The following is a 72,089-nucleotide window of genomic DNA, read 5'->3' on the forward strand; positions in this document are numbered from 1 at the left end:
AGTGAAGTAGGGCATACAGAGAAAAATACTCTATGACCTCACTTACATGTGGAATCTAAAAACAAAAATCAAAACTAAACTTGTAGAAAAAAAGATCAGACTTATGGTTATCAGAGGCAGGTGGTGGTGGGAGGAAGAAGGGGAACAGTAAGGAGATGGTAAGAAGGTAAACTTCCAGTTATAAGATAAATAAGCACTAGGGGGGTAAAGTACTACATGATGACTATACCTAATACTGCTGTATGGCTAGATAGGAAAGGGCTTGAGAGAGTAAATCCTAAGAGTTCTCATCACAAGGAGAATGTTTTTTTCTTTTCTTCTTTTTACTGTATCCATATGAGAAGATGGATGCTAGCTGAACCTGTTGTGGTAATCGTGTGTGTGTGTGTGTGTGTGTGTGTGTATGTATATACATGTGTGTATGTATATAAATCAAATTGTCATGCTGTATGCTTTAAACTTACACAGTGATGTATGCCAATTATTTCTCAATAAAACTGGAATAAATTGAAAAGTATATAGTGTCAACAAAAGAAAGAGTTAACCTTAAACAGACCAATAGAAAAACTGAATTAATGTTAAAGTATCTCTATCCACCACCCTCTTCCTACTTTCCTCAATTTCCCAGACAAGTAATAAATTCTTTCTGTCTTACAAAAGAGTATTTGAGAGAGTAGAAGTGTAAACTATAGATCTCATTTTGTGAGGGGAACAGAAATAGATCACAGATCAATTCTATTTATGTATCTAGAGTTAAAAAAACCCTAAATAAAATATGAAAAAGTTGGATCCATCAATTTATATAAAAAATAATAGTATATTACAGTCAAGTAGAATTTATTCCAGGAATGCAAGCATGGTTAAACAACAGAAAATCTGTACGTTTCATATAACAATTTAAAATTTAAAAACCATAAGCTTGACTTTATAAAATAAGACAAGCATTTGATATATCTGGGTCTCCTCTCTGTTTCTCAAACATGCCAGGTGAACTTCTCTTAGGGTCTTTTCCCTGACTGACTCCTGTGCCTGGAACACACCCACCTCCCAACATCCACGATGCTAACACCTGCAAGTCCTTAAAGTTCTTGCACCAATAAAAACCCAGGGAGACCCATCCTGACCACTCTACATATAACTGAAATCCACTTTCCTTGCCCTGACCCTCCCAACTCCCTTAGCCTACTCCAGTTTCTATTTTTTTATTCTATAGTACTTCCATATCATATGGTTTCATCATTTATTATGTTTATTGTGAATTGTTTGCCTTTCTTTGTCCCATCCCACTAGAGTATAAATTCTATGAGTGCAAGGATCTTTGTTTTGGTTACTGATACATTTCAAGCACCCAGAACTGTGCCTGCTATTTAGTACGTGCCCAATAAATATTTGTTGAATCAAATAATTCATAATTTAAAAACTTGGTAAATTTATTAAACAGGGAACTATATTCAATATCTTGTAGTGACCTATAACGAACATGAACATGAAAAGGAACATATGTATGTATATGGATGACTGAAACATAATGCTGTGCACCACAAACTGACAACATTGTAAACTGACTATACTACAAGAAAGAAAAAATAAAGCTAAAAAAACTCAGAAAATTAGCACTGAAAGAGAATTTTTTTTAACAAGACAAATAGGATATTTCCAAAAAACTACTTCAATATGCAGAATGGTTTTCAGTTATCATACATTATTTAGCTGTACCAGTTGAATGAATATTGAAATCGTTTCTTACTGCTAGATATATACCTGTGCCCAGAGTCCCCCAGATGCCTCCCTTCTGCCACTTCAGTCGCCTTCATTCCCGTCATGGAACCCTGGCTCTATGATCAATTTCCTTTGGTCAGTGACAATTTTAGATTACTTACAGAAAATTACATATGTTTAATATCACCATTATTTGAATCAAACATGAAAGAAAATGTAGGTGAAAGAAATCACCCAGGGAGAGTATGGAAAGGACCAAGGACAGAGCCCTGAAGCCATCAACGTTTAGAAAGAAGAAAATATAAAGATGGATAACGGGTTGCTAAGATTTCAGAGGAAAACCATAAGCATTTATTTTTATAAAAAAGAACCACTGATCGCAGCATAGAAGTCCTACAGGTGCCTGAAGTACGTATGTATCATCATAATTTAATAGAACCACAGTACAACCTAACTTTCTTGAGTTGTTCTGATTATATTTCAATGAGAAAAGCAGTCATCTGTCACATTTTATAAAATAATAACACTAATAAAAACAAACAAAACTATATATTTGTACATTGTATGCATGTATAAATGTGTTCACACAGAGGAAGAAAGACAGAGAGAGAAAGAATGAGAAAGAGAAGGAAAGGAAATTCTGTAAGACTACATATCAAGTAATTAACAATATTTACTACTAGCTTGTAGAATTGACAGGAAGGCAGACGAACATAAACACAGGGCCTTTAATTTTTTTAAATTCTGACCATGTACAAGTTCATACTTTGACATGTATTCAATGAGCAGGTATCACTGTTGTATTAAAATAATAATTTAGAATTTACGTTAGATTATGGAGTCTATAGAATTTGAATAAATCAGTAATGAGATCTTAAACAAATCAAAGAAAATGCAGAAAAGGCATGGCAGGCAAAACAAATACAGTAAAACATTTTGTTTTCACATTTCTAAGTAGCTGTAGGCCTAGATTAATGCTGGAGCACACATATACCTGACATTTATGTCGACTGAAGAAAAACGCACAACCTAAAAACTGTGAGTTTTACGTTTTATTCAGGACCTTACTGGGCACTATAGCCTGGGAGACCACCTTTCAGATAGCTTTGAAAAACTATTTCAAAGAGGTGAGAAAGGAGCCAGGATACATAGGAGTTTTTGTTGGGAAAAAACAGGCGGTCAAACATTAAAAGATTACTGCTAATCACAAAAGACAGAAATCTCAAGTTAATGATTTTAATGCTTTTCTGTGTATGGGAAGATGCAAGAGCCTGGGGCGGGGGGCGGTCACTGAAATTATTCCTTAGATAGGCATCTTAGCCATCTAGGGCCAGGATCCAGCGCAGAATGTTTCCTGTTTTTCTCCCTTCTGACTTCTCCTCAGGGCGCACCACTGGAGGGCGGCTGCGGTGGCTAATGGCTTAATGGTGGACAACATACGTTGTTTATCGGAATAACAGGCACTATTCTTTGTTTACTGAAATGGTAGGCAACATTCTTTGTCCACATACGTAAAGTATTTTAAAAATATAATCTATTGTTATATAAAAGAAATTTATAATTAAAAAGTAACTTAAAATGTAGTGATCACGATCATGTTATTAAACTTTGATTTTTCTCTTGTTAATCAATCCCATGTCATTTAATTATTAGACCAGCCAGAAGAACTTGGAAGGGAAGAGGAGAATTTCCTCTCCGACAATAGGAAAATGAATTAATGTAATCTCATGATGTGAATGGATCCAATATTTTCCTTTAGCATTGTGCTTTAAATTTTTTTTTAAAATCTTTTCATTGTTTTTCTGAATTCTGGGAGTTTTTGCATAATATTATCATTTTGGGAGATTTGATTTAAAAAATACTAGGGTATAAAGTCTTGACAAGTCAAGATTCCTCCCCCTACACACACCTCACACACACTTAAAGAGAATATTCACTTATTCTCTCCTTCAGACCGTTTATTACTTTTTTTTCAAATGCAAAGTATAATATTAATTGCTTAAAAGTAGGTGTCAAATTCAGACGGTGATTTAGATACAGGCAGGTATTTATTTCCTGTATTTAATAGATGCCTTCTAATTGTGTGAGTTCAGACAACCAAAGTTTCAGTTTTTTCCTCTGCAGTGTGTGGGTAACATCTATACTTACATCGCAGGGCTGGGGTCAGAGTTAAGAGAAATAAGACACATTAATTATTGCACACACTGCAAAGGCACGCACTTAACACTGAATCGAAGCTTGTTAATACACAAAAATACAGTGTGGCCAAAAAGACTAGTCTTCCTTTACCTGTAGGTTGAAACACTCTTCCAAGTTCTGCTTTCCCTTCTGTGTGCTCTCTCTTCCTCTCACACCAACACAATGTGGCCGTATCCCACTGTGTGACAGAGAAAGCACCCAATAATCGTCAGCTAAATGATATTAGCAATTGAGCAATGAAATCTTTGAAGGATTTCGTTGTTACAATTTTAAAATGGTACTCTTCACCTCCATGCCTGGAGTTCCCAGGATCCCCTCGTGGGATCTTTGCACCCCTACTCCACTTCTTATTTTCTAAAGTGCTTAGCCTTTGCGGAAATCCTACACTTTCCTCCTGTTAAAATCTATACATTCACTAAGGGTTTACAAAAATGCATTTAAAAAAAAATGCCAGATCCGGGTTTAAATCTCCATTCTGCCATTGAACTAGCTGTGTGACTTTTTGCAACTTCTTTTTTCTGGGTATCACCTCTGTCTAATCTCTAAATAAGGAAAAATCACCTCATTAATTAATTGAGATGATTAAATAAGCTATTTTAAAGCCCCGGGTGCTTAGTGGGAAATTCAATAGCTACTTTCTCTTATTTCTCCTCATTGGCATCAAGACATAAATTAGTATCCATTATTTTTAAGCATATTACTCCACAAATATTTTGTGACTTGTAGCTTTGTATGTGTAGCTGAGATAGGTGTCAAACATCAGTGAAAAAGCTAAAGGGTCAAGTAAGCCTTCCCAACACTGCTGTAAATCATTCCTGCAAGTATACAGAAAACTTTGTTTCCCACAGATAAGCCTAATCCTGATTATGGAGAACGTAGTTCTACTTGTTTTCTTAAATTCTTCTGGTTGTTATTGGTATTATTTGCACTGTATCTCAATTTACATATATATATATACACATACACACACATATATAAAGATATGTATCAGCAGAAATATTTGCCTATCGACAAAATGTTAAGTAAAAGTAAATTATGCAAGGTATTCTGTAAGATTTTGGTTGTAACTGTTTTCGGTTTTTCCTGTGGAGCATCAGAGTATTTCTTTACCCATGTCAGGGGAAGGGCAACCAGAAGATCAAATCTTTTTTTTTTTCTTTTATCTTAAAAAAAAATATTTTAAAGGTGGGTTTGGAAGAGACTGAGAAAAGGCTCTCTTGGCTGCATTAAAAGCTGAGGATTAGTAGCAATGTTCTGACCGGAAATTTAGGTCTTGTGATTTCTTTCCAGGAGATTTTTCACTGCGTGAAAAACCTGTCTCCAACGGCCTTATTATTTAATTCAATCTTAATTGGATACAAACTGTCAAAATCTGAGGGATTGTTGGATGGCCTAAAAGTGCACAAAGGTGTTTTTTAATGGTAATATTAATCATCTGTAAGTAGAAAATGTCCTTCACCAACCAATAAACCTTTCCGCTACAATATAGTTTACGTTCATTTTACATTTCTTTCAAACTTTGAAAGTTTTAAAAACATAAATTTAATCTCTAGAACATATGCCCTATTAAGGGGAAGATTCGGCCATTTTCAAAAGTAGGCTAAGCTTTGTGTTCAGTGATGTATATTTTAGGAATTCTCCACGTGGCTTAATGAGTATGTCTTCCTTGCTGTGAGAGATAAGTCAGCCTTCATCTTGTAATAAGACCCCTTGGAGACGAGTCGGATGCTAAGGGACCAACATAGGGTGAGGACTAGCTCCTTTAAACAGCCTTTCATAATCTGGCCAGAATCGCTGAGCGCTATCAGGTAACCGTTTGATGGAGACGCAAATGCCTAGAATGTTCTTTTGCGAGAGAAGTAAATGGCCGGCTTGGAGAGAAAACTAGGGAAAAGGGTTCTTTGAGTCACCCACCGCTTCTGGTCCTGTCACCAACTCGGAGAATAGTCCGAGCGTGTGAGGTAGGATCATTTCTATTGTTATCCAGGCTGAGACAAAGGGGGAGGGGACGGTGGGCAACTGGTGCCCATCCTTTCGGTTGCGTAGGTTGGGGGAGGACAGGATGGCAGGGAGAATTTGTTTAGTTTTGCTTGGGAGCCGGCTTCCCCAAGTCCATCCCGCCCCCGGCCTGGAGCGCTGGGAGGATAGATGCTGCGAGGCCGCCGCAGCGGCCTCTGCGTCAAGGGGCGGTGGGGCGGGGAGGTGCGGCGCCCAGCCGGGCGACCTGGCTCGCGTCCCCGCGCCGCCAGCAGCCTCCGCCTCTCCCCCGCAGCCTGCCGGCCGCCGCAGCTCGGGCGGGCCGGGCACGTGGGTGCCTCCGTCACACCCTCACTCACACACTCACACACACCCGCGCGCACGCACCGCGCGCCTGCATCTCGTGCTCTTTCTCTGGCCGACACACAGGCGCTCACGAGTCGCTCAGTGCCAGCCCCAGGGCAGCGACCCCCTCCACCCAGTCCCGAGGCCCGCCCTTGGCTAGCTGCTGCTTCTCTCCAGACAGCTCCTTTGCGGCCTGGGTCACAGCCACCTGGACCCAACCCTTCGACCACTGCTGCTACAGTCGGGACGTGGAAACAGCCAGAGGCGCCCGACCAAGACACACTGACGGTAAGGACACCCTCCTACCGCTAAGGGCACGGCTTAGGTGGAGTGGGGCTCACCGTTAGGCACCCTGGAGCCTGGGGACCTGGGAAGGGAGCGGAATTGATGGATGGGTCCAGGGAAGGACTCAGGCTGTGTCCGGGGGTGAAGGGAGCAGGGCGCTTCCAAAGCCCTGGATGGGAGAAGCTGGACTAGGCGGGCGACTCTCCCGGCTCCTCGTCCTGCACCTGCACACAGTTGGAGGGAGGGGGTGCGAGAGGCGGCGTGTAACGGGAAGCACATGGGTCGAAACGTGCCGCCATCCTTCTCGTCGTGAAAACTGCCCACAGCAACCTCGAGAGACCAGTCCGTTCCCAGTCAAGTCAGGTTGGCTGAAGGGTGGAGTCTGACCAGGGCAAATCAGAAAGTTGGGAGGGTCGGGACGGAGCGAGGCGCTCCGGAGGTTCTAGGTGAGTTAGAAGCCGATCCTCGTGCGGGTGGGCGGTGGGGCGGGGAGAGGAGCCAACCTCATTCCTCATTCGCTTCTGGTTGCTTTTGCAACTGCTTAAGGAGACTACCGAAGGCGGTGTGTTTTCACGTGACCCCAGTTCCCTTTTGCCTGAGGCATCCTGCGATAAATGGTCCTAAAGTGGGCCATTCTCCCGCACAAGGCACGTGGCTCCGGAAGAAAGCACAGCTTGTGTGTTCCTGCGCATCCAGGAATTTGAGAGTGTGGCGGTGAGGGTGCTGGTGCTGGGATTTCAAGGAGGATGGTAGGAATTAGAAACCCAGACCTTCTACGTTTCGTTAACTCTACCGTCTCTGCGCGGCCTGGGCAGAGGACGGTTTTGAGAATAGGATAGACTTTAAGTCGTAAGGCACAGACATACCAGCCTTCTAAACATGAATGGATCAAAAACGCCCGAGCCGTCCCGGGGACAGGTATGACCCTGCCGAGCGCAGAGGCCGCAGGGGCGGGAATTCTTTTCCGTTAGGCAGAGAAGCAGAGTTTGTCGCGCGTTCGCGGAGAGCTCGCGCTCCCTGGTGCCGAGCTCTCCTCTCCCCCTTCCATTCTCTTCCCTTGCAGGGAAATAGTGGAGTAAGACGGGGCGGGGTCCGCACTCGGGCGTGGTGACGTCAGCAGTGTTTGGGTGCTTATGCAAATGAGACTGCGACCGTTTCTCCCAGTTGGGCCGTTTCCCTCCAGGTCTTAAAGGTAGATCTAGTCTTAGTGTGCACCGTTTGTTTGGTTTCCTGCGCAGAAACACCGGAGGACTGAAGGGTTTACGTACTGTGCTGCATTTGGGCTCCTCATCGTCCAGTTTTTAAAGCTGTTCTATACCTGTCCTTTCCTGGTTGCTTTCCCGGACCACAAGGAACAATGTGTTTGCTTTAGGAAATATTCTCTGACAAACAACCCCATGGAGAGCTTATTACCCCACCCAGTCTCATTTTTGCAAGAACGGCTCTGAGATACACACTTGCTTTTATCTTCCACACCCAGTATTGGGTTTGACAGTAGTAGGTATTTAATACTTGATTGTGAACCAAAGCGTGTGTGTATTTATCTCATTAAATTCGTAGTATTCAACCATCAGAATCGCCTGTTTTATTTTTTCTATCTAAAAATGTGTTTTTTCTATCTACATGACCAATGATCCATGTATATCTGTTAGAATGAAATATATTACCAGTATATTATTGAATTCATTGGTCATTTTCTCCTAAGTGACACATTCAGTGTGTCCTCCCTCCCCCCAGGATGACAAGAATTACTGTTTTAAAAGGAAGATAATCTTTTATCGTTGGTCGACAGGTTTTCTTTTTCTGATTGCACATTATATACTTGATTCAAGAATTACTTTATACTTACAATATATGTAACTCAAGATTCCATATATTAATGGCATTAAGAAAGGTATTTATACATACTTACCTGGCAGGGGAGACACCATGATCACGAAGGTGGTTTTCCCAGGGCGAGGCTCATCCATTGCACTCTGGATGTGCTGACCCCTGCGATTCCTCCAAATGTGGGAAACTCTACTGCATAATTTGTGGTAGTGGGGGGGGGGGGGCTGCGTTCGCACTTTCCCCTGTTTAAAAAAAGAAGAAAAAGAAAGGTATTTATACGTATTTTTAGGAAGAAATGCTGTGTCATCCAATTAAAGTAAATAACAAATACTATCTGAATCCAGTTCAGGCTGCTGTAACAAATGACCATAAACCAGGTGTCTTATAAACAACAGAAATTTATTTCTCACATTCTGGAGGCTGGTACAAGATTAAGGTGCCAGCAGACTCCTTGTCTGGTGAGAGCCTGCTTGCTGGTTCAGGGAGGGTGCCTTCTCACTGTGTTCTCACAAGGTGGAAGGGGCTAGTTAGCTCTCCAGGGTCTCTTACCAACCCCTAAAGGCTTCACCTCAAGGTAATATATAATCACCTTGGGGTTAGAATTTCAACGTACGAATATGGGATGAAAGGAGGATACAAACATTCAAACCACAGCAAATAGTAAAGAATTTATAAAGATAATAGTTATTTGAGATACCAAAAATCAGATGAGATGCCTTAGTTGTCAGTTATTGAAAATTTTAAATAACTTAGAATAATTCATAAAACCTAAGCTCTATAATCATTAATTTACCCAGTGATCACAGTTCAAATTTTACTGTGTGCATGTTAGAAAATAGGCTTATCCTGTCATAAAATAAAACTTTTATTTGAATTGGTAAGAAATTTGCATTCTTGTGAACTCTGGGGTTATCATTCAGGTAATTAAAAGATCATCGACTTGGAATGATAGATCTGAAAGAGAGTGTTGTGATCAAAATCTCTGAAAAATTTTACTTCTCAATTTACTTCTTTTGGAGAGTGTTTTAACCCCTTTATTACTATATACGTATGCATGATTGACTATGTTAATATATTCCTATGCAGAGTCGATTTTAAAATAGTTTCTGAGCAGATGGCATTATCAACAAAAATCCTTGGGTGTAGTCTGATGCGTGAAATCATTCAGGGTTACATGGCAGGATCTTTAGATTTATTTCCAGTCTGCACTATAACTTAACTCCTAACTACTCTTCTGGATGTATTGAGTAAATAATTTTTAATAAACACATTTATCTGCTTATACATTAACTTTGACCAATAATGATTGTCTCATATTTCTCCATGAACAGTAAGCCCTAGAAACTGAGCTGCAGGGTAGTTTTAAGTGCATAGTATCATTTAATATAGAGCTATTTTCAGTCTTGAAGTTCAGTTTGTTTCCTTATGATTAAGGCACTAAGGTAACCTTTCACATAAGATAGATTGTTATCTTTTAATAGAATGCTTAAGCTGGGAGCTTTTTTACCTCTCAGATTGGCAAAGATCAAAAAGATTACTCACTGTATTGAAGAAGGCTGAGGGAAGCAGGCACTTTCATGCTTTGCTTGTGGTAGTGCAAATTTAGACAACCTTTATAAAGGGTCATTTGCCAATATTTACCAAAATTATGAAAGCGTGTACCCTTTGATCAAACAGCTCCACTTCTAGGAATTTATTCTACAGATATACAAATTTCAGGTATACAAACTGAGTTGCTTGAACATTGATGCGAATTATCAGAAATGGCTAATCTATGATATATTCATACCATGGACTATCATACAATCATTAAAAAATAAGCTATTGTATTGAGAGCAAAGTTTTTGAAGGCTTTTAAAGTGAAAACCAAGATGCAGAATTATGTATAGTATATAGTTACAGTTGTGTAAAAAGAACAAAGTTGGGTGGGGGGGAAGAAAACACATATTAGCCTGAATATACATACTAGTTTGAATATATATCAAATTTCTGTTGAGGACTTCGGTGACTTACAGAGAGGTAGGGGTGGGACTAGATATGCTGGGGAGAAAGGGTAGGAAGATATATTTCACTCTATGCCCACCATATTACTGTATTATTTGTTCTAAAATAGATTTAAACATTCTAAAGTGAAAACAATAGCAAATAAACAGCTCTGGGAGAACAGTATCCAGGCATCAGATGCTGTCAAATGAGTAAAGTATAAAAGTCAATGGGTGTTTTGTCTCCATGATTTTTGTAGTTTTTGAATTTACAGGAAAGTTTCCTCTTTCAGCATTCTTAGTAATAAAATTATATTAGAGCAGCAGATAAGATTTAGTTGATTCACTAAAACATGCATAAAATGTATAGTTTAGTGAATTGACTGAGGTTTTTTAAAAAAATTATTTTAAGATGGTTATAGATTCACATTTTAGTTGTTAAGAAATAATTATATAAGATAATACGTAGTTAAAAGAAATAGAGAGTTCTTTTGTGCCCTTTACAGTTTCCTGGAAATGTAACATCTTGCAAAACTATACAACATAATCAGAATATTGACATTGATAAAGCAAAGTTACAAGACAGTTCCATCACTGTAACAGTCCCTGTGTTGCCCTTTCATAAGCACAACCACTTCACTCCTTCCCTCATCCTCTCCTTAACTCGTAATAACCACTAATCTGTTATTCATGTTTGTTGTTTTCTTTTCAAGAATGTTACATAAGTAGAATCATATAATATGCAACCTTTCAGAATTGGCTTTTCCCACTCAGCATAATTGTCTGTAGATTCACCTAAGTTGTTGTGTTAGTAGTTTGTTTTTATTTCCGACTAGTACTCCATGATATGGATTTACCAGAGTTAGTTTAACTATTTACCCATTAAATGGCATCTGGGTTGTTTCTGGTTTAGAGTTATTATGAATAAAGCTATTGTAGACACTTGTTTACAAGTTTTATGGAACATAAGTTTTTATTTCTCTAGGATAAACAGCCAAGAGTTCAATTGTTGGGTTAAATAGTTGCATGCTTTGTTTTCTAGAGAGCTGTACCATTTTACATTCTCACCAGCAATGTATGAATGATCCAGGTTCTCTGTATCAGAATCTGGTTGTCCTTATATTTTGGCCATTTTGATAAGTATGTAGTGACATCTCGTAGTTCTCGTTAGAATTTCCTAATGCCTAATAATGTCAAACCTCATTTCATGTGCTCATTTGCCATCCAGATATCATGTTCAGTGAAATGTCCCTTTATGGCCTTTGTCCATTTGCTGAATTATTTCTGAAGTGGCTACAAGTGAAGGGATGCTGGCAGCCCCAGAAGCTAAAAGGAGAAAGAATAGACTCCCCCCCAGAGTCTCCTAAGGGAGTGCAGACCTGCCAACACCTTGATTTTGGTTCATTGAAACTGATTTTGAATCTCTGATTTCCAGAGCTTTGAAAGAATACCTTTCTATGGTTTCAAGCCACTACATTTGAAATAATTTGTTGCAGCAGCCTCAGGAAATGAATACAGTGCCTAAATCTGAGTTGTTCTCAAGATGCTAATAAAATTTTGTGTTTAAAAAAAACTTTGTGTATTTAAAAAAAAATTAAAAGACTTTTTGAAAGACTTAAGTAAGGTTTCAAATCTGTCCTTGGTTCATAGAAGTTAACAAAAAAAAATACATTTCAACTTATGGGAATTACTTTATAATCACAACTAACTTTGAAATAATTGCAAGCGCCTGGAAAGTGTAAAGGGAGCTCACCTAGCCTCCCCTGTTTACAGTCTGGTATAAAGTACAGAACATTATCAAAACCAGCGTATCGTTACGCGTATAATCCATAAAGCTTTCCCAGATTCTGCAGTCATTTTTTCTGCAGGTGTGTATAGTTCTTTGCAATGTTGTCTCATGTATAGCCTCATGTACCCTTCGTCATAATGAAGACACTAAAGGGTACCATCTCACAGAGTTCCCTTGTGCTCCCCTTTTACAGCACACCCACCTGTCCTTCCCTACCCTAACTCCTAGCAACCACTGTTCTATGGTTCATCTCTGTCACTATGTTATTTCACATATGTAATATGAATGGAATTATGAAATATGTATCCTTTTTGAGTTGCGCCCCCCCCCCCATTCAGCATTATTTCCTTCAAGTCCATCCAGGTTGTTATATGTATCAGTGGTTCTTTTCTTTTTATTGCTGATATGGCATCATATGGATGTACTCCGGTCTGTTTAACCATTCATCCACTAAAGGATATTTAGGGAATTTACTGTTTGGGGCTATTATGAGTAAAGCTTATATGAACATTTTTGTACAAGTTTCTGCTTGAAAATAAGTTTTTATTTCTTTGGGATACATGCCTAAGTGTGCAAAAAGGAACTGCCAACTACTTTTTAGGGTGGCTTTTATTATCTTACATTTTTATCAGCGATATATGATTAATCTAGTTTCTTCACATCCTCACCAACTTTCAGTGTCATCATTTATTTATTTACTTATTTTATTCTAGCCATTCTGATAGATGTGTTACAGCCCACCTTTTTGGGCAAAGCCTATTACAAACTGTACATTGTGACCTTGTATCATTGTTTATAAAAATGTCCTCCTTTTGATTAACTAATTTTTGTTATCATTTTTGCCTAATGCAAATATTTTATGTAAAAGGGGATTTTATTTGCAAAATAAATGCTTAAGATGAATCCTATATTGTTAAAAATGTTTGTATTATTTGTCAAAATCATTATTTCATTATGTTTTCAAATCTTGCCTTTTTCCTTTTGCAATTATTTCATAACTACGAACTTCTCAACATGTGCCACTTTTTTCTTGGGTGTTGCAGTATGTTTCAGCATTTTGTTTTTATTCAAATAGTCTTTACTTTTTACTTTATATATTAGAATATGAAAAATGTATTTCATTTGAGTTTATAATGAACTTCATATTCAATGTTCAGAATTGGTTCATATTTAAAGAAAACTTTTTTCAGTAAAACTTGAACTTGTCCAAGTCAGGGAGATAAACTACTGTTGTTCTAGGTCTATATTATAGAATATTAAGATTGCCAATAATTAGCCAGTGCAGGCATATCTGTTTGAGTTTTCTCTCATTCTAAGACGCAAGTGCTTGCCTGCTATTTTAAGCTCCTGCATACTTTCATTGGAAATGTTAGTTAATATCTAATATAACAAATTCAAAAGCTGTTGTAACAATAGTTTAGTAGTTAAAAAGTCTTGAAAGACGGAGTAAGAATTGCATTAATTCTATAGTGAATTATTTCTATTTTGAGTTAATTCTGTAGTGAAATTTTTAGCAAGACTAATCAATACAAAAGCAGAAAAAACACCTATTACCAATGTCACAGATAAAAAATGAGATAGGACTACAAATCCTATAGATAATAAAAAATACTAAGGAGTATTATGAATCACTTCATGCCAGTAAATTTGACAATTCAGATGAAGTAAATTCCTCAAAAAACACAACTTACAAAACTAACACAGCAAGAAAAAGAAAGCCTGAGTAGCTATCTATCAATAAAATAAATGGACGTTTTAATTTAAAATATTTCAAAAAAAGAAAACTCGAGGCCAAGATGGCTTCATTGGTGAGTGCTGCCAAACATTTAAGGAAGAAATAAAACTAATCCTACATATATTCTCTCAGAAAACAAAGGAGAGACCATTTCAAAACTCTGTTTACAAGTCCACCAAAAACAGAGAGGTAAAATACAAGGAAAAAAAATGACAGATTCACATTCTCATGAATATGGTTGAAAAAAAATTCTTACCAAAATATTAGCAAATTAATTTCAGTGATATATTAAGAAGGTAATACATCTAGACTAAGTGGGGTTTATCCCATAATGAAAGATACAAAACCAATCAATGTAATACTCTATATTAATAGATTAAGAAGTTATATGATTATCTTAATAAAATCAGGAAATTACGTGACAAAGTTCATTATTCATGATTCAAAAAAATTACTGAACTAGAAATAAGAATCTTTTCTAAACTGATAAAAGGCATCTATGAAAAAATTCATGACTAACATTGTAAAATATGAGTACTATCACACTAACACTGGGACATAGATGAAGAAGTCTACTCTTAATATTTCTGTTCAGAATTTTGGTGGATTTCCCAGCCAGTACAATAAATCAAGAAAAAGAAATTAAATGTAAACAATTAGAGAGCTAAGCTGTATTTACCAATGACGTATTTATAAAAATTCTAAGGGATCTTTAAGAAAAAAACAACTTGATGTAGTATTGTTGCAAGATAGAAAGCTTGTATTAAAAAATCAATTTTTTCTAGAGAGAAATTAAAGCAGATACAAATAAATGGAAAGATTACCAAGTTCATAGACTGAAGAAACTCAATTTTTGAAAAATTCAACTTTTTTAAGATGTCAGTGCTACCCAAGTGGGTCTATTGAATGAGTGTAATCCCAATCAAAACCCCAACAAGCTGTTTTTTGGGGTAGAAATTAACAAGCTAATTTCAAAATTTATAGGGGAAGGCAATGAACCAATCTTAAAAAAGAGAAAAAACACATTAAACATGGTTAGGGTTTAGAACCACAACTTAGAGATTTATTATGTTGATTTAAAAATGTTTTGAATCTAGTTTTAAGTGTTGAAAATACATTTTTTTTCTGAAAAATTACCTATGGAGATATTTAAAGCAAAACAAAAATGAGAAAATGAGAAAAATGTCAGCAATTCCAAAAGTAAATAATGAAACATTTCCAACATTTCCTTGTGTAAGTCCTTAAGCAGAATAGATAAATATATAAAAGGTGCATAATAGGGTTCTTTGCAAGCTGCAGAAACTGATGCTGGCTAAGAGAAAAAAAGAAATATTGGCAGGGTCGCAGAGGTTCAAAGAAACAATGGGGTGCTTGGCAATAAGATGGAAAAGGGCAAGAATGAAAACACTTCTGAAAACCAGGAACCAGGATCCATGACTACAGTAGTACTTACAGCCTGGGCGTAACACCTTTGGAATTGAATGAGATGCCAACTTTTTGATCTCTTTGTTCCTCTCCTCAAGATTCAAAATCCAGGGAGGGGAAATCTAACTGGACAAATGGGAAAGATTATTTTCAAAGCTGGGGCAATATTCCTCTCTTCCCTCTACTCACTCCTTTTACAATTTGACTTTTATCACTCCTTCCATCAAAAAGAGGAGTTTTTCCATCCTGGAATCATCTGGGCTTAGCTGCGTGGCCAGTGAGACATCAGCAAATATGACAAGAACAGGCTTTACTAGCACTTGGGTGTTGGGCTTACTCCTTTTGGCTAGAGTTGGTAGTCTGAGCTTATAATGTGAACAAGTTGAAACTCATATTTTGGAGAGACTACATGTGGAAGAACTGAAATGCTCCGGCTGATAGGCTGCCTCCTGCCAGAAAGTGAGTGAGACCATCTTAGACCATCCTCTGGGACTCGAGTTGGCAGATGAGTGCAGGAGTGACCCAAGCGAAGACCTGCAAAACAACTGGTCATCTAAGCCTAGCTCCAATTGCTAACCCACAGAATCATGAGTAAATTCAATTTTTGTTTAAGCTACTAAGTTGAGATAATTGTTATGCAGCAATAGAAAACTGGTCTTAAAAAAAGGTGGTGTTAAAACAATGTCTGAAATATGCAGCATTGGCTCTGGACTTATATTATCCTTAATAGAGTAATACGTGCCAAACCAGTTGTAATATACAACCATAGAGGGACAATAATCATAGCAATAAAAGAAACCATATTGAGTACTCTCAATGTAATGGCATTTAACCAAGCACTTTATTATTAGATAAATAAGTAATTTAGCCAAGGTCATAAAACCATAAGTGATAGAGTTAGGATTTGAACTCAGTCTGTCTCTAGAACCTGGATTTAAATGTTTGGCACCAGTACGTTTCTTCTTAGTAAGAAATATTAATTCCTACGAGATCCCATTAAAAGTGAATAAGAAAGATTATATGAAAACTTGGAGGTTGGGGTCATTATACTTCTTTAGACTGAATATAATATTTAGAGAATATCCTAAATTGCTTTCTGCGAAGATGAGGACATTCTTATACCTTTCTTTCTGTCTCCTCCCCTTTCAATTTCTGATTTTGTTAGGTTATTTTTGGGTTTTAACTTATATTTTTCCCCATCATAATTCTTATAGACTTTGAACCTTATTTCCTTGTTTAAATTAATATGCACTTCATGCACTTCCATCCTTTAACATGGCTTCTCTGTTTCTGAGGTTTTTACTTTGTTTTCTCTCTTGGTTGGCAAAGTTTCATGATCACGTAGCTGGTCCCTCTTCCTCCCAGAAGGGCTCATCAGATCTCTTATGGATGAGACTATTTGCCTGGGGCATTTATAATTGGAACACAAAGTACCTGAATATAAAAATTGGAGGTCAAGTATTTTTTCTCTTAGTTTTTAAAGAGATTGTTGAATATCCTGAGAAGTCTTTTTAGCTTCTTTTTAGCTCCTTTCTACTTCTGCTTGAAATTCCTAGGAATCTTTATCCCAGTAATTTCTCAATGTTGACCCTTAGCTAACATGCATTATTATTATTGTTGTTGTTGTTGTTATTATTATTATTTGAAAATACAAGTCTAAGCAACACTTCTGTTATTTTATCTTTTAGTATTTTGTGTTTTATTAATTCTATTATTTCCTGATATACATTCTACATTTATCTTTTGCTTATGTTTCTTCCCCTCTCAACTACTACCCCTCCATGTCCCTGTTTCTGTGTAAAACTCTTTCATTCTTAGTAATTAATCTCATAATAACTAGTGAATCATCTCCTCTTTGAATGGGGAGAGTTCTGTCTTGTCACACGGTGTGATAAAGAAGTTAGTGTTGGATTAGCTCCAATAAAATGGAGCATGGATTAAGTGCTCTGGGGCACTCTGCATCTTGAGTTCAGATTTAATCACTGGAACAGTGGTTGTCACATTTTTTTCTATAGTATCAGTAAATATTTTAGGTGTTACAATCCATAGTGTTTCTGCTGTTACAGCACAAAATTAGCCAAGGAAAACATGTCAATATGTGGGCATGACCATGTTCCAATAACATTTTATTTACAAAATCAGATGGTGGGTTGTATTGGACACGTGGGTAGTATTTTGTTGACCCCTGCTCTCAACTATCTGTTGCTCCATTGTAGATAGGAGGCCCTTACCAGATAATGATGAGGACAGCTAATGCAGCTCCTACCTACAGGTGGAGAGCAGTAGATGGTAGCTTGTTGCCGAGCTGCTCTCACAGGAACGGGTGGTGCTAACGTGGCAGAGGCTGTGCAGTTACTTGATTTTGGTGATCCCAGTGCCTACAGGACTTGTAGAATCCCGATACTTCATCACCCACTACTTTCCTTCCTTCCTTCCTGGGCATTCCTGCTTCATTTCTTTGTCTACTTCCAGATGTAGCAACAGTAATACACTTTTGGTAATGGTCAATTACATTTTTTAATCTATGTTTAATGGATTACTTTTATGAACTAAGTTCTTCAGGCAAGCTTTGGAACTTTGATCTTTTGGAACTTAGCCTTTTTGAAAGATAAAAACGTTACATTTCAAAAAAGCCAAGTCTTGAAAATTTTAAATTAATTTGCCTTCCAAAATGTAGTCTCATATACTAAGTCCTTATAAATCCATTGAGAAACTCAATTTACGTCTTTACTTTTGGCTAATATGCGGTCTTTATATATGAAAGAAATGCCTCTGACTTAGTAAGTATAGGGCCTCGGAATGAAAAACAAACAGTAACAACCAAATGTGTAATAATGCAAAATATTTATAGTTATTATACAATATTATTCTGTCATACTTCATTCAGTTCATTTGACATTTATTTGAGAATGTGGGATTGGTAAAATAAAGTAATTCTCCGGACAGAGCTTAGTGAAGAAGAGGTATACATCTTTCCCCCTGAGACTCGAATGTTATTGTGGAAATTTCAACATTAACTGCAACTCTACTCCATATTTTCCTACAGCCATCTAAGACAAGAGCAGCAGGAGGGAGAGGGTAAGAAACAGAGTGAGAAAAGAGAGGGTAAATTATTTTACTTGTAACATCATTAATGTACTATATGATCACCTTTTTTATTTGCTTATAATAGAAAAGGAACTCTAAATGCATGCAAACACATATTTAACATCCTTTTTTAAAATATTTATTAAATTATCTAGGACTATTGCATTATACAACCTGTATATATAGTTAAGTATATCTTAGGCATTTAAAATATTAACATCACATTTAAGTTTTGTTTACTTTAGACATTGATTTCTTTTCATACGAAACATGAACTTTGGGTAGTCTGATAGGAATTTTTAAATGTCAGCTTTGCCAAAAGATACACTGTGTAAATTCGTATGATTATTCATTGGATATATAAAAAACATGTAACAGTGTCTGAATATGTTACTTTTCATTTAAATTTTTTTTCCTTGCAAAGAATAGAAATGTATAGAAGAAATGCAACAATTCAGAGATAACTAATTTGGGGAAGGCTCATTGAGTAACACTATCTTTTAGATTTTTTCTTTATGAAATGTAAGTTTTGACTGTAATAGTATCTGTAAACTTCAGCACATTTCTTACCTTTATATTTGTATAGAAAAAAACAAAAGGAACAACAGACCAGTGTTTACTGAGGAAACTAAGTTAAAAGTGATATAATCACTAGAAGGTACACAAGTAAGTAAAAGAGTCAGGTCATAATTCCAAGTTTGTCAGATTAAAACAAATGCTCTTATCCATGTACCAGTAATTATCCCAGCAGTTTATCATTAGATGATTCAATAAATGTAGACCTGTAGATAATCATGTCTCACAAATCACAATTTCCTATACGTCAGGTTGTTTTCTTCCAGCAAAAATTATTTGGAAAATTAGCTTATTTCAGTTTTTTAATGGTTATATTTATTCACTTATTCAGCTAATATTTACTGTGCTCTCGGAGGAAATAATGCAAATTAAACAGACACAAGCCCTAAGCTCATGAAACTATTCCCAAATTCCAAAATGCCACGGTGATGGCAGTATTTTTCTTGAGTTGTTTGAAAGAATGTTCAGACAAATAAGAATTTTTACCACTTCCTGCATGTGGTTATGCAGTTCCTTGTCTGGTGTGGCCTTTCTCCATTTTTGCCCAACTCTAAGTTCCCTTTTATCCAACATTCCTGGTCTCTCATGTTGTAATGATGTTGAGGATATTTAAATTGTGTGATATAGTGTAGTTATGCGGGATGTGCCTTTCTCTCTATCAGACATAAGCTCCTTAGAAGCCAATATTGTATGTTTCATTAGTGTTTGTATCTGATGGGGTTCAGGGCAGGTTGCCCCAAGATGTGCCCTTCTGCCGTGGTGATTATTTTGAGCTGAAAACAACCAAAGCCCAAAAGACTCAAGAACCTTTGAACTGCCCACCTTACTGCCTAAAATAATTTAAGATAGAAGGCCAATCCCAGAAAGGAGCTACCACAATAAATAACTATAGTAAAGTATTAGGTGTGGTAGACAGGAAGAAACCCAGCAAGGTCCATTTGATCAAAGTTCTCTCTGTATATCATTGTCTTTGATGGCCTTTCAAACATTTGTTTACCATAATGTTTTGTTTACCAAACATTAACTCTTTTTTCTCTTCCTGTGAATTACCTTACTTTCCCTTGAAACCTGCGGTCCCTACTTTCTTCTTCTTAGCCCAGAATGATATATATATAAATATATATGATATATATATATATATACCTCACCTTGCCTTGCTGTCTTTGGAAATCTTCATACTTATATGGACTCCCCATGCAAGTAATAAATTGTATTTTCTCCTGTTAATCTGCCTTATATCATTTTAATTAACAGCCAAAAGAACTAAGAGGGGAAAGAGGGAAAATTTCCCCTCCTCCAATATGTCCCTTAATGCTCCATCACAATATCAAATGAGTTTACGGATGATTATGTGAACAGAAGAAATTCTACATAAGACAAACTTTCAGGGATGGCATGCAATTGTGTCTGTAATTCTATAAATAATAAAATAAGGGATGTACTTTAGTCAGAGAGGGGGAAAGGAAGAATTAAGAAAAAAGAGTCACAAAATTTTAATTACGAATGAACGGAGTATACATTATGCATTGGAGTTGATCTGAGATCAAAGCAGATTTTTGCAAGAAGGGGAAAAAAAAGTTAGCCAGTAGAAAATATGTGTGAAGCTCTTGTTTACTTTACAGTTCTTACACTTCTGGAAATATTCAGCTCTGAAAGGTCACGGACAATCAGACGTTTTATACTGTCCACTGAAATAAAATCACACAACATGAGTTGTGAGTTAAGTTTCATTTGGGGCAAAATGAGGACGATAGCCAGGGAGACAGCATCTCAGATGGCTCTGAGGAACTGCTCCAAAGAGGCAGAGGGGAACTGAGTATTATATATGATTTTAGTGAAGGGGGTATGTGATGTCAAACACACATTTAGGCAGGGGCCTGCTGCTAGTCAGAAGGAGCAGATGTCAACATTAATGATTTTAGTGCTTTTCTAGATATGAGGAGACAGAAGAATTAGGGCTCATAAAATCTTCTGAAAATAGCTCACTATCTGAAGGCCTGTTCTGCCAGTTTTCCCAGAGCACAGAGCGCCCCATTCCTGATCTCCACCCTGAACTCCTTTCAGGGAGTGTTGGAGGTCAGTGGCTGCAGCGGCTCATGATTTAATCCAAGCAGAGTTAGATGGCAAGTGCTAACATGATCCAATCCTCATAGAGGTAGATGGCAAATGCCAATTTTTAGTTGGCAATACTCTGGAGAGAGAGTTTGCATCAGAAAAATTAATAAGAAGAGGTCTTGGGGATTTTAAATATTTTCATCATTAAATCTTACTGTTCTTCAACTTAAAATTTTACAGGTACCTACAGAATATTGGATATACAGATCCAGAATCCATAAGACTTTATCACCTTAAATCAAGGATTTATTTGATAGCCTCTTCTGCCTTTTATTTATAACATATTTTTAAAAGAATTAAGAAATTTGCCAAAAGAGAATTGAAAAAATAATCCTACCTGCACTTTCCAATGCCTAAGAACAGCAAGGTGGTAAAAAGAGAATTAGACGATGAGGTTATTGAGTCTGTCAAAGACCTTCTTTCCAATGAAGACTCAGCTGATGATGCTTTTAAGAAGAGTGAACTAATTGTTGACGTCCAAGAAGAGAAAGATACAGATGCTGAGGAAGGATCTGAAGTTGAAGATGAAAGGCCAGCTTGGAACAGTAAGCTACAGTACATCCTGGCCCAGGTTGGATTTTCTGTAGGATTAGGGAACGTGTGGCGATTCCCATACCTCTGTCAGAAGAATGGGGGTGGTAAGTTTTTGTTTTCTGTTGTTTTTTTTTTTTTTTTTTAAGTGACACATTGCTGAGTAAATTGCAGTTGATTACCTCAAATAGCTCCTGTTGTTACTACAGTGTCATTATTTTAGAAGCTATGAATTCCATTGTAAAACTAGGGAGACGCTTTTGTTGGAAGTGAGCTCAGCTCTATTTTCAGTTTAGGTTTCCATAGGAGCAGGTGGCTTACTATGAACACTCAAGGACTGCTTAAGGTAATAAATTCTCAATTCTGTGGATGTTATTAAACATCCCTAAATTACTGACTTTTCTAACCAATGTTGCATCCCTTGTGCCTGTCAGTTACTCTCTTTGGAGGAAATCCTGAAGTTTAAAGACATAAAGATATAAGACAACATCGGTGAACAAGACAGAAAATTTTCTGTCCACAGTTTATTAACTCTGAATTTTAAGTTGTTTCACGCATCAAAAAAGCAAACATTGTGTATAATTTAGAACGATTATAGTCTTCAAATGCTGACCAGAACTTTGTAGATCCAAGTAGAAGGGATTTAACCAGATAATTAATATAATGCTAGACAGTCTTCATCCTTAGATATTAGCATCCTTAAGAGGCTATGAAGAAATCAGCATTCTTAATTTTAAACAAAATTATCTGTATCAGCATGATATTTAGCTTTTTCTATTTGGACATGTAATTTAATTACCAAGGGCTCTTCAGCAAAAATTGTTTTAAAAATTAAGAAAAAAACATACAAAGGAATAGATGGTACACATAGAATACACACTCTAGAGTACACAGAAATTAAGCTGAATGTGAAGCTAACATTTGGGTTGTTACCTTAAAAATTTTTAATATTAAACTTTTATCTTTACCATTACTATCTCTATTTTATATATATATATACATGGAAGCTGTTAAAATAAGTGTGGTTAAAAACCAAATATTCTGTAAGCAATATTTCAGCACACAAAGGATAGAAAGAATATTTTGACCTTTTATTACAGTTTATGATAGTTTTGCTGACTGAACAAAAACATGGTTTTATTTTTGATGTAGTTTTAACATGTAAATCAAATGAAATAATATAACCATTCATATGTGAAATGGTTTCCTCTTGGTCACTAAGAGATAAAAAGCTAAGGTGTTATAGTAACAAAATATGTTTAAGATCTTGCTTAATTAATTCACCCAGGGTCAAAACAACAGGTGTGTGCAAAAGTAGCCTGTTTGACAAACCTACCTAAAAGGTGAGAATCAACACATGACATTGGTGGCGTACTACACAGCGCTCCCCTGGAACTGTGAGCTCCTTACCTACTCTTTAACATCGCAGATGAATTATTTATCAGATCAGCTACAAGTAGCTATGTACTACCCTACTTTTTGCTTCTCAGAAGTCATCCCATTTGCAAGACCGGCAAAAGATGAATTCTGATTTTCAGACCTTTCCCTTTATAAGCCTTACCAGCCATACTCTTAAGAAAGAAGGCTGTCTTGGCTGAAAAGTCAGGTTGCTTTCCATTTCATATATTTGTCCTGGTGAAGAGCTCTAAAGGAGTTCATATTTAGTAATTAGTTGTTAGGAAAAATGATTACTCCTTATTTTCATATGTAAAGAGAGTCAAAATGCCCTTCCTAGTATTGTTTCCTTTCTTCTAATTTCAAATACTCGAGAACGATATTATACAACACCAGTGGACTGTATGGTTGCAAGATGGCTCTTGGAGTACAAGGGGTGGTTCTCAGCATGCAGTATAGCATTGAGCCTTCCAGGTATTTGACTGGCATCTTCTAGTTGTTTGAATAAATAAAAATTTTAAGGAATCAATTATTTTTACAAAAAATGAAGTTACTTTACCCTTTCAGTAAAATGAAACCAAAACTATTCATTGATATCCTTACTTTTTTCATAATTATTTTTCATCAGAAACTCTTTGTAGCAGTCAAAATCAGATTTCAAATACTAGAAAACTTAAAGTAATGAAATTACATTTTCTTTAAAGTCCTTTATAATTATATGATGTGGCAATTCAAATATCACCTTTCATAAGGTAATCAGCATTAGTGTATTCTCTACTGTGACTGTTGAAAATATAATCTATTTTATTTGTTCTTGTCTCTGTAGGTGCCTATCTTTTGCCGTATTTAATACTGCTTCTGGTAATAGGTATCCCCCTTTTTTTCCTGGAACTTTCTGTGGGTCAAAGAATTCGGCGAGGAAGCATTGGTGTGTGGAATTACATAAGCCCCAAACTGGGAGGGATTGGATTTGCAAGTTGTGTAGTAAGTTTCCTGGTATGGTATATGCCATATAATTTTCACATGGTTTGTAATTATATAGTTTGCATTTAAATGAAATCTTTGTGTATTTCTATTCAACTCTTTAATAATGTTTCAAAAAAACACTTGGAGCTTGCACTAATACACAAAACAAGCTGTAAGTATTAATGTAGTTCAATATCTTAAGACCTATGAGAGTCATCATTTCAGAGAGATAATGTGTTTTAAAGAAAAATAGAATGAAGAGTATTTTTTAAAGTATTAAACGGGGTTTTATGCGTTTCATCTCAATTGTTTCAGAGGAAGGGGCATGAGAGGTTTCATGTAATCACATTATTTTATTTTGCAGGTGTGCTTTTTTGTGGCTCTCTACTACAATGTCATCATTGGCTGGAGTTTGTTTTATTTTTCTCAGTCTTTTCAGCAACCTCTACCTTGGGATCAGTGTCCTTTGGTGAAAAATGCTTCACACACATGTAAGACGTGTACCCGGTAGTGTTTTTTGTATTTAAAGATCATAAAGTTGGTAAAGGCAGGAGCTTTCAAGATGTTTTCTTTTTAAAAATAATATGGAAAAGTCTTCCAAAATTATTATCACAACAAACTTTCCTTGACATACTCAAAAAGATAGAAGGTTGGTTTGATTTAACTAGCTCTTTCCAAGATATTGTGCCCCATGGACATTAGGGTTAAAATTTATAAGCCTTCATTGTTAACTTCGACAATATTTTATTTCTTACACCTTTCTTGATGCCTTACATTTTCATTAAAATAAAAGAGAACAAAAGGAAGAATGTGGATTGAAGGAATTGTTTTTATGTCTTCGGTTCTATTGTTCTTTAGTTTTCTTATCATTTATTTTTATATGTTAGAATATAAAGAACAATTCCCTAGCAATGTCCAGTAAATATAAAACACAACTCACATATGTAATCTAAAACATTCTAGTAGCCATATTTACAGGAGGTAAAAAGAAACAGGTGAAATATTTTACTTAATCCAATATATCAAAAATATTAACATTTCAACATATAGTTAATATAAAATGAGTAATGTAATAGTTCACACTTTTCTCATATGGTCTCTAAAAGCCCCTCTGTATTTTATATTTATAGCACTTGTCACTTTAGACCAGCTCCATTTCAAAAATCACATATGGCCAGAAGCTAGCATTTTTGACATCTCTGCCCCCAGGAAGTCAATCAGATAATTTTGGGGGCAGAAGGGGCCATAAACCTGATACATTTTAATTACTTTGATAAAAAGCTCACCTATTCCTATTTTAGAAATGTGTAATAAGACACATGAAAGAGGATACATGCCTGTTGAATTTTTTTCGCGTTTTTGCAGAGTTAAGGTTTCACTGTGTGTTTAAATTCTTCTATAGAATAGTAGTACTTTTCTAGAAAGTGTTGAGAATTGATTTGCAGGCTTACTGGGGAAAAAAAAAATGGTGCCATTGGTCTTTATAGCCTGAAGTGACTGTGTTACTTGTCTTTCTACAGTTGTAGAGCCGGAATGTGAAAAAAGTTCCGCCACCACCTATTACTGGTACAGAGAAGCACTGAATATTTCCAGTTCCATCTCTGAAAACGGGGGCTTAAACTGGAAGATGACCATCTGCCTGCTGGTTGCCTGGGTTGTGGTGTGCTTGGCTATGATCAAAGGCATTCAGTCTTCTGGAAAAGTTAGTATGTCAGAGCCCCTTCTGATTCCGCTGATCATCACTCGTGGGCACTGCGCCCCCTGCAGCTCGGCTATAGTCTGTGGGCAAGCTGCAAGCAGTGCCTCGTTCTAGGCAGTTAAACTAAAGATTGTTAAAAAGTGAAGCTTTAAAAAAATGTGTTTAAATCAAGGAAAGGACAAAAAGATATAAGTGTTTTATAGTGAAATCTAAAGTCATTTATAATCTTTACTTCTCTTTCATCAAGATCTTCTTTGAAAATTTTTGTCAATACCTAAAAGTCCTTTATTTTTGCTATTTATTCAGCTGACCCTAATGTTTTAGTTCTTTGACTAGTTCCAATCATGGAAATTGGAAAAAGTGGTAGAATAAAGAATGTTTATTTGTGCTACATCAGTTATTTTTCTCTGCTGTAGGTGCTCTAAGGAGTAGTTGCATAGAAGATTTAAAAATAGTCTAGTGTGGAGTGTTTCTAAAAGATCTGAACTTTAGGTAGTTAGGATAATGTCAACAAGAACTCAAGAGTAATGTAAAAGACTGAAGGGCATGCCTGCCAGGGCAAATGGAAAATTTTATAAGGCTGTGGTCGAAAAAAACATTAAGTGATTTCTAGATACCCTAGGAAGACAATCAGATAATTTTTTAAAAGGATGCATTAGTAAAGTAATTATTATTCACTGTTTTGCTTTCACATTGCATTTTTTTTTGCCATTATTATCATCACTGTTTTAAAGCTCTCTATATCTCTTGTCTGGACCATAGCAAGAATTAATTTTTGTTCTTCTCTCTGTCCTTTAATAACCCATCTCTACTGTTTTTTTTTCCCCCAAAGCACAAATCTGATCATATATCTTTCTTAGGCTAGTATATTACCACTTACCATCATATACTACTAGTAAGAGTGGAATAATGGTAGTAGTGTTACCCCAAAAGGTAAAGACCCCGGTTCTTGTCATACCCATAAGACAAGTTTACCGTCGGAATATGGTATGTTGTGTAGTGAAAGATTTTTTAAAAATTATTTTAAAAAGGCAAAGTACATGTCCAAGAACAGGAGGTGGGCTGATCGAAGGGAGGAAAAGCGGCAGTTTTTGTCTCCCCTTTCTCTTAAACCCTCCCTTAGAAGTGGTCCCTTGAGTGGTTGACGGCTCTTGTCCCTGGTCCCTGGAATGCCTAGTCACGTTTGGCCTCTTTGTGTATGTCCTTACCCATTGTATACATAGGAAAACCGTTGGAGGGGTGAAGGGGAGGGCCAAACTGCAATGTTAATTATAATACAATGAGCATTGGGTTGTGTCCGTTCAAGTCCTTTCTGCTGTAGCGCAGTCGTGGCTGTCGGGTTCTAACCGGTTTCTTGCTGGTGCTCATTTAGAAGTGAAGTCCGTTTATGCTGGAGGCAGGCACAACGCCATCTTCCGCACCATCCTCCCTCTCCTCCACCTGTCTGCCCGGGGCCTCCACTTACCTAACTACCTAACAGTAGCAGCAGCAGTATTAGTGGTGGTAATAAATGATGACAATGACAAAGATGATTCTCACAATGATCAGAGCAAAAACAGTAATGGAAGCCAATATTTATTACATGCTTATTTTGCTCTAGGTGCAGTGATAAGTGCTTAATATACTTTATCCTATTTAATTCTAAACAAAACTCTAAGAAGTAATTGCTACTCTCAGAACTGTTTTACAGATAAAAAACAAGTTTGAGAGAACAGGTGACTTGCCTGAAGAATCATGGCTAGTAAGTGCTAGTACCCACAGTCAAACCAGCTCTGTCTAAATCTATGGTCCATGTTATTTCCTGCAACATTATAACATCTCTCATTGCAATACATTTTTTTCCCACCACATAGTGAACTCTGTTAGGACAGAAGTCTGTTTAATTCATCTTTGCTTCCTTTACTTTATGTTGAATTAGAAAGGTTTGAGGATATTTTTAATTTGTAAATCACAGCTGATTTTACATGTACCTTCCTGATGGACCTTCTACACCATTTTTCCTTTGCAGAAATGAATATGGTAGATAACACACCTGAACATCTTTCAGTCTGTTGTGAATATTAGTGTAGTCTATGATTAAATAAGTTCAGTTAATTGGCTCAATTGGATGTGTCTTCTACAATGTCAGGGCCCCGCTACAGTCAGGTAATAAATAAAGGAATAGATTCTTAAGCTAAATCTAACCACATTTATATGCTTCCTAAGATATGTCATTTGGTAGAAAGAAAACCAACTGCGGTCAGCTAGAGAAGTCCAAAAATTCCTGTGTTCAAGTCTTACTGCCACATTTTATTTCTTCTTGGTCTGAGTATTATCATTAAAAAAAAAATCCATCCTTTTCTCACCACAGCATTTGGGATGTTTTTCTTATGTCATGTAATATAACTTTACCTAGAAAAAAATTAATACAACTTATATACTATATGTACCTTATTTATTTCTACGAGAAGGCTTCAGGGAGAGGGTAGCTTTGATAGAATTTAATAGGTACAGATGAGGACAAAGCTGTAAGTAATATGAACAAAATTATAACAGTCTAAATTGTCACAACTCCTCATTCTGAAACAATGAGCTAAATATAATAAAAATTTATTGGAAATAAATGTAAAGCTCTGCCAAACAAAAAAGTCTTTAAATAAACATTCACACAAGTGCAGTACAGAGAAGTATGGTTTAGGGGTAATAAGGTTTAAGGGTAGTTTGTGGGGAAAAAAAAATTAAGAAGATCTAGCAGCTAAGAGAAAAGTCAGCTTGCAATTTGCTTGGCCTACACACACACACACACACACACACACACAGAATGTTAATTTGAAACTGCATGAACTAGAAGTGGGTGTGACAGTATCATTCTCCTTTGGTCCAGGTAGGAAAACGTCAGCTGAACCACACCTATGACACTGGGTTTTACTGAAATCTTTATTCTCTCCTTTGTTATGGAGAAGAGATACCTCAGCCTTCTGAATCACAGTCTTCAAATAGCTGAATGAGAAGAGAAACAAGCCTTATTCTGTGTGTTCACAGAGAACAGAATGATGATCAAATATTGAGGATTATGGAGGGTGGGAGGTGGGGTAAGTCTTCAAAGAAAGGAAGACTTTACAGGAATCAAGCCTGGTAACAATGAAATTAGTGGTAGAGAGCTCAGCACTATTGGAGATGGTCCAACAGAGGTTGTGTGTCCATTTATTAGAGCCTCTGAGAATGGGATGCCTGCCTCAAGGTGGAGGCTAGAAATGAGAAGCACTACGCTTTCCTCTAACTCTGAGGTAATATTTTCTACCAGTCCTACTTTGCCATTATTCCTGCTACTGTGCTACATTAGCTTGTTTAATCTTCCTATCAGCTAGATGATTTGCATGTTCTTAGACTCACTTTACTGCAAAGTTCAGCTTAGGAAGAATAAATAATTCGCCGGAATTAAGCAACTGATAGGTGGCAGAGCTACAACGAGGCTATGAAGTTGTAGTACCCCAGTGTGGTGTGACTTTTACATACAATTTGTACAGCTTGTGAGGGATGAAGCTTTAAGTGTCGGTTGATTGCAGATGTTAAAGAATCTACAGACACTGGTAAAATGGCAGTTAACTGATAGTGTGAAATATTTGAGGATTTTTAGCAGTTCACTGACACATCAGATCTTTAGAAAGATCATTCTGGTAGAAGTGGGGGTGATGAGTCTCAGAGATGAAGAGGAGAGCTGGCAGGGAAGATCTAGAGGCAAAATGAGGAGGCAAAAGGTGACGCGTCACTGAGGATGGAAGCAAAGGGACAGATGTGAGGTTTGGAATCAGGTGGACTTGTTGATCAGTTGGTTATAGAACGTGGAGGAAAGAGACATATTAGGGTGTGCTTGAGTTGTTTAGCCTCTACAAGTACAGGAAGAGTCATTTCTTCCCTTCTCTTCTAATTTGAAATTGCATTAAAAATATACGAAGGTACATCATATTTATTGGAAAAAAATCAGAAACCATCCAGATTATTTTAGCATGCAACCTTCATTTTCATTTTTAAAACAAGTTCATTAGTGAAAATCACTTAAGTCACTTTATAAAGGCAGCATATTTGAATTCTGTTTAAAAAAAAAAGACAAAAAAAGAGGGTAAGCTATTCTGTGCAAAAGTGAATCCATGCTTCTGGCTAGCCTCAACAACTGAAGAATGATAAAAGGAATAGCTGTAATTCAAGTGAGAGCAAGGCTACGTGAGTAGATCCCTAGTGACAGAATGCTAAAAGTTGGCAGGAAGGAAAAAAGTGCTCCATCTGAAAGCATTCTGCTAAAAAGAAGTCAAGAAAGGTGGATGAATGGATGTAATTAAAGAAACTGTTTTGAAATGATTAAAAATTATACTTCTTTACAGCTAATTCCATTAAAATGTAATTTTTTTAGTGAAATATTGGTTCTTAATTATGCTGAGATTTTTATTTGTAATATTTTTTTCTTAGAACGTTTGAATAAAATTATAAAGCCTAAAGAACAACAGAAGCGCAAATGACTGTGTTGATATACCTGCTGTTAGTCGACCGCTGTTACAGGATTCACTATCTCTTACCTGCCCGAGCCACCTTCTGCTCTGGAGGTTTTTTCTCCAGTCTTCCCAGCCTCCCTCCGCTCCTCCCCTACAAATACCTTCTATGAGCCAGCAACTGTGTTAGGTGTTTGGGACTTGGTAGTGGACAGGAGAGAAAAGGCCTTTGCCCCGAGAGAGCTTATATTCCAGTAGGGGAGGCTGAAAATTAACAAGGAAAACACATAAATAAGATCATTTCAACAGTGCTAAGTGCTGTCAAAACATAACAATGATATCATGGAAGGTTCATGGCATCTGGGGAGGGCAGCTGGAGGCATATTGGATGGGAAAAAGGCATAGACTTATTCTGTCTGCTTTGGGAAAACTTGAGAAGGTGAAGAATGAGACAAATAACAAAGAGGAGGAAGTCTTGTGCAGATGAGGGAGATGAGTGACTTGGACCAGGGGCACAGCCCCGCTCTGGCACTGAAGCTAAAGAGCTTGGCCTCCTGACAGATACCAAGGACCTGCGGGGCTACAGCCGAGTTGGGGAAAGAGTGGTGCGCCAGGCAGGTAGGCCCACTAGTGTAGGGCTTGGCAGCGCAGAGGGAGAAAGTCTCGTTTCATGCCAACCATATTAGAGATCCCTGGAGTGTGCTGAGCAGGAAAGGAGATAACCCAAGTGGTTGCCAGGAAACTAGGAGAATGTTACAAACAGTGCAGGACCACTTCTTCCTGCTTGACTTTAGCAACTGGATGGTTGGGGGTAGATAGAGATGGGGGGGGACAGCTTTGGGGAAAATACAGTAGTTCTCTTCTGGACCCAAAAAGTTTTAGAGACCACATGGAGATGTCAGGGAGGCAGTAACTGTCTGGTTGGGACAATTGCATAACACACATAATCTGAACTATGAAAAAGAATTTAATCATTAGTGTGTCTCATGTATTTTTATTTCTCTTTCTTTGCAGATCATGTATTTCAGTTCTCTGTTCCCATATGTGGTACTTATATGCTTCCTAATCAGAGCACTCCTTTTAAATGGTTCAATTGATGGCATCCGTCACATGTTTACCCCTAAGGTACGCACTGTATTTCTAATTAGGCTTATGAGCACAAAGGCTTTACATTTATAGTTAAAATGTTCCCATAGTTAGATTTAACTTCTAACTTATGTTCACTAGACTGGTAAATTATAGCTGTTATGTTAACCAGCCTACTAAAACCAGAGCTTTTAGATACCTACATATATCCATCTCTCTCCAATTTTAAATGTCCCATTTTAGTGCTACAGTAAGTTTTACTTTTTAAACTTCAAAAATTCCTCTTTTGTAATTAATTAACGTCCCATTTTTACACTGATACACTTTAGAACTTTTAAATCTTTACTCTTCCTCCTCTATTTCAGTGATTTTTAACCTTTTTGTGACATGAACCCCTTTGAGAAAAACTGATAATGGGATCTTCTTACTGGGAAAAAAAAATGAACATATTAATTTGCTTAGTGTCTCAAGAGGTTGACAGATCACCTAATATCTCTGGACCCAGGTTAAGAACCCTACTCTATCTAAATCTTGTCTCAGAAAAATCCAAGACTTCTTATTTTGTTTTGAGGTTTTATATCTTCTAGAATAGTATGTATAGTAGTGCATTTGGGAAGTTCCATAACTTTTATAAATGCATATACATTTCAGGCAAATCCTCAATAGGTCTCCTAAAAGGCCTGGAACTTAGACTCTGTCATTCAGCTTGGAACTGACCTCCAACACTGGACACATTGAACCTGATTAATAAATTTTTGTGGACCTGTTACATTCATTTGACAAGAAAAAAAAAGGTTTGAGGTGTATATATTTTGGTTATCCACTGAAATGAAGTTACACTTCATATTAGTTTGCTAACACGATCATAGGCAGATACTGAGTTATAAAAATACAACTTCAAAATTAGTTCAGAAATTGAAAGTTACCCAAAGGATGAATGTGTAGCCAAGCATCTTGCTGAGGGACTGGGGCACAAGATTTAGCCTCCCTGGAATTGTCACTCCTGGCCTCTGCCTTGATACTGTGTAAAAGACGCTTGTGTAATTTGGGTTCTAGTTCCAACTTGGTGTTCATTCTCTAGTAGCAAAAATGTTGACTTTGTGATCTGATTTTCTTGAGTAGTTCAAAAGTCCTGTTTAACATTTAGAGTTAGTAGAACTCCTCAGTGAATAACTGGTTTAGATTTATGAATTTTGGCTATGTTTTAATTTAAATCAGTCTCAAATGGGCCATACTTAATGACCAAAAATATTTATATTTGAAAATTAAAAAAAAGTTTTCTGAGTTTAAAATAACTAGCTTTGGTGTGAATTTCTGGAATAGCACATTTTTCTAAGTTGTGACATAATTTTCAAAATTGATTTATGTATATATTTTAATATTTAAATACTTTGATTTGACACTTTCTCATGGCCCCCATTTTTAAGATTGTAGCACTATTATTTAACATTTTAAACCAGGACTGGGGATGTCTATTAAAGCAGGGTTAATTATTTCTTCACTTCACTTTCCACAAACTATTAAATGGCCAGTGTAGGATGTGATAGTTATATAATAACAATAAGAAGTTGTCAGTTACTTTTTAATGTACACTATAAATGTAAAGGAGAAGTACCTAAGCACAGGAAATATTCCAGGTGAATGGAGGCTTAATTCCTGCAATGGAAGAAATCTGAATATGTCTAGTAAATAGGTATTATCTGCCATCTAGTGGGTAAAGTAGGGATAGACAGTTGAGTAAATTTCAGTAGATCAGTATTAACCATAGGATGGTAATTCAGCAGCAAGGGTCAATAAATAGTATGTATATCCTAGTTAATTGCAAATAAATTATAAATATAACCATGATTATGATTCATGATTACATTGCATACATTTAAGTAATAATCACTAAAATTAATTCAAGAATAAATCCTAATATTTGAGAAATTATGCATTTTGGAACCTAGTCGTGTTCATATTTCAGCTCTATTCCAGAACTGCTGTACAACGTTAGGCAGGCGACTCAGCTTTTCTAAGATTCAGGTAATAGTAGTAACAACTTCATTGGTGGTTGTGAATATTAAATGAGATAATCCATACAAAGTGTTTATCAGCATGGCTAGCACTATAGTCCATGTATATGGAGGACTTAGAGTGCGGTGGGCACTGTGATCAGCAGTGCGTGCCTTGTTTCAGTTAAAAGTTAAAACTCAGAGTGCAGCAGAGTTACTTGAAACCTATGTTCAGCACAGTTTCAGAACTCTAGAACTTTGGTCTTAGAGATGATATATTGAATTTCCTCAATTTTCAAAGAAAAAGTCTTTCAGGAAATTGTTGAATGAATGAACAAGACCCACGTGGATATACAAAAAACAAACAGTTAAACTCTACCAAGCTTACAAGTATTATCTGCTTTGATTATTAGACTTCCACCAGAAAACACAAAAATTAGGGTATTGGTTAAATATTTAACTTTTATTGCTAATTGATTTATTTTGCTTTGGAAAGAAAACAAAGAATAGGAATAACCAAGGATAGTTCATTTCTCTTTCAAATAGTCCTTTGATGATTTGTCTTAAAGATATTTGAAAATTCCCATATAAGTAGAAAATTTCCATGTAACATCTCCATCTAAAGGCTTGATCATTTATAGTCTTTCCTATTTATAGTCCTTGTTTCATTCCTAAATTAAAAAAATTTTTTTTTCTACTTAAGAACAGATTATCCCCTCAACTTAAATGACCTTTGGAGCCTAGGTGTCATTATGATATGTTTAAACAATAGAACTAGTTTCATGTAGAGTATTCTGAAACGTGACTTTGGAGCTGACTTCTATTATGTTTAATTTTAAACAGCTTGAAATAATGCTGGAGCCCAAGGTCTGGAGAGAAGCTGCCACTCAGGTGTTCTTCGCCTTAGGTCTAGGATTTGGTGGTGTCATTGCCTTTTCAAGCTACAACAAGAGAGACAACAACTGCCACTTTGATGCCGTCCTGGTGTCCTTCATCAATTTTTTTACTTCTGTCCTGGCAACTTTGGTGGTGTTTGCAGTTCTGGGCTTCAAAGCAAACGTCATAAATGAGAAGTGCATTGCAGAGTATGGTTATTAATGTCCTTTAGCTTTTGATGGCATCATTATATTGTTTAAAAATCCCCCTCTCAAACCCGTAAGTTTTCATTATTGTCGCTCTGTTTTGCAGAAATTCGGAAATGATCATCAAACTTGTGAAAATGGGCAACATTAGCCAGGATATCATTCCCCATCATGTCAACTTTTCTGCTGTTACTGCGGAAGATTATCATTTAGTTTATGACATCATTCAAAAAGTGAAAGAAGAAGAGTTTCCTGCTCTTCATCTCAATGCCTGTCGAATTGAAGATGAGCTAAATAAAGTTAGTAGCTGATGTTTCAGCAATAAAATAATGATCATTAACCTAAAACAGTCACTACCCGGAAGACTTCTTTTAGGAAAATGACCTATAAAATCCCTGTGGGAGATCCTGCTGTGTCAAAATTCACATTCTTTGTTTCAGAGAACATACTTGCTTACATCAAAAAAGTTTGCTTTACTTTAAAAAGCAGTTTCATTAAGCCACAATAATTTAAAATATGAATATAAATTAGGCGATTTTCTTCACAGAAAATGAAATTAGTCTGACAGCTTTCCCAGTATAATATTTAATACAAATTTTGAATTATGAGTGTCATTTACATACTGCATGATCATTTGGACACATGAATGCCATTTGCCCATTTTAATAACTGTGTTCAATAAGTCACGATTAAGTCCTTTTTCTTAGCCACTGTCATATATTTTAATATGAGATAGGTGAACATAAATAAATACCTTTGTATTAGTGGTCGCCTTCTCTTTGTATTGCATTGCCAAAAAGGAAAATATAATGGTGAAATTGGCTGTTAATCACTTGCTTTAAGATAGCTAACTACACTTGAGACTAAACATAAGGAATCGTTTGCAGCAAATTACAGATGAAGCCATCATTAATATAAAAATCTTGAATTCTGTAAGGGAAGATTTAATTATTAAATAACCCCTAAATTTCCTTTTTTTTTTAAATTTTGGTCTATCTGTTGTCTTTCTGAAATAACATGATCACCTTAAAGTTTGCTTGGAGGCATAGTTTCTTAGGAGGCAACATGATATTAACATGTTTATTTCTAGTCACTCCTGGGTATTATTCAGAGTTTCCCTGCCCTTTGTAACTGATGTATATAGAGTTATTATTGCTCTGTATTAATGTGGCTATTTTGTATATCTTACAGGCTGTTCAAGGGACTGGTTTAGCTTTTATTGCCTTTACAGAAGCGATGACACATTTCCCTGCGTCTCCCTTCTGGTCAGTGATGTTCTTCCTCATGCTGGTAAATCTAGGGCTTGGCAGCATGTTTGGAACCATTGAAGGGATCATCACGCCCATTGTGGACACTTTCAAAGTGAAGAAAGAAATTCTCACTGGTGAGTTTTCACGTATTTGACTTCTTGTTGAACTGATGCAGGCCATTTTACTCTTAGTGAGTGATGGGAGATGGGAATAGGAAAGTTTATTATTAATATATACTTATTAATGCATATTACTATTAGTTACCTATGGGTTTATGTATATAATATGCAAATTATAGATTTAATGTAGATATTATCTACTAGCGATCATTTATTATATTACTCTTTATTAGTAGTAATGTCATTATTATGAATTACTGGCACTAGAACAAAGTCATAGAATGTTCATGCATAATTTTGCATTCAAGTCAAATAATTATCAAAAAATTAGTTCAGATCCCATACTCCTTTTCCAAAAAGTGCACAGCTTAAATTGATAAACTGAAATTCAATTCCCATATAAAACAGCAATTGTAGCCTGATAGAAATTCATATATCTAGGTAAGAAAGATGGTAACACAATTTATCAATTTTTGATATAAGTATAGTCAGTTTACAATATGTCAATTTCTGGTGTACAGCATAATGCTTCAGTCATACATGAACATACATATATTCATTTTCATATTCATTTTCGCCATAAGTTACTACAAGATACTGAATATAGTTCCCTGTGCTATACAACACAGTTTAGCAATACTGATGGTTGTTAGTAAATCCAATCTGTAAGCAGTTATTAAAGTTCCAGTTTTGTATTGCATCGTCCTTGCATTTGAGGGATATCAACAATATAAGAGAAATTACAACAGAGATACAGCGATAGAGGAGAGCCTTCTTCTAAAAAGAATACTACTAATAATTAAAATCAAGTTAGGTAGGTAAGACTTGTACCATGTAATATACTGATAGCGTAGTAGAGACTTTACATGTTATAAGAATTAAGAAGCAGCAAAGGTTATCTAAATATATGAGGGACCTGTCAGGGAAAGAGGTGGAAACTGAATCGGAAAAGCAGAGGTCTTTTCAGGGGTCAGAGGATGTTAGGAAGCACACACTAGAGATAAAGGGAGCAGTGAGGAAGCCAGCCAGACCAGATGACCGCAACAGTGTTGGTAAGTGATGCAAAAATACACTGGAAAAAAAATAGAAAGATGATCTTGAATGCTGGGCAGTGGTGCACCAGCTCCCCAACGCTCTGCTTTTAGCTCTGAAGGACTTAGTACTTATTTATGTATAAATACTTTCAAATACCTATATAATATATGTTATATATGTGTGTGTGTGTATACCTTTATCACTCACTGTTCTGCGAAGTGCAAAACAATTTCAGCAGTTTGTTAAATATTTACATACAAATATCTTTAACTCAGCCGAACATAAATGAGAAATGTCTTTATCTTTTCCTGAAAGACAATCTCTTCTGGAGTTTCTATTTTATTTATGGCTATCAATACCCGGCCTGACAGGCGAATTAACAGTCATCTTTGCTGCTTTCCTCATTTTTGCCCCGTATCTCAACCCTCCTGTGGTAAGAGGGTTTGCAAAAGCAAGGGAAAAGCAAGTTTAGAGGGAGAAACACACATGGGAGAATCTGCCAACTCGCAGTGGAAGACCTATTAGGTCAGAGTAAAGACGACTATGCACTCTTCCCGGGTTACTTCTCTTCCAGGATCATACTTTTATTCAAGTCATGTTTTACTTTGATGAAATGTTCCCCCATCACCTCTGTCTCCTCTGATAGTACAGCAGGACTTAAGTAAGTGAATGACTCATTATCTTTTCCTGTCCCATTGTCAGCAAAACTGTTAGTGTCTATACCACCTCAACTACACCTTCTTCGAATCTACCTTATACTGTCATGTAATTAGGAGAGAGAGAGAGGGACACAGCTCTGCTACTTCCATCTTGAGACTTTGATTACAATTTACTGTGACAAGCATTTCAATATTTTAGTATGTGTTAGGCTCCAAGTAAATGCTACCTTTCCTATTCTATGTGATATGTATATAATATTCATTAATGTATGGTGTAACTCATATCACTGGCAGAGCACTTAAGAGATGGTGGAAATGACTTAATTTAGCCCATACTTACTGAGATTCTTAGGGAACCCCCACTGGATGGAACCCAGGGGTGTCTGTTTTCTCCCCTCCTGAACTGCTGTTACCTGCCCTCCTTTCACTTTTGCTCACCTCTGCTAAAAGGTGGTTGAGAAACAGAAGACAGTCATCTCCTATTTTTGACGGCTTCTCTACTAAGTGCATGAGAGAATAAAGAGTCCAACAAAAATGTGGGAATATTATCTGGATTCCAGAAATCTCTCTAGGTTTTTATATTAATGGTAGCTGGTTAAAAGTTTCTGCATCTTTCTTAAGTGCTACTGCAGAAACTCCTTTTAGATGGTTCTTAGTACTTGGAGAATCAGATTACTGGAGCCACATTAATCTCATTATTAATTAAAAATTCAATATTGCTTCCAAAACTATGAAACATTTTTAAAAGTAGAAATGACCTATGAACATCTGCTGTCTAAAAAGGTTACTTTGCTCTTAGTAAAGGGAAGAAGGGTAGAGAAATTTAACATATTTCTCAGTTTTGCCTCATTTGTTATATGCGCTTGGGGAAGAAGTTTCCACAGACTCAGGGAGATGAGTTGAATTACTATCTTACAATGAATTCAGATTAAGTCTGGGGCTAAGTCCTGGTGACTAACTCCCAATGAGTTATATTCCATGGTATCGGTTAAGGTATCCTATTTATATCATTGACAACTTATTAAAGTGGAAACAAACTTATTATTTGCAATAATAAATTTATAATGAAGTTTAGAAGACCTGGACTCTGAATAGGGTTTAATTTCTTATTTGTTCCTTTTGTCCAGTTATCTGTTGTCTTCTGGCATTCTGTATTGGCCTGATATTTGTGCAGCGCTCTGGAAATTACTTTGTTACAATGTTTGATGACTATTCTGCCACACTGCCTCTGCTAATTGTAGTCATTTTGGAGAATATTGCTGTATCCTTTGTTTATGGCATAGATAAGTAAGTATACTCTCTTTTATGCATTCATTTTTCATCTCTGTTTTGGAAAGACCAGTTTTCATTGTTTATCTCATTTAGAAGAAGAGGGAAATGACTAGATGGAAAATTTCCTTTCCACAAAAATCAAATCTTTTGCAGGCTCTTCTTCATTCAACAATTTTAATGAAGTACTTTTCCTTATTAGGTGATGAGATAGAACGGCGTAGATGGTAATGCAGTCTAGGGTTCTGGAGCTTTGATTTAATTCTGGTTACGAAATAGTTACTTCCAAGATCTAGTGAGTATTGGCTATGTTCCAAGAACCACGTCAAGTTGTTTGGAGCTATTGTTAGGTATATTTCACAGATAAGAAAACGCAGGCTTAGTGAGGCACCAAGTGACTTGCTCATCACACACCTGGACAGAAGCAGACCTGGGATTCACAGCCGTTTAGCTTAACTCTAAAGCCTATGCTTCTGGTTACTTGTTTTACACGAGAAATTTTATTTTCTTGTGCTAGATAATGCCTTGCTTTACCAGGCAACGTAATGTTTTATGTATCAGGCTCATTTGGGGGAATGGTATGTCCTGCCCTGAGATATGTATGGCATTTGTTATACAGAAACTTCATATTTACATGGAGTCATGACTTGAATTCACTAAATGCCTAAACCTCTGAATTATATACCTGCTTGATATAAGAAGTAAAACACTTGGTGTGAAATGAAGCATTAGAGTAATCTCAGAAGAAGAAAGTTTCTGAAGGCTTGGTCCGATATTTTTAAAGTTGTTGTCTCTACTTAACATACAGGGACTAAAGGCGTAAGATCATCAAGCGTATTAGAAGTCTCTGTAAAGTAGGAATGAACGAGGACCAGAGTGCTCTTAAACAACGTAAAGAACATTCTTGGTATTGACTGAGATTTGTGACAAAGCTAAAAGAATGTTTTCATTACTGTCAAAAGCTCCAGGCAAGGAAAGATAGGGGAACTTACATTTAATGATCATGTACTCATAGTAATAGTAGTAACAGCTGTATGACATGCATTTGATCTTCCTCCTCATAAAAATACTCTTTGGTAACTACTATCGCCCATATCACAGATGGAAAATTGACCCTACTTGTACAGGAGAATGCAGCATGTTAATTGTAGAGCTAGGACTTTAAACTTGAATTTCAAAACCAGATATTGCCACACTCTACCAAGCTACCACCACCAACTTCTAGCCTGCACCATGTTGGAATTTGATGTTGTTATCAGGCTGAATCAATAAGATCATAATTTAGATTTCCATTTAGACAGTTTGTCATTTACAGTAGGCATAGTACTAAATATCTCTTTTTAGTAGTTTGTGTTCCTAAATAATAATCATTATAACAGTAGGAGGAATAATAATACTATGCATCTATTAAATTCCTACTGTGTGTGAAGTAGTGTGCTCCACATACATTGTCTATGAGCCTAACAATAACCTTCCAAGATAGGTACTCTTGTTTTTGAAAATGCCAAAAATTTTCAACAGGACTAAGATAAACATGAAAAGATGACCAAGCTATGATGTGAAACCAAGTCCGTTGGTCTCCAAAACTCCTATTTTGTCTTAGGAGCAAGGTTAGAATTCTCCTGTCTAAAATGCTCTCAATTACTTGCCCCTCCTTTAGATGTCTGTAGCAACTTTATATGCTTCCTGTTCTCTTTCAACAGTGTCATGAGCTCAGTTCTGTTCTGCCTTCTGCCATGTTTACCTACATTTCCAGACACAGGGTTAAGGGAAAGAAGGCAATCAAAACCTAAACTTTTGAGACAGCAAATTCAAATGCAGAAAAAGAAGTGTTGGAGCATAGGAATTTAGCAATTAGGACAAACTATGAATGAGAGGAAATGAGGAGGAGGAGCCCATGCAGCTGAAAGTGATGGCTGTGTATTTCCCTGAGTCTGCTCTTAAAATGGAAAGAGGAAAAGAACGACTAGAAAGCAAAACCAAATTCCCATGAACAGTGGCAAGAAGATATTCCTGTGAGCCCCCAAACAGAGAGGCTAGGGACAAGCCACTGGCAACCACAAGACGTGTGTGGCATCGCATCTGTGAGGGAGACGATGTAGGATGTACAACGGGGCTTAGGACAGTCTCCAGTCAGCCCAGACCCTCCCTGCAACTTGTGGGCAGCTGATCTGGAGACCCTGACCTAAACTGAGAGACATCTTACGGGATCCTTGACCTTATTTCAAGGAATGCAGAGAGATCAAAATGCAATAAGATCATCAGTGCTGGAGCAATATGGTCTCTAAAAACTCTTGAGACAGACAACCCAAAGTTCCCTTCCCAGAGAAAGCTCTGTAAGAGAGTGATGGGCACAAAACCTCAGCTGAGCAGGAGAGAGATAGTAGGGGCAATGAAAAAGAAAGTCCAGGTAAATATGAGAAGGAGAGCAGAGGTAAATAGAACTGAGAAATTATGAGGCCACTATTTTTTATTACTTTGCAAAAATCGAGAGGTAATGCCCATCCCTCCCTCCTAAAAAAGCAGGAAAATTCATTTCACTTAAATGTGGTCAAAACTTTTATAAAATGTTATTTTTTTTAAAAGAGAGGAAAGAGGTAGAGTAATATCCCTGCAGACAACAAAAGCACACAAGCAAAATACTAAAACTAATAATGCTTCAAAATGAGTTGAAACAAATGTTTAAAAATGATAGAAGCCACGAAAAAATAGCATATATCAGTTATTTTGACATTGAAAAACATTAGACAAAAGGAAGACTTGAAAGCAAAGGTGATAGAACGCAGGAAATACTTGTGAATAAAAAAACACACTTAAGAAATGAAGATCAAATTAAACAGATAGCAAAAACAATAAGCACAATGGCTACGTCCACAAGAATTAGAGACTACAAAGGAGGAATACTTATTAAAATCAAGAAATAACAAAGGATTTAAGAAAATGAACAGAAACAGTACTTAGGCAAAGATGATTCAACATATGTACAATGAGGGCCTCTAAAAACAGTGGCCAGAACAAATGCTAAAAGCTGTAATCAAAGAAGCTTTCCTGAAATAAATAACTTGGATGTTGAAAGGGCAAATAATACACTTGAAAAAATAGACATAAAGGCCAATACCAGGACTTAAGCCTAGGATGTTACTTCAAGACCAAAAAAAAAAGGGGGGGGGAGGGGGCATCCAGGCAAAAACAAGACAAAACAAAACAAAGAAGATCATTTGTAGGAGAAAAATCTAACAGTCAACAAAATTTTTGTAACACTATTATGTAGTCAGACATGTTTATGATTCTCAAGGAAAGATTATACGCTACAGATTTTAAATTCAGCCAAACTGACGCTGAAGTACAGTGACCACAGATAAACACTCAGAACCATGCAAGAAATTAGGAACTATAGTTACCATGATCTCTGTTTGAAGAATCTTCTAGAGAACTAGCTTTAGACAACCAAACAGTCGACAGAAACATGAGTACAAGAACTGGTGGGTGAGCAGTAAATATTTACCTTTAGAGAAATACTAAGGAATATAGATTAGTATGTACTGGCTACATGCTCCTGACAGTGTTAACATCAGGTGAATTTTACTTCAGGTAAATAATACTTCAATAACCTGACTTAAAAAAAAAAACAACACTTAAGTCTAATCAATTATTAGGTCTAAGTACTAAATCACAGGAAATAGAAGGATCTGATGCACTTGTGAAGCAACACTGTGTGTATGCAATCAGAAAAATCCAGACTGTGGGAAATTATAGTGCAGAGTGCTCAGCTGATTGGACAAAAAATTGGAAGAAATGATAAAGAGATGTAGGAGGAACTTAGAATGAAAAATGGACTTGAGAAACACATCAATTAATTGCAACGTGTGGCACTTCTTTCAATTAAAAAAAAGACTATAAAAAGAAAGGAGATTTCAGATAATATAAACACCAATTGGATTGTATGATTTAATTAATTATGGCTAAGTAAAAAAAAGAAACAAAGAAATTTTAATGTATTGCAAATATTGTGTTCATGGAGTGGAAAGTCATCAGTTGGAGGAGACTTTCCAGTAATTGACTTAAGAGGACTTTCCCCAAATGAAAATTACAGTAAACTGGTTCCATTTTACTTTATAAATCTTCTCAATTTATAAATCATCTTCCAGTATGACTTTCGGATTCAGTATAAAATGTCATAAAGTATCACGGTTAACACCCTGTCAAACCATTGATATGATGCACATTTTTGAAGGATGTGTAATTTAGCATATTTTAATATAACTATACTGACTCTGGAATAATTAAATTCTACCTTTCTGTTTAGGTTTATGGAAGACCTAAAAGATATGCTAGGCTTTGCTCCCAACAGATATTACTACTATATGTGGAAATACATTTCTCCTCTAATGCTATTATCGCTGCTAATTGCTAGTGTCGTGAATATGGGATTAAGTCCTCCTGGCTATAATGCATGGATTGAAGATAAGGTAAAGTACAAAATAAGGAAGTTAGATTAAAAATATATACAAAATGTCATTTTAGAGGTTTTTGTCTTTTACTTTTTTCACAGTATAGTTTGCTGTTTAATGAATGCTATTGCTTTTATACAAGGATCTTGAGATTTACATTTTGTTTGGCCTCAAATATGTATTTTTTTTAATATATTGTGGATTTTTTTAGTACATGAGAAACACTGACTTGTTCCTCATTAAGGTAGCTTTATTTATGTCACCATAGATAAACCAATAATTACTGGTCCTTTGACTCTGAAAAACATACTGACCAAACCACCAGAAATATTTTTTCCTATATGAATTATTAAATCGTATCTGAGAGACTCTATAACAATGAAAATATGCATTGGCCATGTAGACATAATTTAAGTAAATTTTAAAGTAAAGTTTTGCTATAACTGTTTTATATGAGCCATGACTATTTCCATTCTTGTTCTCAAGCTGCATCAGCTACATAGGAATGCAATCATAATATATATTAGCTGTTATAAAATCAGAATGGTTATTTTTCAGAGTTACCTCTGACCTTTATTCTGTGGTCAATAATTCTATATAATAGCACTTAAACCTATGACTATTCTACTTAAATAAGTGTATTATCCCTTACTAAAACCCTTGGGGCCAGATGTAGTTTAAAATTTAAATTTCAGATTAAGAAAAGATACTGTGGCACATGTAACAGGTATCTATTGCTTAAAAACAAATGACCCCCAAACTTAATGACTGAAAGCAATGCTGGTTTATTATGTCTGAGGGTTTCTGTGGATGAGCTAAACAATTCTCTGTGACTTGCCTGAGCTCACTCCTTCAGTTGATTAAACTTGGAGAGCAGCACTCTTTCTATGTGATCTTTCATTCTTGGCTTCTTCCAGGCATTATGGACTCAGGGCAGCATTTTGAGACACAGAAAAGAAATTGCAGGGCCTTTAAGACCTAGCACGGGGAGTTCCTTGCTGTCACTTCCACAGTAATTTATTAGTCAAAGTCACAAGACTAGCCCAGATTCTTTGCTTACAAACCTGAGACAAATATAGTATTTTTTTGTGGACCTGTGGCAAAAGATCGATTACTAACGGTTATTTTTTGGCTTTAACAGGCATCTGAGGAATTTCTGAGCTATCCAACATGGGGAATGGTTGTCTGCATCTCTCTGATGGTCCTGGCAATACTTCCCGTCCCCGTGGTCTTCATCATCCGTCTCTGCAACCTTATAGACGATAGTTCTGGTAATTTAGCATCTGTGACTTATAAGAGAGGAAGGGTCCTGAAGGATCCTGTAAACTTGGAGGGAGATGACGCAAGCCTCATTCATGGAAAGATATCAAGCGAGATGTCCTCTCCAAATTTTGGTAAAAATATTTATCGCAAACAGAGTGGATCACCAACTCTGGATACTGCTCCCAATGGACGTTATGGAATAGGGTACTTGATGGCAGACATGCCAGATATGCCAGAATCTGACTTGTAGCTGGGGGCAAGAATCTGTAGGTTTTATTTGGTTCATTTTATCAATGAACATTGGCTCTACTGAGAGAAGCGTTAGACTTCACTTACCAGAGGGCGATCTCAGGTGTTCCATGGCTGTGATCTTTGATCCCAGCAGTGTGTGTAAATTCAACTGGAGCATCCCTTTGGATTCTTTGGTTTACATTTGTGCAGAAAGAGTTACAGACGTAGCGTGCAATGACTGAGGTCCATGTCGGTCAGAATTTTTTAAAATACTTTGGGTGTTTTTTCAAGTATTTCTATCTCTAAAAATCACAGGTGTTACCTCAGTTTCTAATAATTTCTGGATGTCATGGTATGGAGCAATTCGAAAATGTTTTGCTTCAAAATGTCTAAGTTTGCCTTCAGGGTAACCCCCAGGATTACAGTGAACAATTCTGTAAGTTGGTGCCTCTCAGCACATTTCCATGAATATACCGTGTAGATAGGCTGTACTTATTTTGGTAGCGTCAATACTTTCTTAGGCAATTAGCTGAAGAAAACTGCAAAATATTTTCTTATGTAATAGCTATGTAGAGCAATAGTATCAAAGAATAAGAAGGCACTAATGCTGGGATGAAAGGTGAGATTCAGAGGTGACTGGGGATCATGTGTGTGATGATTGTATATTTTGTGTAAAATATGTGTGTGAAAATGATCTAAGACTGAGTCACTCAGCCCTCTCAAGAATGATGCAGATTCTGCATTTTTCTATGCCGTGTGCCTAAAAACCTACTTAATATTTATTGTGGTTTCAAAATTACTCCTAGTATATTTATATAATATACTTGCAATGTACATAGATGTATATTAGTACTCTGAGTACTAATTTGAAAACTTGAAGCAAGATGGCATTTTATTTCATATCTTTCTGTTTTGCTTCTGTTTTATGCAAATATAAATCCTTTTTTTAAGTGATTGTTAAAAATCGTATGGCATTACATTTTAAGCTGCAAATAAACAGTTATAAAATGATGTTTGTTTTCTGCCTTGATTTTTTGTGTGTGTGCCACCCGAGTTGGATTATCTTGTACTTCCATCAGCACTTAGGTATTTCATAATAATTAGTCATCAAATTCCAAGTAGGATTAATAGACCAATTAATGGAGTTACCTCTACTTTGGAGGCAAAGGAAAAAGTATTATGGTTAGGTGGTGTTCTACTGTAGTCTCACAATTCTTAAACAAATACTTATAGCTTCCCAGAAAACCGCGTGTACAGTTGACTGCTTGCTGGGTCAATATTGTCTCTGAATTGTAAAAAATTATGATGATTTCTGTGAAACTGTTGTGTATATGAAGTTGGAGGAAGCAGGACTCCACTGAGTGCCATCTAGTTTAAAAGGCTTTTATTTATAACTGTCCTACCACTATAGCAGTCACTTTAAAATAATGATGGATAAAGCAGCAAAATAGGGGAGGTAGTACACACACCTATTGATTTATTTTGGCCAAATATTCTTCATCTGCTGGGGATATATGTTAACAGACTGCATCAGAGCATTTAAAATATAATTCCACTGGTGATGAAAACTTTCAGGGTTTTTGTTTTGTTTTGTTTTTTGCATAGTCACTAATATATTTTGTATCACTTTAAAGTTAAAAATATTTTGGAGATAGATAATATATGCACACTATGGAAACTCAAAAATCATCAAAACTCAGTGTAAATTAAAGTTTTCTGTCAAAATTTCTCCCAGCCACCCATTTCCCATCTGTGAAGGCAAACACCATTACTGGTTTCTCATGTATCTTTAAGGAGGTGCTCTGTGTATACACATCACATGATGACAGCATTCAGTATTCTCTCTTCTGAATCTTACTTATTTCAAGGAATAATTTATTTTGAACAGTATTTCATTCATATGATGGCACATAAATCAGCCTCTTTATTTCAGAAGTTGAGGTCATTTACATTTTATTCATTTTTGTATTGAAGCAGTATTGTCTTTTGTAAGCTACCCCAATGTTAGAAAGTTTGTAGCAAATACTTACTTTATCTGCCAGCCTTTAGCTGATCATGATACTACATTGTCAAATAGCATCCCTCTCTACTCCCTCTCTTGTCATGAGGGCTGTTAATCTACAGTTTGAAGATCTGCTTTCCACTAGGGGATAGGTCTCCGCCCTTCTATTCACAGAGTAATTCCAATGCAGGAATCGTGAGATGAAAGAGAATTTCAAACAGCTTCTAATGCCCCCATGTGGCAGATGAGGAAACTAGGGCCATGGAGATTAAAGTGAAACGAACAAGGTCTCTCCTTTCTGCTTTTTTCATTCAGTCAGTTCTTCAGCTGTTCACTCATTTATTTACCCTTTCTTTTAGGATCTATTCACCAAGAATCTGCTTATTCTCAGTACTAAGACCAGCACCATATTGTACTTAGGATGTAAACTAGTCATTTTTCCCCCATTTTCTCTTCTTTGTCTGGGAGACTCGTTACTTGTTTTTTCCCAGACAGTATAATATTTAATCAACAAATGGTAGTAGGAAGTATCCTTTTCTGGACTCCAAAATTTGAGGCTATTTGCTGCTATTTCTGTAAACTCTGGCCTGAACCTGCACCTAGATATGACATAGCCAAAGATTGTCTATCTTCCAGTGGGAAGCAGTCCGGGGAGATGACAGGGGGACTCAGTGTTAGAGTGGAATGCAAGGAGAAGGGAGCAAACGTACCACTCCTTTTAGGTGTTAGAGTCGTAATGAGGAAGCTAGTATCTTGATGAAACAACGTCTTAGGGTGTAATTTTATGAAAGTATATTTGTATTTCCTTGTGTTTGTGTTTATGTGCATTATTTAAGGCAGAATTTTTTTTTTTTTAGTGAATGTTCAAATGGGTACATGATTCCAGAATGTCTAAGATCAAGACATAGGTGCTTCTTAACTATAATTATGCTTTTGAGTCACTTGTGACCTTTTAAAAGATATATTTCTAACTTACTGAATCTGAATACTTTTGGGATTGGTTGCAGGATGTGAGTATGTTTTAAAAAACTTATTCTAATATGCATTCTTGTTAGGAACCATGGATATTAAGAAGATGAAGAGAAAAAGAAAATATGAATTCTAGTCATCTTCAATCAATAAAACAAAGGTGCAATAATGGTGATAACTGGGAAGAAACATAGTTTGGGTAGATAAAAGTTGGAATTCAAAAATTTTAAAATTCTTTGAAAGGTAAAATATCTTTCTCCTTTTAAGTTTTTTCCTGGTAGCTGTGTTTTCTGAACACTCCCCAAAGACATTCATATCTATGTCAATTGAATATGAATAAAATCAATACCAATTACAGCAATTACATAGATTTTTCCATACGTTTGTGTTACAGTTTTTTGAGACAAAGTTCTCACAAAAAGGGAAAAATGATAAAACTCTAGAAAACTATTGAAAATTCAAACACGTCCCATAAAGTATTCATTACTGAGCATAGCGTATTTTTACCTTCATAACTTAGGACTGATATAAAATGTTTCATATATTATTTTGCCTCAAATGACTGACTCCAAAATTGGCTGATCTTTCGGTTATCCTAATATATATTCCCATCTAAAACATTGCCTTAAGAATGCCTATTATGTGGAGGTAAAAAGAGAAAAGGGACTGGGACGTTATCTCGTCCTAAATTCTTTGGATTCTACTATTACTTTAACACATCATAGTCCTTCCCAGCACCACCATCAAAACACACACACACACCACCACCACCACAAACAACAACAACAACAAAAAACACCTGATTTATATGAACAGCAAAAGAAACATGCCCTGTGGTGTCAATGAAATACTCTATTTGGTGCCACATGAGTAAAAGAAACCATGCCTTATAAATTAATGATGATATTCCAGCTGCTCTTCCTTTTCTGTTTATTGCCTTTTCAGAAGATGTTTAGTTGCACAAGAAGGAAAATGACGGTTCTTTAGAAGAGATTGACATTTATATTTCTGAGAATACGATTTTCCCAGGAACAAGCCATTAAAAGAATTGCAACAGTATGTCATTTCACTGTTCTTTAAAGAAATGCTTATAAAAAGCAAAAAAGCAGAACACAATACCCTAGTGCACCACAGTCTGAAAAAATTGAGTAAATTTTAAAAATTTCAAGCATATTAGCAATGTGGCATTGGTTTGATCTGCCATCACTGGCATTTACCCACATTATTGACGAGGTCAACAGAATTCATGGATGCAGATGCCTGGCTTACATTCACTCCCCCAGAACACTGTCTCTTTTGTCAGGAATATGCCTTTCCCCACCTTCATTTTAAAGCTTCGCTCTAATTTGAATAAATATTGAAAGGACTAGTATGGGATCATTTGAGGTCAGTTATATCAATATCTGTTAGGATCCAACAAAGAAGATCTCTTCTCTGAGCAAGAGGGGATCTGGATGGACGAATGTCTCTGCTAAGCAAATCAAACAGAAGTTTATTCACTATATGCTTTCTGAATACACTTTTGTGTAGAATCATTTCTATCTGGCTCTTCTGTAAACAATCCCATGAGATTTAATCATCCCAATCCTTTTTTCTGAGTTACTGTATGAAGTAATGAAATATCGATATAGACAACCTAACAACCAACGCACCAGGCCTTCTAGATAGGAACATTTATTCCCCACTTCTTTAGCCAAGTGAGGTTGCTGATAAGCTGTGTCTAGGACGTAGATTCAGAGAATAAATCTCATTATTTACATAGTATACATTTTATTATCATGATATGAAATGTATTATCTATTTTATTTTTACTTTTCAACTCATACTCATAACTTATCTCCGTTAAACAGACAGCACTTTCTCATCCAAAACTCTTGTCACTTTTCTTTTTTTGCCACCTTTCCCTAAGATATTTACAGTCAAACAAATCCCAACCCCAACAAGTAGAGGAAGCTACCTTCCTGTTGAACTTTACAGATGAATTTCAACAGCAAAACAACACACACGTTTGTCATCACTTTGTGGTGTTCTTTTAGAATATCTTTCTGTATACTTTTAAAAATGTAGCAGTTCATATCCTAAACTTGAATTTTTCAAAGTCTTTAATTTTTTACACTTCCAACTTTTTTAAATAGGGCTTTTAAAGCTGGTTCTCTATTTTCAGGCAGATGAGTGAGCATCACACTTCTAGGAGCGAGCATCAGCAATGTCACCTTTTTTAGTATTCTCATTACAAAGGTAAACTTTATAATGCAGATAGTGATGACAAGCACTATTTCAGAGATTTTGCCTTGATTTTGTCAGCATTAAATGAAAAAGTTCTATATATTTCACACAGAGTTTGCTTCAAACGCTTTCAAAAGTTGTATATGATTAAGCCATATGCATTTCTTTATTATGATCAAATAATTTCAGGTCATGTCAAGGCCATAAGGGATATTTTGGGGATAGAGAGAAAATATTTTTGTCACTAGAATGACCTTATTTATAAATGAAAATAATGATGGTAACTATTTGACAATAGCCTGAATAAAATTCTAAATCTGTCTTTACATCATTGTCCTAGTCATCCGAGGGGAAAGTAATTCATATGTGAATGAGTCTTTGTCTTTCAATAGAAAAAAAATATTGCCTGTGTAATATCATTAAAGAAAGGCAAAACAGTCAGTTATGGTCTATTCAGAAAAAACAGGGAGCTATTTCCCGCAGAAGAGCCTCCTGGTGCTCACTAGACAGAGCAGCGGGCTGTGGGACTCTGCGTCTCTCTCCCACACTGAGACATCCTTCACTGGCCAGCCAGGCACGGCAGCCGCACCTGCTCTAATTGATTAACTCTCGTGGCTGACCCGGAGCCTTGTACAGCCCAGGTTTCAGGTTTTCCAGCTGGTTTCACACAGTGGAAATACTAGGAGGTGTCAGCTTAGAATGCAGCCCTCAAAGCAGCCCTATCTCAAAAAGCACAAAGGAACTAATTGGGAGAGGATTATTGCTTAGCATAACCTACGGAAATTTTAGAATGGGAGCTCCCGCACATTACTGGTATGTTTTAAGGCAATAAGGATTTGAGAATCTAGAGCCTCGGCTATTGAAAATTCGAGTCCAAACTTCTGATGCAGGGAAATGTAATCACTTCAGTTAAGAGCTCCAATATTGAGGTCCGGGCGGCTAGGCTACAGAGAACCCACCTGCTGTATCCTTACTCTTTACTAATACCACTCAGGCTGACTGTTCCTAGGTCTTACCTGGATAGCCCAAAGCTTCATGCCAACCATTTCCCTCGTCTCTTTCCCCTCTCGTTGCCCATTTCGGGCTGCAGTGTTCCACTCTTTTCTCTCCTCTTCTCCTTAATACATATCCATTAGTCAAGGGATAAATGACTAATAAGAGTTTTGACTTTAGCTCCACTCTCTGCGGCAGCTACCATTTGATAAAGAGAGAGTGTTGTGGTCTTAAATCAGTTCCACCTTTAACCCACAGAGCCCTACTGTGTGGATAGGGTCTCTGCTCTTTTCTACCCTCCTTTTTATTCAACTAAAGCAGCTTCGTTTTCTTCTGTTTTTAGGTTTGGTAATATTTCATAAAAAATGAATTCTAAGTTTACAAGAAGCTATATGCAAATGTTCTCATTTTATATATATAAAAGAAGACTTTGGTCCTAGAGTTTGATTTACTCTTTTTTTCATATGAGCTCTGCCACTTAATACTGTGTAACCCTAGATAATTTATCAATAATCTGAGCCTCAGTTTCCTTACCTGGGAAGTGGGACTAATAACATATAGAGTTCTTATGAGAATTAAAGAAGATAGAAGAGAAAATGCTCAGCACGGTTACTGGCACATATTAAGTGGTCATTATATTCAAGCATTTTCCAAAAGCTAAAAATGATTCTTTACAAGCTTGAGGCTTTCCAGAATTTGTAAAAATCAAACCACATATAAGTACTTCCTATTTTTCTTATGTGTAAGACTAGTCTTGAGATGCCAACACAAATTAAGCCTCTTGATTTAGAAACAGCCAAGACATCATACACTTCTGTTCTATTCCAAATATATTTCCTAAGCCCACATCACATGCAAATTACAGCCAAATTAGAGAAGCCAAATACGTTATGAGAGCCAACCAATGAATGAAGAGCTGAAGGAAGATGCCGCAGCTCAAAAGTCAAGAGTCAGGGGCCCAGGGAAGAAATGGAAACCAAGAAACAAAGGAGAGAATGAGGCCTGAGGGACCAGAACTTTGCTGTGGACAGGGATACCCCAAATCTCCTTCATATGGCGGTAGCAGTGCTTTGGGGTTTTAGCTTAGAGGAACCAGATCAGCATAGACCCTCCTTGCCCTCTATAAGCTTAGATAGTAGGTACATACATGGAAAGCAAAGTGGACAGTGTATGGTGATAAACTCAGATCCTTCAAGTTAAACAAATCTGAATATCTAGAGAGCAGGAGGGAATGTTGAAAATTGGGCTGCATGTCTATAAATTTATTCAAAATGATTGTTAAAAAATTAAGAAACACATGTGCTAATGAAATAACACATGTCTAAGGGCAAGATTCTGTTAACAGGCTGCCAGTTTACAACCAAATCCACATACAATGTCTCATTTGTTTTTACTATTATCATGACATCCATATAAAATCTTGGGAATCACCTGGCTAGGGAGTATTTCTTTATGCATTATTATCTTGACAGGCACATGAGAAGACACTAGACTTAACTTTTGAAGCTTTTTGGGTGTTTAGACAATTGAATTTACCTAAAAACATACCTGTATAGAAAATTCAGGGAGAGGAAAATATGTAAACATGTCTTGCAAAATATCACGATGGCCTTTTCTCCTAAGTCAACTGCCTGTCACTTGGTGAATTCTGTAGTGCCCCTGGTGTGAAGGTCTAAGGGCAGAACTAGGACGGATGGGACATCACTTTTCTAGACTGCCTTAACAAAAGCTCACAGACTGAGTGGCTTAAAACAACAGAAATCTATTCTCTCATAGTTCTGAAAGCTAGAAGTCTGAACTCAAGCCATGCTCTCTCTGAAGGTTTTAGAGGAGGGTCTGTTCTATGACTTTTTCTTCATTCTGGTGGTGGACAATCCATGGTGTTTCCTGACTCAAAGATGCCTCACTCCAATTTCTGCCTTCATCATCACATGGTGTTCTCTCTGCACGTGCCTGTGTTTCTTCTCTCTTTACAAGGAGAGCAGTCTTACTGGGTTAGGGTCCACCCTGATCCGGTATGACTTCATCTTAACTTAATCTGATCTGCAAAAACCCTATTTCCAAATGAAGTCATGTTCATAGGTACCAGGGGTCAGGACTTCCACATCCTTTTGGAGAACACAATTCAGCCCACAACAAAGGAGGCTGAAGCCATGTTCATTTATGTTCAACTTCCCTGGTGAAATATAAATCTAATGCTGCTAAGAATAATAACAATATAGACTGTACTGTTTTCCTCCATTTCTAGAGGAAAAAAAGCAGGTAAGTGGAGCATTTAAAAGTATAATTCTGCTCTGATTATTCTCTTTAAAATCTTTCTAAGGCTCTGTTTCCCTCAGGGTCAAGTTCAAACTGCTTAAGATGGCAGACCTGATTCTTCACAATAAGTCTCCGCCTTACCTCTGACTCACCTTTTTCCTAGCACATTCTACACCCCAGTCACAGGCAATTGCCATATTTATACTTCCTTGGATGTTCTGAATTCCTTCTAAACTGCTTCTCTCTACATACTGTTCTGTGTGTCCAGATTGCTCTCCATTCCTCCCCATTTTCCCCTTTATCTTTGCCTGGAATCAACACATCTTTCAGTCCTCAGTTTAGAAGGTATTGTCCTTTGTGGAGCTGTTTGCCCTGATGATGTGCTCTGTTACCCTTGGAAGAGCATCATCACAATACATTCAAATTCTGTTTTCCACCTTTGCTTATGCACTCCCAAAGGTTAGATGTTTTGTTTTATTCAGAATTGTATTTCCAGGACTTACACAGTGCTTGGCACGGAATAGACATGCCGCTTTTTCTTCTTAATCTCCTCCACCCCCTCCTTCTCCTTCTCCTTTTTTTTTTTTTTTTTTTTTAAAGGAAGGAGGACTAGGCAAAAAGGAGATGTGGAAGGAGGAAAAAGCACTAGAGGAGAATAAACAAGGCCATATCTGAACCCTCACACTCTTATTAAAATAGAGTCAAACTAGTCTACCCATTCCATTTGCTAAAACTCATTAAAATGATCCAACTAGCAACAAGCTGACAATTTCTGGGTTTCTTTCAGGGATCAGGGATCAATGTATCAGATCTTTTTGTAAATTATCTTGATTGTAGAAACCAGTAAGGTTTTGGAGTTAAAAACAGGGAACCAGTTTGCCTGTGTTCATATATCAGGTCTGTTTCTTAGTATCCAAGTGACTAAGTAATTCACATACTTCTCTATGCCTCCTTTTCCTCATCTGTAAATTAGAGATGGTAACAGTACCTAACCCATAAAGTTGATGTGAAAATACTGCGAGTTAATATATGTAGAATGCTCTGTACCTAGACTAACTCATATCAAATAGGATGTGTGACATAGTGTTGGCTATTATTTTCAACATTTTCTTATTGTATCCAGTTTTGTCATCTAGATTAACCAGACATTTTAACCAGCAGTATTTTAAATATTAAAATGAGTATTTTTATCCACCTTCAAAATTAAATGGTCAACTATTATATTTCAGTTTTTCATTAAATATACTATTATAATTCTGATACAAACAAAGGAGACTATGAGAGAAGGGAATTTCTAGAAATTCTATATTGATTAGAATAAGGAGGAAATTATACAAATAAAAAATTTAAGTGTTGTTTTGTGAACTGAATCATATTTCAAAAATCTTAATAACATTTCTCTCCATTTCAAAAGAGACGTGTAAAATCACTGAATGTCATTTAAGTATCTTCCATAAGAGGGCAGTAGTGTATTTCCGTATCAGTAGAAGGTTTTCCACTATTTTCATTCACATTTTGTCCAAGTAAATTGACAGTAATAATTGGTGCTTTGGAAGAAGGTGTATGCTTATGTTAAAATCTTGTTTTTATGACTTAATGCTTTATTTTTTACAACTCTATTACCATGTAACTTTAAAAGAAAATGTATTTTTATAGAAATAAAATCTTTATAAAAATATAGAAAGACCAACATAACTGATTCTTAAAAAACAAAATGTAGAAAACCAATCGGTAAAAATTTTGTTTTCCTAAATTAAGGCAACCATCAAGAAAATTAACATAATATCTTGACATTCCAGTAACAATTCTGGGTGTTAAAAAATATTTTTCTTTTATTAAAATATAAGTAGTTAAAATATATTAGCCAATTTTCCATCATTGTTTAGACATGTATTTTGTGTGTGTTTGTGTGTGTAGAATTCCAAAAATTATTTTAAAAAATAAATAGTACCTTTTTGAACTAGCTTATTAGTAAAATAAAATTATTCATATTATTTTTGTATAATATGCTCACAAGTGTGCAGTATTTTTCATTGCTCTAAGTTTATGTTTTTTAAGAAAAAAATCTTCATGTAGTTAATGATTTGTGAGATACATACATTCTTGAAGAACATAAATAGGAAGAGTACTAATGCTAATACTAACATGAATTGAGCCTAGGACAACTCGTGGGGCTGGGAGTAAGGAAGTGTTCAAAGAATAACGGAGATGTGTCAAAGGTATTCAGCAACAACTCTGAAGAAGCTGGTACTAACTGAATATTGGAGAATTTGAGCATCAAAATAAAGAATGATAGTAACAATCATAATATATTGAGTAATACAGAAGTCCAAAATTCATATACACAAAAATAAATAAATAACTATATATTAAATTGAAGAGACTGTAAGTTCTTTCCATAGCATGCCAACTCATGTGTAAGAGAAATGCTGGAATCGAAAAATCAGCCTTTGGCAACCATCATACTAGTAATTAGCTCATCCAAGAATCATGAATGGAGGCAAACACTGACGAGGAGCAGAATATTTACAGGGTCTTAAAATATACTTCTACAAAATACTTTAAAGTTATTATTAATAGGGGGGTGGGAAGGGACAGACTGGGATTTCAAAATGTAGAATAGATAAACAAGATTATACTGTATAGCACAGGGAAATAGATACAAGATCTCATGGTAGCTCACAGAGAAAAAAATGTGACAATGAATATATGTATGTTCCTGTATAATTGAAAAATCGTGCTCTACACTGGAATTTGACACAACATTGTAAAATTATTATAAATCAATAAAAAATGTTTTAAAAACGTTATTATTAATAAACACATTAACTCTACAGTGACGAACCTTGGCACCATCCAAATGATGAAAGTTGACATCACTAGTCATACGGCAATTATCCGTGGTGTACTTTCTAACACAGTGTATTGAGGAGAACACAATCAATGCTAGGAAGTTACTGTCCTATATTCTTTACACCCCTTCAAGACATGAAGTATGAGAAGAATCTGAGGAACTGTTTCAGATCGTAAACAGCTAATGAGACATGCCAACTAAGTGCATCATAAAGTTCTGTATTAGATCCTAGTCTTTTATAGCCTATTAGTAGGACAGTAACTGAAATCTGAACGAGGTTTGTGGATTAGATGGTAATATTTAATCAATAGTTGACGATTGGTTAATTTGCTGATTGTGACAATTTTGCTGTGGTTATAAAAGCAAGTATTCTAATCTGGGAAAAGGGTACATGGGAGCTCTTAATATTCCCTGGCAACCTTTATATATATTTGAAATTATGTTAAAATCAAAAGTTAAAACAAAACAAAACAAAAAACACCAGGGAAGACTGTACTAGGGAAAAACAGTAAATGCCAAGGCACTAAAACAGAGAAGGGGGCAGAGACAGAAGGGCTGGGTGCTGAGCACAGTGAGGGAAGGGGTGTGGTATGTATCAGGTGAGTCTTGAGAAGGGGACAGGAGCTGTATCATGCAGGGCTTTGCTGTCCAAAGGTATTTGGGTTTTATTATAAAAGAAAGGAAATGTTCTAAAAGTTGTATAACTGGTAATTGACATGACCTGATTGATGTTTTAAAAACTGTATTGTGTATGCTGATTGTAAATTGGATTGGTGGTGGCGAGGTGGAGAGGAAGAAATGTAGAAGCAGGAATGAGGAGACAGTTTCTTGGGAGATGATGATTGCTTAGCCAGTGTGACTGTAAGATGAAAAGGAGTAGATAGAGCTGAGATGTATTTCGGAGTTAGAACCTACACCTACAGGCTGATGGACTGAATGAAGGGATTAAGAATGACTCAGGTTCTCTGTAAGATTAGGGCACAAGTAAATTACACTCTTTGGTATGTTCCAAGGTACATGCATAGTGTTAAGAGCTTGCATAGATGAAATATTTACTGTATATTATATAGCTGTTGATTGATAATTTTTATATCATCTGAAAATACTTAGAAAGGTGGACATAATTATAGAATAATGCTTCCATAGTGAACTTTGTAGAATAATGCTTCGATAGTGAATGTGTTATGAGGAAATTATGCAGGCTTGTACTTTGAAGCATTTTTAAGTGATAATATAAGTTATCAGTGTGATTACTGCTATTATTCTATCACATTTTAGATAATTTGATAACAACTTCATAATGGTTCAGAACTCTCATTCCCTAGTTGCTAGCCAATGGTTCATAGAATTATAATACTGTAGCATTAAAAGTAATTTCAGAAGTGACTATTAGACACTATTGCAGCATTAAAAGTAATTTTAGAAGTCACTACTAGAATCCTAAAGCAATACTCTATTTCAGGGTTTCCTGACAAATGTTCATCTGATCGTTCTCTAAGGATCCCTGGGATCTAGAAAAACTTTGCATTGGTTTCAAAGACAAATCAACAAATACTGATCTGTGCTGCCTTCTCTTTTGCTTCTTCTCTCTGCTTCGACCGTCTCCATCACGCCATTTATGGGGGGAAAAGTATGGGTCAGAATGGTGTATTATTCAGAGGTGATTCTAGATTAGTGTTACAGGAAAGACATCCTAATGCATAACAAGAGGCTCTTCCAACCTTTGCAAGTGCAGAGGATGTGATGGTTAAGAAAGATACTTTCAGGAAATGCAGAAATAAAGGTAGAACAGGGAAATCATCACCACTGGCCTTAACTGCCTGCAGTACCAGTGCAATGAAAAGCAAAGTGAGAAATCTGGGCATCTTTAATCAGGATAACCCAGAGATTTTTATCAGGATGGCAAAGTTAGTTTGGTCAGTTGTGTTATACTTCAGAATAACTTTATGGGGAACAAATAATGAAATTTCAAACCCAAAGTCATTAGTCTATTTGATCATTTAGTTCAGAGGCAGCACTTGGTTTAAAGCCAATTTATATAATTAACTAGGTAGATAAATTTTTTTCAGTTGCCAAATATGCATGGATCACTTAAATGTGTCAGAAACTGTCTTAGGTTTGGGGGACGCAAAAATTAGTAGTTAATGATCTTGGTCCACTAGACATTCCATCTACCCTTTACTTACTGTCAGGATCTGAGCTGGTTAAAGTTCTTTACCTGGTAGTGATCTAAAGATTCTCTCCTGAGGGGTCTGAATTATGAGTGGACCTGCCTTGTTTATTTGCCTGTTTGATGACTTGTTCATTCTTAGGTTTGTTTTGCTCTAATTTTCAATTACCTTTACTGATTGGAATGGAAATGATTGGAGAAGCCCTTGGAGAATTGCAGAGGTTCCAGACAGTTTCCTTTTCCCATTGTATAGCAGCAACCACAATTTATCCTGGTTAATTAGAATCTATCACTCTGGCCAATACACTACTATCCTCTTTGCCTTTTGCTGAATGGCATGAGGACTGCAAAATGGCCAAGTGCAAAATAGCAAGGTACGGTTTCAAGTTCAAGTACTAGAAAAGCAGTGGTGTCCTGGAGCAGGTGCATCTTGGCTCCCAAGAACTAATTATGTGCATCATTTCTCAGCTCTGCTTCTGTGAAATCATCTTGGAAGCCTGAAATCAGCTTTTGTAAGTATGTACAGCACAGAAATCAGCAAATGCTACAAGTCAGGGCTTGACATCAACTACGGCTTCACAGTTTATTACAAAAACAAGTGCTGTAGCAGCTATGCGTGTTTTCCTGAGCATGCTGTGAGTGTGTGTGTGAGAGAGAGTACCAATTACTTTGTCCGCCTACTCTCACCTTTATTATTTTATTAAGGATTGTCATGAGTAGTTAACTTTATAATTTAGTCTTTAGATTATAGAACATTTAGGTGGGGCCATGACTGAATATGGGGAATAATTAAAAGTATCCAGAGATGGATTCTATGACTGATGGGATTTTTGCATTGCACTTTTTAGGGAGTGGATGAGAGGACATCTTCATGTGTATAACTGAATACTTTAGGGGAAAGCATAAAACTGTTACTGTCCTTACATGGTGTTCCAATATATACTGGAATAAGAGTGTATACAGGGGATGAGTAGCAGCAGGGATCCGCCATGCTGGTAATTAATCTGTTTTCTCTCACCTCCAAATTCACACTTCTATTCTCTGCTGTGTGATGCCAGTGTTGCTCTGACAGTTCTGCCCCAGCAACAGGTCCTCACTCTGGGAACAGCACTCAGTTCCAGTTTTCAGCTTTTTTTTTTTTTTTTAACTTTTGAACATTTCCCCAATCAGCTTCATTATGTTTCCTTAGAGGTCCCTCGAAGGAGAGTACAAGTCTCTCTCTAGAGAGCTGAGTTCCATCTCTGCAAAGCACTGGCTCTGAGTTCCTGAGGTACCAGCATCAGCAGGAAGCATCTTCTATTTCAATGTCTAGGTCCTAGCTCTGCTGAGGCCCTCCTCTTTTTAAGAAGACTGAGCTTCACAGAGTTCCACCTTCAAGCTTCTGGGGTCTAATCCCCTTAATCTCTTGCCTTCTTCTCCTACTGAATAATGATAGCTGCTTTCTCCATTTACTATCTTTGCGATCTCTTTTTAAAAAAATCTTTTGAGCCCACCAATTCTTCCTTAACCAATTATCCATATTAAATTCTTGCTATTAAAATAATTAATGTGGTTTCTGTTTTCTTAAATCAACCTTTATTAATAATGCCCACCATCAACCAACACACCTCTGGAAAAATATTGGACATACATGATTGAAAATGTTTTTTAAATTTCACTCTTTCATTCTTAACTCATGCAAAATGGAAGATCAAGTCATTACTTCTACGTACCATACATCTTTCTGTTGTACAAGTTTATGGTGTGCCCAGAGGTGTCAGACAGTAACCAGAGGCAATAGTGACCAAAAGAATAAGAAAGGAATTTGCAATTGAATATACTGCTCAATATAATCAAGCTTTATGACTAGAGAAAGAACATTATAGAACTAAAGAAACTGAAGAAGCAGATGACTAAAGAAAGGAGATAAAGAGATGGAAACAGACAAAATGGAGATAAAAAGGAGAATGATTCCCAGATTTTTCGGAATAATTCCAAAAGCTATGATGAAGAACAATATAAAATAAACATTTAACATACTTTACCACGCTACCATGTAGTAGCACCACCACTTCACAAAGATTTTAATACAAATGTAGGAACAACACAGTATCAGAATCAAAGTCAGTCTTTTGCTATAAAAGTCAGTAACGTACTATCAACACATGCAGACGTGCGACAGGCATTCCTCAAAGATCATGCCCCCCTACTATATTTGGGAGTGAAAGTAGTTATAGCTTCAGCTAACAAAATTAGTTGAAAGCAGATATCTTTAGTGCCCCTTCCCAATTCTCCCACTTCTGAAATGAACTCCCCACTCCCTGAAACTTCTTCACTGATTACAGTCTAAAGATTCAGGACCATTCCCTCCCCAGGATAATGCTACAATATTTTCAGCAAAAATGTTGATATGCAAAAGGTCAAACTTTGCTATGTTCTATCTTTGTATTCCCCCATCAGAGCCTATGTGTTTATCAGACTTTACTGAGAAATCAGGGGTTAATTAGGAAATTAAAGTATATAAGAAAAAAAATCCCAAAACTGCACACTGAACACACTTTCTTCCAGTTCAATGTGGGAAAAAAAACTTTAGAAGGTCACTGTTTTAGAGCTGGCCAAAATCAGAGATAGCACTATTTTCTGGGCTAAAACACTTTTTTTTAATGTAATTTTAAAACATACACAAAAAAAGAGAGAAGGATATAATAAATCTTCATGTATTACAGTCACTCAACTTGAATAATTTTAAAGGATTGGCTAACCTTGTTTAATCTATTTCACAACTGTTTTTTTTTTCTGGAATATTTTAAAGCAAGTCTCAGACAGCATATAATTTTAACCTGGTCCTTCTAAAATAAACAAAGGTTGCTCGAAGGCAGAGACCCATCCACTGTGCCTCTTATTATTTACCCCGAAACGGTATAAAACACATTTAGGTTCTATCCTCACAGGTTTCATCCCTCAGTCCTGATTCAAACGACTCCTCTTTCTTCTCCTTTTCTAAAACTCAGAACAGTCCTGAACTTCCCCAGAGGGTTTTGCTTACAATGCGTGACTGCTGCAAAGCAGAGAGGAATTTTGGCCATTTTTATTACTTCTTCTTGGGCAGAAACAATGGATCATGATAAAAGGCAATCATAATTCTATTAACTTCCTTTGGGGTGGGTTCAAGGAACAAGTGGTCCCTCTCTATTCTTTAAGAACAGTATTAAAATCTCAAGGAACCATGTTGCTTGTATTGGTTAATTTATCTTTTTGGCTAAAGTTAATGCAGATATTAAGGTCAATTGTTAACAAACAAATATTCCTAATCTCATCTAATCTCATGAATACATGAGAATAAAGGAAAAACGTCTTTTTACGATGAGCATTAGGAAAATTTTCATGCTATTATAAACTAATTAAGCAAGAGATTTTTCAGAAGAATCCAGTTTCCCATGGACTCCTGGAACCTAGTCATGCTCCCCTCTGTCAAAACCTGTTTCTTTTTCCGTTTCCTGAGAGGCATTTCTCTTTGGGCTCCATCCACTGCCTGCCTCCTTAGAAAACTCCACTCAGAACTGCAGAGTCTAGTCTCACTCTAGAATCAGTTATTTCCTTCCACTAGAACAATCTGGGGGACACAATAAAAGGACTTGAGTAAATGTCACAAGTCTGTTGTTCTGTTTAAAACAAACTGTGAAGAGGTCTTAACAGAACTGTTGTGGATGAGACACGAGAATTTAGCTGTAGTTCACGGGTCTCAGTCAGATTTTGGTACTCTGGTTTTCAGTATCCTCTGAGGACTCTCCACCAGGATATATTGAATTTATGTGATTGTCGCTGGAACATTTGCATAAAATGTTTACATGCACATATACACTGACAAATAATAATTCAAGGTCTGGGTGAGCCAGATTGATTTTAAACACACTATATTCTCTCTAGGTAATCTGCCTATCACGTAGATACCAAAGTCTTATCACTCGTGCCTGTGATCCTCTTCCCAATTCTGAAACCATACGCAGAGGGCTAAGGACAAATGAGAAATAGTGCTAATTGCTGTGCATTTTTTCCAAGTGCTGTGTTTTGTGGGTATCCTCTTCCACCAAGTCTTTTTAGAAGAAAAAATACATTTACTTACCTTAGATTAGATGGAAGCAAATGGCTGTCAGTGAACGGGGTGAAACAAAGACTTATTATCCTCCTGTCCATCGCAATCAGTTCCCTGGTGGGTGAAAAACGCGGGAAGGGAAGAGAGTGGTGTCTCAGTTATATCTTCACTGCCTGATCTTTATTTTCCTATCTTATTGTGGGCCAGGGGAGACTTCCTGTTAGATTGAGGAAAATATGAAAGATTTGTTCCCAGTGTTAAAATTAGATGTGTGATGATATGATAAATGTTAATTTCTGAATATAAAGGTCTTTAATAAATATTAATTTATGCCTTTATAATAGTAGTATTCAAATGTTACTGTGATTAAAATGACTTAGGAAGCTTATTTACATTACTGCTTACTAGTCGTCAGAAATTCTGATTTAATAAGTCTGGGAAGAACTCAGTTATCAGCATTATTTTGAATGGATATTTTTGAGCATCTGGATACAAAAAATCTGTATCATTTACTGTGAGAAATATTCTTCCACAGAGTATAAGTACATGAGTAGTGAATATATGTCATATTCCATTTATTCAGATGCACAAATTATTTCACTTTACCAAATGCTCTTAGCTCCAGCATACTGTGAAACACCTGTGTCTAAAGAATCTGGTTTCCTTAGATTCACTACACAGCCTTTCTTTAACTCTTTCCCCTCACAAAGACACTCTCTTTGCTTCCTTTCTTCCTCAGGCTCTCAATTTCTACACTCTCCATGAACCAAAATTTCTGTGTGAGAGAAGAGAAGGATAGGCAGGCTGCAAGGAATTTCTGCTTAGCTTTTGAGGCAGAGGAGCCCAAAGTCATGATGTGGTAAAAGGAAATTTACAAGAATGAAAATGCACAAATTATCAACTCAATAAATTACCATGCCACTGGGTAAATCTACTGGTATCGATATTTGTGATCTTTACAACATTCATTCCACTGACCATTGCCATTTGGTATATTTTTGATTTTTGTTCTAATTTTGAAAGTAAATATACATTATAGAAACTTGGAAAATACTGATAAATGATAAAAGTAAATAAAATCACCCATAATATCATAAAGCAGAAAATAATCTGGAAAAGTTTTTAACAAACTTTTTCTAAACAGTCCTAAAATCTTTACAGCAAACACTTAACTCCTTATTTCCCGAGCCATCTCATAAGAAAGGCTAGTAAGAGTAAACATGATATAATGGAGTGTGGAATATAATAATAGCAGAGATATATATTTGAGGTTTTCTTCTGGCCTGAAATCATTCTGTTTACCACAGAACACTGGCATGAAAGCCCAGTTGCACATAGTGGTCAATATGGTTGATCTTCGAGATAAGAAATGGTTTAAAGTAAGTTAGATTTAATAGTTTATAGGGGAAAAAATAAACAGGCTAATTTACCTAAATCTTCAACTAATAACAGGACTTAAATACAATATTGGTAGATTTTTAGTCAATCCTTACATATTACTTGTCTTTGTTTTCATTGTTGTTATTGGTTGGCTTATTGTCTCCTTAACATGATCCTGTATGTTATTTGCATTTTGGGCGTAGATCTTAAATCCATACATTTAGACTAGCTCCATCCAACTCAGTTGAGGTAAAATCTCCAGAGATTAAATTCTGAATTCTTCATTCTTATTAGATAGCATGATAAGTCTAGTGTGTGGCCAAGTTTGGAACTATTGAAAACAGGACAAAAAAGATGAGGGTATCCCTAAGAAATTATATTCCTTTAAAAATAGTTTTCAAAATATTTGAATTTCCTTCCAGGATTTTTTTCCCCAGACTCAAATTTATATTTTTCTAATCTTGCAATGGCTCCATTTTGAAGAGACCTTTGATAATACTGTTTAGAAGTACTAAAATAAGTCATCATTAATTAGTTTCTTATTGCTCCAATTTCCAGGCAACCGGGTAAACAGATACAATCCATGTTTTTCTTTTATGAACACAATTTGATAGAATTTATTTTTGGCCTGAATTATTCAAAATACTTTAATACCATATTGAAAACTGCTCATTTTTTCTAATTTCTGCTGTAATGACTGTGTCTTAGATTTTCAGATGGCTTTTGTTAAAATAGGGCAATTTAACTTAACTATCATGAACAATTTCTGTAGTATTAAGAATGCAACAGTGGCGTTCCCTTTTGAATCCTAAGGATGCCAATAGATTAAGTTACAGGTGTTATGCCTTCTCTTCCTCCTCTTCCTCCTTATACTACTAGATCTTTAGAATATGTGAAAGGGACTAGAGAAGGGAGTTTTTACAGTAATGTGCACATTTAGATGGAAGATTTGTTCATAAATGGTTTTCTGAGGAGCAACCAAACTTTTGTCCTTCTGAATTCACAGAATTGTAGTGTAGCTGAAATCAAATACTGTACATGAAATCTATGAATAATTTTCCAATAACACTTTACACGCAGTATAGTTTATCTGACAAAGGTTTAAGTCAAGTTTAGACTTAGATGACAAAGGCCAATTGTTAAAATTTGCGGCAGTGCTTTGATGTTCCCTGAAAAGTGTTTTACTTACTTTGCTCTCCTGAACAAATGACTTGTTTTGCTGATTTGTGGCTCAGTAGATGATCTTTCACTGTTAGAGGTAACCCTACCAAAGAGTGATACTCTTTAGTGTACCATACAGAATTGGGCTAAATATCATTTAATGAATCAGCCTTGCTCTTTTTCAAATGAAATTTCTCCCATGTCATAAAACATGAAGTCTTAATGATGAACTCTTAATGATGAAACACATTCAGCTTCATTCAGCATCAAAATTAGATATTAAATATATTAACCAGTTTTTCCACTGGCTGCCAATGCAGAAAAACCAAAAATGAATCATTGAGAATGGCTTCAGTCACCATCAACCACAGCCAATATCTCAGGTTGCTATTTCTGCAATATATTCACTTTCAAATGTGGTGTTTGATTTCAAATTATAAATCTTCTTTGCCATGAACCTAAAGAGAAAAATATACTCTGATATACTTATTTTGTTCCTTGGTTGTGGTTTTGGAGATTGTGAGATATTACCCTGACAGCTGTGGAAATTACTGTGGGCATAATTATATATGGTTTTGAAGTGTATTCTTTTCTTGAATATGTTACTGCATATAACACAGTATATATATGTATATATGTATACACACATATGAAGAAGGAAACTTACTTTTCTTCCAATTTATTTTTTAATTAAAAATATTTTATTTCAATTATAGGCTCTTTTTAAAAAAAATTTGGTTGGGGGGGGAAGTAATTAGGTTTGTTTGTTTGCTTATTTTTTAATGGAGGTACAGGAGATTGAACCCAGGACCTTGTGCACGCTAAGTATTCACTCTACCACTGAGCTACACCCTCCCCTGGGTCTTATTTATTCTTGAAAACTTACATAGAGAAAGAAATTCTGAACCCATAACTAATACCCATGTCGACTCATTAAAAATAAAGCCAAAAAAAAGAAAAAGAAAACTTACATTTCCAGACCCTGTTTACCAGACCCTGAAAATGCATCCCCTAAAATTTTTTTGTATGAATTTAATCATTTTCTAGTTTCAAATTTTCAGAAGAGCCTACTCATACCTCTAAGATGGGAGAAATGGAATTTTCAATTTCAAGAATGCTTCAGAAAAACTTTTTTAAAAAGTTTCACCAATGAATTAATGAATAATTATATTATTACGATATCAAATTACATAGAATTAGCATGATGGATTTTTGGCCACATGCATTATTTTACAAATTGGTTCCAGGTTATAAAAATACTGTGAGAAAATAGGACAGATTTACACAGGAAGTCCCACGAAGAGATTCTGTTGGGGAGAAGCATATTTTATTTCACTGGCCTACATTTACTTCCCTCGAAGAAACAAGTTTGAGTACTTGGGCGTATCTACACAGACTAGGTATAAAAGAAGAGAGGACTGTGGCAGTGATTTAGAGCTGTGAATCTCAAAGTTGAATGTGCATGCCTCTCTCTCAGGGAATTTAAAGTAAAGAATCTGATTCCACAGTTCTCGGATGAGGTCTAAGATTCTCCATTTCTAACAAGGTACCAGATAATAACTCCTTTGCTCAGACCACACACTGAATAGCTAGGATTTAGAGCAGTGGATCCTATGTCTGACTGCCCATCAAAGTTACCTTGGGGAGATTTTAACCAAAAGAGAGGCCTGTGCCATAATCCAGATCCAAATCCAGGTTACCCAGTGGGTCTCTGACATGTGTTCAGTTAATAAGCTCCACACATGATTCTGACTCACTGGCTTAGACTAGTGTCCTGAGAGTGTATGTAGGGGTAGGTGTGTGTTCGGGAGGAGTGTGGATGGGGTTCTCAAGTGGTGGAAGTATTTTATAGATCAAGAAAGAGATGGAGAGCTTTATTCTGAGCAGGTGTATCACTTGCTCTCAAAGCTTCTTTCCTCCCAGAGAAGCACAAATTGGTGAGGCAAAAAATTGACACATAGTCACAGACTCATTATTCAGAACTAAACCCAGAGACCTCTGAAATCGATTCCTAATTCTCTTCCCTTTCCAAACTCTGCTCCTGTCATAAGTGGCGTCTTTGTTGTTTCTGAAAATCCCTAAGCAAACCACCCCCAAATCTTGCACTAGATTCTTCCTCACTCTGGAATACTCTGCCCTCAAATGTCCCATGCAGATTTCTTATCTCTTTCAAGTATTTGATCAAACATGGTCTCCTCAATAAGCCTCCTGACCAGCCTGTTCAGATGCCAACTTTCCACTAGTTCTGATCGTCCTTATTTGCTTCACTTTTTCTATTGCACATATCACATTCTGTCATTATCATTTATTATGTTTACTGGTCTTTTGTTTGTTTTGGTTCTCACTCCTCTTCACTATCACTAGAAGGTAGTGATGTAGGGAAGTTGTTGACAGATCTTGCCAAACTGCTAGAAAAATTCCTATTCCATACTATGTATTTTGTAAATGAATGAATGCATATAAATCCGGGTGTCACTTCAGAGACGTCTTCCATGCCCCAGTAAAAGAAATGGCCACCTCCGAACTTCTCATCTTCATCCCTTTTTAATATAGCAGCCTATTATTTGACCTTATTATATATTCCTTACACTTTCTCTCTCATCTCACCTCCTCCTCTCTCTCCACATACATACACGTACATATTTTTGTTTTTGAGTTTATTATTAGAACACAAATTCTTTAAGGATAGTGGCAGTATTTCAGAGGTATGTACTCAGCAAATATAACACCTCCTAGCATAGAGTAGATGGGTAGTAAATACTAGTTGACTCTTTCCAAAAAAAAAAATAAAATAAAAGAGGAGGGAGTATAAAGATGTTAGCCTCTCTGCATTGCTATAATGTAATGAATAGTTTCTGTCTTACATTTCTCTGGATAGAGAAACACTGTCTGGTGTTGATGGCTGATTTACTGCTCTTTTATTTAAGTGAGCAAAGGCAAACAAATCAGTTAGACGTTTATTCCCAACCTTTATGCTATGATCTTTTCACCAAGCAAAGTTTAGCGTATGATTGTGTCCACTTGGTTTGCTTGCCAAAAAGCACCCAGGTACTCAGATTCTCCCTCCCCAGCCATCTCGATTTCTTGGCTCCAAAAGGTGCATATCCAGAGTTCTGCTAATGAGGAATTGGCACTGCAAAAAGTCTGGTTCAGCCCAAGGCAAATTCACACAGCTGGCTAAAGTAATCGCATGGTGGGATGTTGTTTTTCTACTTAAATACACTTGTGGTCTATCAAGGGCTCACTATTTCATAGCTGTTTACTTTTGATCCAACAGGGTCTACATTTTCCATTATACAGCACTTCAGCTACCCTGTAGCTGCAGAGTTTGCCCGCACTGGCTTATACGACGCATTGATCCCTAGACTGACTAAACAGACTTGACGCTGGTGTCTGGGTGTTCTTTCCTGACCCAGGCCATCCAGTTGTGTTGATTTATTTGCATAGTTTGCGGCACAGAAGACCACACTCCGAAGATCCAAAGTTGGTTGTGCAATTTGTTATCCTTCTTGATGTAGCAGCAAACGCAAGTAAGTAAAGGAAAAAAAAAAAAGAGGCTCCAATCTCAACTTCAAAATCCAATAGCCTTATTTTTGACAGGTCTTGAAATACAAATCAAAGTAATCACTTCAGAGGTGACAAGATAGGAGCTAAATGTAGATCATTTTGGGTCTCTGGTTAAACCTCTTGCCTAACAATCTGTAGTCACTTTAATCACGCATTTGTTTACTAATTCACTCAAGAAGTTTTATTTAATCCTATAATATACACAGTGTTGTGCAAGATCCTTAGGGACAAAACCTCAACAATTCTAATTACACAAATTATGAAAAAAAGAAGAAGAAAAGGCCATGGATGTAGTGACTGTAATAAATTTAAATCCAATTCAGCAGTTATTAAGGTACCTATTTTATGCTCCAAATGTAACATCTGCACATACATACAGATAATTATTTGTTGGTTTGACCAATTATTAGCTGCATACTGAGTACACATGAATTTGAAAGCTACAGTTTGGGCTTAGAACAATCCTAGAACATTAGGGGGGGAAAGCATGCTTTATAGCACCATTTCTTTGCAAAGGAAGAGTTGATAATGAAAAAAAGACAGTAATCTTTTTTTTAATGTATTTGGAATATAGTTTTTGGCAGAATGTGTTAGGATTTTGTGATGGTTGTGGTGGTAGAAGTGGGATTACAAAGATAAACCATCAGCTCACCTTCAAGGAATTGGTAATCCTTATGAATTATAAGGACCATCTCCAAGGTCTCAGTTTACTCACTTTAGCACTCTCAAAGGCAGACATGGTAATCACACACACTCCACTGGACTGTATTGTTCAAAAACCCATTTCAGGCTGATGTGCATTTTGATACATTGTGGGATATGTGCTCACTGGTAGCCAGGCAGGGATCAGAGCCTGCCTGACTTTCCAGTTGTGCAGTTAGCCGGTGAGATGGTGGTTTGGAAGGAGAATAGTTCCCTCATACTGTCAACCTGGAGGAGGCAGATCAAATGTCATATGACTTGGATCATTTGGATAGCAGGTCAGAGCTAACTTGCCCTAAATTAAAAACAAACAAAAAAATAAAGGCCAGCCTCATTCACCCTGCACTTCACCAACATTAGGACTCCACCTCCGTCCTTTCTCTTCTGGAACATAATTTGAGAAACTGTGCTGGGGTTCTGTCCCACATTCTTTTTATTCTCCCACATGTCTTTTTCTGTCAAATTTGACCTTAATGGTCCATTGAATAATTGACTAAATAATTATTCCCAGGGAACAAGAAGAAATCTGTTCTTCAAACACTTTTGCATCATTAAGAAATACTTTCATTCTCTTCTGGATGATGATGCTGTTGGAGGGGTACTTCTCCCTGAGGAAGATTAATCTTAGCATGGGGTGTTTTTAAAATCACACTAGCTCCTGAGAGTCAGTCAGGAGTTGGAATTTTGTGGAGTAGGTTTTCAGTTGTCACCATCATTTTGCATGGCTAGCATTCAGGGGCCTTACATTAGAGTGCCAGAAATCCTGGAATGTGGGGGGAGTCCCATATAACAATTTATTTTACTGTGTTCTAATGGCTTTTAAATATTTCCATAGTCAATCTTGCAGATGGAAAAACTCATTTATAATTATTTGAGACTAGAACCTCCCTTCATTTTACATATAAACACAATGGATATTTTTGCATAGTTTTAATGGACACTGAATTTTGTAGGAATGTTAACTATTGTATGAATCAAGGGAAAATTATACACTGTTCTGTTTGGGAATATACCAAGAGTGTTTCATATTGTGGGAAATAAAATAAATAACAGTAACTCCAAAGATAATATTTCATACAATATAACATGCACAATATGAATGAGCTTCTGTGGTTATGAATCCACTGTTATTCCCCATATAGACACAACCGTCTGACCACTCCATGTCCGTGAGTATAGACCTGCCTGAGTATTGACAGAGGAAAAGAAAGCTGGCCTTCATTACGAATTATTTTCATTTTATTTTCTAAATGCCAAAGTTTGAGCAGTGGAGAGATAATTTTTAACTCTATCGAGGTAAGTAGTTATTTTATCTACGAATTTAATTTTAAGAAAGTAGTGGGGAATTGGAACATTATAAAAAAGAGTATGTACCTGAAGAATTTGAAAACCGTAATACTGATTCAACAAAAAAATTCTTAAAACTTACATTTCTCTATTAAAATCATTTCAAATTTCATATCTTGCTACACATAAAATCTGGTAGAGAGCACATAAAAATGGAACAGGTTGTTAAGGCAAAGAAAACAAATTACGGCAAAGTATGTGGCATTATAAAGAAGAACAAAGGACCAGTGGGATCACAGAGGAAGGAGAAACAGGCCTTGAAGGATGAGTTGAGTTAACCCATGGGGATGGGGGGAAAATGAGGGACCAGCAAGGAGGGGTCACAAAGAAGATCAAGTATAGGAGGTATTTAGAAAAAGGTAAATGATTCCTATTTGGGGAGTAAATGATTTTGGTAGATACACACTCAGTTTCTTGATGAACACAGATCACAGACAGAAATAACATTCGGAACTTCTCATGTAGAACAGAAAAGAATGAATGTAGGGGAAAGACTGAGAAGAAGTTACTGGAAACAAATTAGACCAATGCCAAGAGGACAATAAAGTGAGTGAAAAGTGAGCATACTATTAGTCAGGTTCCTTTAAATTAAGAATATTTGTGTCTTTTGCACCATAGAAATAATTAAGCATTTCCTCTTTACTCTGTTGAGATTCTCGTGGCTGTTGCTTCTAAGATCTCTGAGAAACCAGTGGAAAATCTTCTCCACAATGTTTGGCTTCTCTTTTCAGTAGCCTCTCTTCATCTTAGATCTTAACCTGAAACTCCCAGTTCCTAGTTGAACCCTACCTTCAAGAAAGCCTAGCTTGAGAGTTGCCTTCCATTCTTTTCTGAAAGTTTGGATTTTCTCTTCAGCGAGTTTCAGGTTTTCTCCCCAGTAACTGAGGAGGCAGGAACTGCACCTGTTCTTTTTCGTCCTGCCAGGTACGTGATAGGCTCACAAATTATTTTGTTAAATGAAGAGATGAAAAATTTCATAAATAACCACACAAATAGAGAGAACCCAAAACAGTCACCAAATTAACAACAACAACAACAAAAAAAAACAAATGGAACTAACATTTCAGAAAGCATGATATACATCTAAAGAAAAGTCTAACACTGTTGTTGTTACAGTCAGTTCCAGGCAATAACATGTTTGTTACAGGCTGGGAAAATCATAAATAAGGAATAAGTTATCACTATCACAGAAAATTTGAAAAGTGTTTGCATTGAAATTGGTGACTAAACTAACATATATTATTGCATATGTAGTGTGTGTGTGTGTGTGTACAGAGAGAGAGTATGTTTAGAAGTATAGTATCCTATGCTGCTAAAAAAGGTGAGTTCTGGGGACAAACTTTGAGTTCAAATCCTGTCTTCAGATGTTTCAGCAAATTACTTACTTCCCATAGGTCACTGCTTTGTATGGAGGTAAGTGTTACCTTTTAGGTTTATTGTAAAGTTATTATGTGTAAAGTGTTCACAACAGTGCTCCCTATATTATTACTATTAAAGTTATTTTTATATAACACACAAGAAAGTGAAACTTGACATTAAAAACTACAACTGTTACAGACCATTGGGTGTTTACTTATCAACCTTTTCTAGTCTGACTATCAGCATGTGACCTTTGAAACCAAGAGTAAGAGAGAAGGCATGTGGAGGAAGATCTGAAATCACAAAAGGATTTTTTTTTTCTCAAGATACGTCTGCCTCAAATCTATAGATTTAGAGTAAGTAGGATAACTTTTATTTTTACCTTTGAAAGTTTTTATACTACCATCTTTCTTTGCTATATTGTTCTTACCAAAAAATCATACTGTAGTATGAAGCTAAATCATTTATTAC

At 36.3% G+C, this 72,089-nt stretch overlaps 1 protein-coding gene and 1 non-coding gene across 2 annotated transcripts; both read left to right on the forward strand.

The window, feature by feature from the left end:
* Positions 1-6,184: 6,184 nt before the first annotated feature.
* On the forward strand, positions 6,185-45,547 carry SLC6A15 (solute carrier family 6 member 15). The gene is made up of 12 exons (XM_010958804.3): positions 6,185-6,528; positions 21,245-21,702; positions 23,817-23,974; positions 24,321-24,447; positions 25,477-25,658; positions 31,133-31,243; positions 34,042-34,283; positions 34,387-34,579; positions 35,472-35,664; positions 38,471-38,630; positions 42,919-43,081; positions 44,205-45,547. The coding sequence occupies exons 2-12, from the start codon at positions 21,414-21,416 to the stop codon at positions 44,574-44,576; spliced, it is 2,190 nt and encodes a 729-aa protein (XP_010957106.2). The 5' UTR covers positions 6,185-6,528; positions 21,245-21,413; the 3' UTR covers positions 44,577-45,547.
* LOC123618013 (U1 spliceosomal RNA) lies at positions 8,430-8,600 on the forward strand. The gene has a single exon (XR_006726351.2). It is a non-coding gene; the product is annotated as a U1 spliceosomal RNA (small nuclear RNA).
* Positions 45,548-72,089: the final 26,542 nt, after the last annotated feature.

Source organism: Camelus bactrianus, chromosome 12, assembly GCF_048773025.1.
Source record: "Camelus bactrianus isolate YW-2024 breed Bactrian camel chromosome 12, ASM4877302v1, whole genome shotgun sequence".
NCBI classification, from domain to species: Eukaryota; Metazoa; Chordata; class Mammalia; order Artiodactyla; family Camelidae; genus Camelus; species Camelus bactrianus.

Bases quoted from the DNA above. Each gene is read 5' to 3' on its own strand.
- SLC6A15 (XM_010958804.3), top strand. From the start codon at position 21,414: ATGCCTAAGAACAGCAAGGTGGTAAAAAGAGAATTAGACGATGAGGTT. The intron at 23,975-24,320 runs GTAAGTTTCCTG...TTTATTTTGCAG, and splicing joins TTGGATTTGCAAGTTGTGTA to GTGTGCTTTTTTGTGGCTCT. The intron at 34,284-34,386 runs GTATGGTTATTA...TCTGTTTTGCAG, and splicing joins AATGAGAAGTGCATTGCAGA to AAATTCGGAAATGATCATCA.